This window comes from Gouania willdenowi, chromosome 17 (assembly GCF_900634775.1).
Source record: "Gouania willdenowi chromosome 17, fGouWil2.1, whole genome shotgun sequence".
Lineage (NCBI taxonomy): Eukaryota > Metazoa > Chordata > Actinopteri > Blenniiformes > Gobiesocidae > Gouania > Gouania willdenowi.
The window spans coordinates 33,155,314-33,227,402 of NC_041060.1; the positions used below are offsets into that span (position 1 = coordinate 33,155,314).

Sequence of the window (72,089 nt, forward strand, 5' to 3'; positions counted from 1 at the left end):
TTCATCACTGCAATTCCAAAGTCGCTGTGACTGTGGACCATTTCAGGGACATCATGCCAGGTGTCGGTGTCTGGATCGTAAGCCTCAACAGACCTCAGATCTCTGGAGCCATCTCTGCCGCCAACTGCAAAAATGCGACCCATATATGCAACAACCCCAAGGTCAAACCGAGGTGTTCCCATGGAACCGATCAGTGTCCACTGGTTGGTGTCTAGGTTGTAACACTCAGCAGTATCCAGTACTGTATTATTTAATCCTCCGCATATGTAAATCTTGTTGTTCAGTGTGGTGCAGCTGGCATTGAACCTCTTTTCATTCATTGATGCAATGAACGTCCACTGGTTGATATTGGGCTGGTAGCGTTCAGCAGTTCTGAGTGAGGTATTCAGATCAACCTCAAAGCCTCCCATAGCGTAGATGCATCCCTTTAGCACTGTGACACTTATAAAGGCCCGCGACACATGCAGTGGTGACACCCCCTGCCAAGTGTGTGTGACAAGGTTAAACCTCCACATTCTGTTAAAGGGGTCATTCAACAAACTTAAAACACCACCCACAATGTAGAGGTATCCACCAAGGAAGACAGTGCTGGCAAATAATGAGGCAATCACGGGATCCACTGGACTGCGATAATTTGGAACTGTGATCCAGCTGTTAGTGACGTAGTCAAAGGCCTCTATGGTCCCTGAAAGAAATCCAACCACCAGTAAGACAGCGTTTGGCAAGCGACGGCAAAACAAGGTGTTGTCGATCCCAGGCTGAGAGTAGAGTAACGAAGGTCTAGACATGACTTGAAGGGTATTATAGACCAAGAGGTGGGACTCAGGGTTTGTTTTTACCACATCATTGCTAAGCACATTGTGCCTGATGTACCTTTTGTTCATCAGCCCCAGTCGTACCTTTGGTAACAGAGTAGCAATGGCTCCCTGTCGTTCCTCCGGCTTATGTTTTATCCACCTTAAAACACTTTCATAAACTTTGCTCTCCTTTGTCACAGTAAGGTTCTCCTGACCCAGGATAGGAGCCAGCTCCTGCACCTCAAGCTGCAAAAATACTTCACAGAGTGCAGCTTCCTCAAAATTCTCACAGATAAAGTGAAATGCCTCATACTGCAGTCTGATAATAATGGGAATATTCCAGTAATTTGTAAACTGCCACAGCCCGATGCAGTTTCCTGGGCAGAGATTATTTTTAAGGAATTCAAAACATGTTTGTTCCAGACTCTTTACATTGAACTGAGGCGCTTCCATCATAGATTAAAAATATTGCTGGTGTAAGTAAACTCAACAGAACTACCCCCTGAGTGTCTTTCTCTGAGGGGAGTCACATTCCGATACACTGAATGCCCTTACATATACTCATTGTGCTGCTGGGTTCTTTCATGTGTCACCAGCTCCTGATGATGTCATCAGCTCAGTCTGTGGTGATGTCACAGTGAAATTCTCTTTCCTGACTTCTGATTGGTAGATGACATCAGGTTCTCCTTTTCTTTCCAGCAGTCAAATAGGGGTGCGCTTCAGCTATGCATCCCCACTTGCATTTTTTTCAGGAAATTCAAATGTTCTTGTTTCTCAGTTTGAATCATGGTTGAGATCAGATTCCTGCTGTTTTTTTTTTTGTTTGAACTGGGTGTGTTAATTCAAATAAAAGGGAAAATGTTAAGCTAATAGCTATGCCAAGCAATATGAACCAAGCACCTTAGAACCTGAGAGTTCCATTTCCTCCCACATACTATTACCATGGTTACCATGGAGTGTCTATTATTCAATATATGTGTTATATTTCAGTTTTGGTACATTTATTATAGTTCATATATTTATCTTGTCATTTCATGTTTTTAGCCCTCTTGGTGGCTGTTTTATGATAAACATCTGGATTTAAACCTGTGTTGCTCCAGTGATAGACAGAGGTGCTGAACACTGGATTAATAAGGCATGTGAAGAAAAGACAGTGTTGTAGCTAAAGTGAGGGGAGTTGGTTATGATCAGGGCTGGGAGGTAGGGTAAGGCCTGCAAATAATGAATTAATAATATACATACAAATCAACATTAATTAATATAGGCTCTGCAATTGAGTTGCACGGTTTGATCTGGAGCTGAGTACAATGATTGAAGAAAATTGCAGTGTCTGCCCGCCTTTACGTCACTTGAAAATGTATTTCCGGAACACACACACACACACACACACACACACACACACACACACTTAAGACAGACAGAGAAGAGGGACAAAAATGTAGACACGCGACTGTAGCAACTGAAGCAAATCAATGTAATGTAATGTTATATCCTCTCAAGCGGCGTGAATTGAACGACGAGGTCAAGTGATTTAAAGCGTATCTTTTTCCAGTGACTTGGAGTGACGCAGTGTCAAGACATCCAATCAGCAATGAGCTTCTCCCTACGTCACTCCCCCGGACCTTACGTCAGTGGAGAACCATGGATAGGGATGCCACCCGTCCCTTAAAATACAGAATTGTTCCTTATTTGACCATTAAATGGAGCGTCCCGTACTGAGATTAAACGGAACACTGTTTGTTCCACCTTTGCATAAATGACCAGAACATGTCCGTCAGACCGTCACACACAAAATAAAACGCAGGAAATGTCAAGGCCAGCAACATTGTCGTGGTGGGATCTACATAGGACCCTTGCTCTGTGTGGTGGGTCCTGTGTACATGGACGTGAGTGTGTGGTGCTTTCACGGACTGTTGGAGAGCGATTTAATGTTTAGGATGTGGAGGTTTTAAAGTTAAATGAAAGATTATTTATTATTACAGTAGTATTAGATAATATAAATAATAGGCATATTATGTATGGACTTTTAACAATAATTATACTGATAAGTTAACAATAAGTACATGCATATTTAATTTTATGTTATATATATATTCCCTAGGTTAAAAATGTTTGTAGAGATTTCTGTATATTCTAGTGGTTCCCAAACTGGGGTACGTGTACCCCTAGGACAGGGGTCTGCAACCTGTGGCTCTTTGAATGTTTTTGCAATGGCTCCCTATAGCTATGAGAAAATATTAAAATAATGATTTTTTTTATTTCTTACAGAGGTTATTAATGATAAATGACAGTGACATCAAATGAAACTCTTCACGAAGAAAATAGAGATTTTATTTGTGTGGTGAAGTATGTAATTACCTGCCAATGTGCCGGATTAATATGCATGCTTGATATGGAGCAAGAAATTAGCAATTAGTATGTGTTGACCGACATGATCATGTGTTATCAAATTCAAGTTATTTTTTGTAGCACTACAAATACATCAATAAAAAAATACTTAATTATTACTAATAATATTATTCAATACCAGGACGCTTGTTTTTGGGAGAGTTGCATGTAACTTCAGTGCACCCAAGATTTCTGAGCTTCGACCTGTAATTTCCCAACTTGCATTTTAGGCTATACATCCATCAATCCATCCATTACGACTCCCAGGTTTTGTCAGATATGGATGTTTTTTTTACTAAAGCTTCTGCGACTTCTCCAAGCTGAAGGCCTGTGGGATAGGCTGTGTGATCATGTATGTAATTGGCGAGTCCTTCCATGATTTCAGACCTGACATGGGTGTTGGTGAGGACGGTGCCATCTTTTGCAACGTCTTCATTGCCATGTCTCAGCACTGCCTCTGTTGCAACTGAAAACACTGGAACGCAATTTTACTTGGCCAGGATGCCCTTTGAGGGCTCAACATGACAGTGTCTTGTGATTAAGATGTGCCATCCATCTGCAGAACTTGACAACAAGCATGATGAATTCTAACTGGAGGTTAGGTTAACAATTCTCACCTCCGGTCACATTTTCAGTTTCAGGTGCTACTAGTGAAAGCATGAACATGATTAGCAAACTGACGTGCAAGTAATCACCAAAGTCTTCATCAAAGTAATGCATGGTGAATTTGTCATGGAGTTCAAATGTGTCCTTCACAGTCAAACCATTCCCACTGCATATTTAGTTCCATGATATGACACTGCAATTCTCAAATCCACTGTGGTTTGTGTGAGATATGTTTTTTAAGCTCTCCTGTATATCTACATGCAGCAATGAAATATTGGTTACTTTACTGACACATATTGCAGGTTTCAAAGCGTCAGAATGTAGATGTTATGCCATCATCATTTGGTGCCTTTAGGCGAGAGACAGTAATACATTTCCGAAGCTTTGTTTATATTTGACAAAGCATAGTCCAGGCACAAACCAAAAGACCAAAACATTTTATCATATCAGGGTAATGCTCCAAGAAAAGATGCTTTGGAATTAACTTTGGCTCAGGAAAAACTTCCAACAGTCTATGGCGATGTTCAGATATTAGTGTATCTAGGTAGCTAATACTTTCCTTGGCTATTTGGGACTTTCTCGGATGTGTATACGAGGGGCGGTGGCTGCCCCTTGGCTTGGGATCTTGGGGGCGTATGGGGGGTTGCTCGCCGTGGGGTGGTGGCTTGGGCCATCTTCGGGCCCGGGGCAGCACTTGAGTTTACAGTAGCGGTTTTTTCACATACATTGGTCTACGATGCCCTGGCATGCTTTGGGTTGTGGGATAAAACTCTTACTGGGCTTAACCTTAGACACGTTGATCCCAAATACCTGTTTTAGGTTTTACCACCCACTCCTTCCCTCTGTCTACAGCCAACACCATTATACCTAAGCTTCACACTTGTCACCAGACTGGCTTGAGTACATAACACAATATACACAATATACTGTACACAACATACACAACTTCACACCTCACTCTCACTTTAAAATAATCAACTTTTGTCCACTCTTACCACCTTAGCAAAACAGCTCAGGCTTCTTCCGACTGAGGAATTTGGACAGTAACCCTCCCAGTCCACCAAGTACTGGAAGCCACGGCCCCACCTCCAAACATCCAGCAGCCGCTGCACAGTAAAGGCCGGGTGACCGTCAACCACTCAGGGAGGCGGAGGGGGCTCGGCCGAAGGATTAAGGGAGACATGGAAGGCAGGATGGACATTTACAAAAGGAGGCAGTTTGAGCCTCACCACAATATGATTAATAACCCTCTCATTTTCATAAAGGTCAATGTACCTGGGAGTGAGTTTCCTGGACTCAGTTTGTAGGGGAAGGTCACGTGTGGAAAGCCAGACCTTCTGACCAGGCTTATACTAGGGGCAGGAGAGTGTCGGTGGTCTGCAAGTTGCTGGTTCCTCACAGCAGTGCGCGAAAGAGCTGCTCTGACTTCATGCCAGATCGTACAAGCACGTTGAAAATGCTGCTGGATTGATGGGGGCGTTGAAAACCAGAGGCAGCCATGAAAGGAGACATACCAGTAGCAGAGGAGACCATGGAGTTGTGAGAGTATTCAATCCAAGGGAGATGTAGCGACCAGGAAGCTGGACGGTGAGCAGTGACACATCGGATGGCCGCTTCCAGCTCCTGATTTGCCCGCTCCGTCTGCCCATTAGTTTGCGGATGGGATCCAGAAGGTAAACTGGCTGCAGCCCCCACAGCACGACAGAAGGCCTTCCAAAGTTGAGAACAGAACTGCGGGCCTCGTTCTGAAATAATATCCTGTGGTATGCCATGGAGTCTGAAGACATGTTAAAAAAGCAAAGTAGCAGTCTCGAAGGCAGAGGGTAACTTTGGTAATGGGACAAAATGTACACACTTTGAAAACAATCCACAATGGTCAAAATGACTGAGTTACCTTCAGGTGAGGGAAGGCCAGTAACAAAATCCAATGCAATGTGGGACCAGAGACGGTGTGGAATCGGGAGTGGACGAAGCAGGCCAGCTGGAGCACGGTGGGACCATTTACTGCGGCACAGACCGAGCAAGCAGAAACAAACTCCTTGAAGCGCTGCTGGATTAAGGTAAGGGTGCGATGAAATTCAGGATGGCAGGAGATCCTGGATGAATAGCCCCACTGCAAATCTATAGATCTGGCTGATGGCGGCACAAACAAGCAGCCTGCAGGGCAGCCTTGAGGTGAGGGATGATATACAAGGGCCTCCTGGACAGATTTCTCCACTTCCCAACAGACTACCCCTACCCCACAAGTGGGACGTAAGATGGTTTCAGCAGGAGGTTCTTTATTATGAGAGGAAAATTGGCGGGACAATGCATCTGGCTTGAGATTTCTAGAACATGGACGGTAACTGAGTGTGAAGTCAAACCGGCCAAGGAATAGCGCCCAGCAAGCCTGGCGGAAATTTAGCCTGCGAGCAGAACATAGATAGAATAAATTCTTATGATCTGTCCATACCATGAATGGCTGTGCCGAGCCTTCCAGCCAGTGCCTCCACTCCTTTAGTGCGACAATGACTGCCAGCAATTCCCTGTTGTCAACCGTCCCAGTGCAGGGGAAAGTGTGTGTACAGCTTGTAACCGCATAGCCAAAACCCATTCGCTAAATTAAACGTACCGTTAGCCCCGGGTGTCTGAATGCGGTCACGTGTGTGTGTATGTTTTTACTTTCAACTTTATTTCTATCACCTGAGCTTATAATGTTTCTTGCTAAAGCAGAACCAACACTGACAAAATATTCATTCAATTCCTTTGAAGCTATGGTCAAACCGTTTATTGTCCTGTTCTTGGAGGTTAGGAAATGGTTTGGATATCTTGTTTTCCCAGCTCTGTGTCTAGTAATTTACTTCAATAGTTTCCATGTGTATTTAATGTTATCCTTGTTTATTTTCAGTACTATTACTGTAGTAAGCCCTTTTGCTGCCTCTTTTAATTCTTGTCAGTTTATATTTATATATCTTGTATTTGAGTTCTGCTTCATTTGTTCTCTTCTTTAAAAAGTCTTTATACAACACATTTTTTTTTCTTACATAAATTCAATATTTCACTTGTAAGCCAAGGTTTTTCAGCAGCTTTCTGGCTTACTACTTTCTTTATCAGAGGACTGTGTTTATTATCAAGATAAGTTATAATGGACAAAAATGTATCATATGCTTCATCTGTCACAGTCCGGTGTGGGTGTGGACCCAAATGCAAGGAGAGATGGAGGCAGGATAGAAGCATAATGTTCCTGGAACCAGTCCATGTTTTATTCTCAAAACAAACTTAAATCCAAGACAGGGGAGCAGGAACAGGGAGCAAGTCCAGACACAGCAGGACACGAGGAGGGCAACAATAAACCTGACAACATCAACGAACAAGCAACCACACTGTGACCAAGCACTCCACCAATAGTGGAGGAGGCCTGATTGGGAATGGGCCACACCTGGGTGAAAACAAGAGGGAGCTAATCAATCACCAACCAAGCACACAGACATCACTGGGGGGTGGAGCCACAAGCAGGAACACCTGAAACACAGACAAGAGTTAAACACATGACTAGACTGAACAAAGACAGAATAACTAAAAGAGAACCCCAAGGGCTAAAACCAACAGAACATGACATCATCAACATCTTTCACATAGATTTTACTCCAATCATGGCTCGAGATCTGGTTTAAATGAATAAATTGCATGTTCAGTTTTGTATCTAATAATTTTGTAATCCACAGCCCGTGTCTTTTCACTACTGCAGCTCTGTATAATTGCAAACACTCAGTTGTGTCATTTATAAGCAATCCACTATTTACTTTCTTGTTAATTACATTTGTAAAAATGTTTTCTATTAATGTGGCACTGCGTGTTGTAATTCTCAATAGATGGGCATAGACCTAAACTGTACATTGAATTTATGAATGAATTACAGCAGATAGATAGATAGATGTTCTTTATTTATTCCGCAGTGGAGAAATGTGCGTGGATGTGACAGATGGGTGCATGCGCGCGGCTGATTGTGTGTGAGACAGTGACCCGTGGAGGAGAGATGGACGCACGTCCAGCTTTTTTCTCTCTCTCCTGCGCACGCACACAAAAAACTGGAGCATTTTTTCATCTCCGCTGTGTTTTCTGTCCACATTTTCAGCAGCGATGATCTCGTCTACTATGCATATTCATTAGGAAGAAATGCCCAAAATGGGTTGAGAACGCATTGGGAAGCTCAGCGGCGGCGCACTCCTGATTCCCTGTTTTTTGTAGTCCTTAGTAGCATGGAATAATGTTTGCACTAGTTTTAATACCACTAAACCTTTAGTGAATCCGCCCTTTGAGTATCAGATTCCTGACAGCAAGGTAAGTTCTACTGTGAGTATGTAGTAACATTCTCCATGAACTGAACCTGTTTGCTGGCAGGTTTTGTCTTAGAAACCCTGGGTTTCTACCTGACTCCGCCCACCTGAACACCGCTTCTCAAGGAACACTTTAATGTACCTTGACTCTATTCTCTGACCACACATTTGTAACATCACACCCCACAGACGTGCGCTCACATTGTTACAAATGTTGTGCTGCTTTACGTTTTTTTGCAAACTGTAGTTTTCTTTAGAACATTGGGGGATGCAGAGCATTTAAGGAAAGGCTCTGTATGCAGGGTAATGAGAAAGGTTGATAGACAATAAAATGCCAACTGACGTCTTTTGTAAAGTTCCCTGGATACAAACCTGTGGCAAATGTAAAGAGGGCAATGTCATTTGGGAATAAAAAATCATAGCTGTCTTACTGTGGTTTTATTGCTGTTGTGGAGAGTTAAAGAACCGATAAGTAAATTATTTTAGCTAGTCAGGCTGGGACGATGTATTGACCTAATCAATGACGTTAATACGTAGCGTTAAAGATAGGGACTCCCGCGCTCCGGTGGAGTGGTGAGTATCAGTCATCATCTATCAGAGAAAAGTGTTTAGTTAAAACCTGTTAGTATTTAGTAAAAAAAGTGTGAGATCTTTTGAAAAAGCAATAATTCAAAATGAATGCCCTGCTGAACAATTTATGTTGTTATTGTTTGTTTGAAGGGAAAAGCTGAATAAAATGATTTTGGATTTTCATCTCAAACAAGTTTTTGGTATTTACTTTGAGTAAAACAATATTTTAATCTAGTGATTAATAAATTTTGTTTGAATAAGCAAAAAATATTGTTTGGTGTAGCCATACTGGTGTAACCCAGGTTAAGTGTTTATCAAAGTGAAAGCATGTTATAAACAACAGTAATAAAAAAGAATTAAATAAATGTGAAAAGAGTTATTAAATAGGTAAATATGATAAAATGTTTTAAAACGTTTTTCATATTTTATTTATTTATAAGAATTTGTTAAAAGTTTAAAACTGTTAATTTGTGGGTTATTTGTTCAATCTACTTTAATAATAATAATTAAAAAAAGAAAAGTGTATTTTCCTATTAAGCATGCAGCTGTGTGACCCATGTGATTAGCATCAGCCAACCGGATTGTTTCCCGGAAATGTACCTGCTAGGCGAGGGAGACATGCACGGAGCTGCTGCTGCATAAAAAGGAGAAAAGGAGACCAGGCAGAAACATACACGGAGCTTCTGCAGAATAGAGAGCAGTGAGAACACATACAGGCGGTGCTGCTGCGGGGAAGGAAGAAAGGAGAGCAGAGAACTAGTCTAAAAGTTGTTGGATTAGTATTTTTGCTTTCCAACCTGTTCCAGTGCGGAGATTGGTACCGTGATAAACGGAACTTGGTGAGTGAGAGAAATGTATTTTTTTTTTTTTATTTCATGTAAATGTAAAGCTATGGTAGCGTATTTATGTTGTTTTTGGTAAAATGTGAAGGTGTAAAGTGCATTTAAAAGCTAAATGAAGGCACAAACTCTGTTCGCTGTTCCGTCTTTCTGCTCGTGTCCGCCATTACGTGATGGCGGTGCTGCTTCAAAAAGCAACATTTATGGACAGAAATGCACATTATCGTTGTTTTAGAGCTACCCAGTGTTTTTATTTTATGTATTCATACCTATTTTATGTTGTGTATGATAGGCCATTTAGTGTGGGTTGAAAAATATCCAGCTAAAGTGAACTTTGAAGAAGACGTGTTTGAAACAAGATGGCGAGCCGCTCTCGAACCAGCCTTCGAACCACGTGGACCTTCTGAGCTGTGCATCTGCCTCGAGTGCTACGCCCTCTGCTGATAGGTGCATGGTTTTCATCTGAACTGGTAGGATTCACCCATACTTCTGCAACACTGCAGAGGATAAAGACTGAACTGCTAAGTCAGAGTGAAGGGAGAAGAGACTTTTTCTGTGAAATACAGATTTGATTCAGCCTTTTGCTGAATTCTTTTCATTTCTATTTTTTTGTATTTTTATTTTCCAATAATTGTAAAAGGGTATTTTACAATGGTGTTTGTTGTAAACAAACTGTCCAACTTAAAAGGTACCTAAATGTGATTTAAACTAATTAGTTAGCTTATGATACCTTGAACCACTTGAATAAAACTAACTTGAATAGAAAATTAACTAAAAGGTTGCAACCAGTAATTCTCAAAATAGATCTGAAACTGAATTAAACACAAAAAGGGTTTAACAAAAAGGGATTCACACAAAATTGTGATTTTTTTTTTTTCTTTTGTATGTTTTATGTTGTCATTGTTGTATGTCCTTATTCTTTATGTTTTTTCTAATACAAGCCGGCTATTTAAACTTATCCTCTGGTCTGTGGTCTTTTACTTACTTTTCTGTAGTGTTAAGCTGTGAATTTCTCCAGCAGTCGTACCTTACCAAATTTTTCTGGTCCATTCTTGTGTGATACACTATTAGATGATATTACCCTGTAATTACCCCACTAGGGTGTTACACTAGCAGATGGCTTTGTAAAATTATCATGCACGCACCGAACCATGCACGTTGAATGAGATATGATATGCATATCACCAGGGAACGTTACTTTAAAAAAGTAATTAGTTATAGTTACTCACTACTTGTTCCAAAAAGTAACTGCGTTAGTAACTGAATTACTCTATAATAAAAGTAACTCATTACCAAGAAAAGTTGCTATTTGTGTTAATGATAAAAAAAAAAAGTTGCTATATGTCAAAGAATTCAGGTTTTTTAGATGCGTGTGTCGTGAGGTGCTTCATTAAATATGAGTTGCTTACAACAGATGTGGACAAAGTCTTCACTCCTGGATATAATGAACACTTCACATGTACATTATTGCCTTTGACCACAATTAATTTAAAGTAGTGTTTGTATCGTCACCTTAAAAATGTCAACTTTTCATCAGACTGCTCCATGCTCACCATCTCTGCTGATTCATCAAATCTGTAGTGGTTGTGTGCGTGTGTGTCACGTGTGCTGGTTGGCTAAGGCGACAATCATAATCTCTCACCTTGTTTTTAACCCACCTCCTCACTACAGCTGTGTATGAAGCCAGGGATGCTTTCGGATAAAAGTTTATTCAATCAATACATGTAATGCACCGCATTTAACATTTAGTAACGAAAACAGCGTTGTAACAACGTAAAAAGTAGCTAGTTAGATTACCCCGTTACTGAAAAACAAACGCCGTTACCTAACGCTGTTATTTTAAACGCCGTTATGCCAAACACTGCATATAGCATATGATATGAATAAGATGATGGTTTTGTTTTTGTCAGTCATTGTCATATTGTGTGTTTGTTCCATAGGCTCTACTTAGGCATTTCCCTTTTTTTAAATTAATCTTCCTTTAGTTCAAAGACGCCACGCAAAGAGAGACACATTTATCAAAAAAAGAAGGAGCTGCGTGAGGCAGCTAAGGGTAGTGGATCACTGACCAGCTGGGTTAAAAAGGGCAAAGGTAAAAACAACAATACATAGTTTTTCAAGGTTGTTTTTAGATGAAGATACACTCAGGATTTATTAATTATTTACACTGTATATCAGTGGAAATCATTGTTCATACATCATTTCTTAATCCCAGATGAACAGAAAGAAAGTAATAGGTCCGATGAAGATGATATAGAGTCAGCAATAACAGGAGAAAATGAGCCAGAATCTATAGAAGATAGAATAAATTCAGAGGCAAGCATAAGGCAAGGCACAGTGTTGACAGGAGGACACATTGAGGAACATTCTCTACAAGTTTTTGAGGAAAGAGAAAGGCAAGAGACAGTAATTACACAAGGACACATTGAAGGACAAAAGATTTAAAAAGCAAGCACTGCATAATTATACCTGAAATGCAAGTACTTGTGGACATCCTGGAGCCAGCGTTCATTGAGAATGATCTCCGACAAAACTACAAGGGCAGTAGACCCCTTCCGTAACCACTCCTTTTTCCTGTCTTCCTCCAAGGGACCATGTTGACAGGGATCTAGGGACCACTCATGCTCTCCTGTGACATGGTGTAGAAGGCAAATCCACATGTCCTAAGAACAAGAACATAAGAGTTTGAACTTAGAAATGCAGGCTAGTGTATTTCTATGAGTTTGCTTTACTTTTACACCTAGTTGTTGCACATCATCCATCATTTTATTTCAAAATTGTAGGAAAATGCAATTGAAATTTGTAAAAATTAATACATTTTGCATGGAGTGACCACTAAAACTTGAAAACATATGCTGTAATTGGCCCATACTCGTCAATACAAAAATCAGTGCTAAGATGTAACAGCCAAAATCAGCTGTACACAGTATAGATGAGTGAATAATTGGATTACTCACAAAGAAGTCATCATAGTTTTCAGCCACCTTGCAGCAGTACCATAAATGATTGCAGATATCCTTGTTCCACTGCAAAAGGATGGAACAATCCCTTCGTTCTCCTGCCTAAATTAATACATAAATACATTACTTTGGAGAAAAATATACATGTCTGATAGTTGGGATGTCTTCATTTCTATAAAAACACTTACTGCTGGTATCTTCTTGCCCAGGTTTTTTTTACCCATGCCACATGTCTTTGTATTTCCCCTTCGCTGGATCTGTGTAATCAAAGTATAACAGGCAATGTAATAAAGTATACTGTCCAAATGTAATATTGATAAGGGTCAAGACAACATTTAATAATCCAAGTATTCATTTTGGTGAATGGGAATTATTGTGTTAATGTGCCTGAAATTAATTGCATAAGAATTATAAATATACACAGCTACCCACAGACAAAGGCCAAATAGCACGGACTTACTGAAGAGAGCAGATATCTGTGAATGTGGATCTGTGCACACTTCGGAGAGTTTAACTTCCTGGCGAAGCTTCCCAAAGCTCCTGATAAAGCCTTCCTTCTCCATTATTACAGAGCTTCTCTCTTTTGCTTGTCAATGTTGACAATTGACAAGTTCTCTTTGGTGTCATTTTCTATGATGGTGTAGGTGCAGTACTGTGCACAGAACCCAGGACTGTCCATACAACCATCAGCTATGAATAATGACAGATTCACAAAAAACAAGGATTTGTTATCAAACTTGATGACAACATTGTCAACACAGATTCATGACACATTTGCCAGTGATGCTTTCATTGACTATTGCACTTACCAAGTACTACAATGTTGTCCTTTGATTGCATCCTGAAAACAACTTCTGCTCTTTTGTCATTCCAAAAGTCTTTGATCGAATTAACACAGTACGAGTGTTGTATTCTGAAAAACGTTGACCGTGCTGTTCATAAATTTGAGGAGTAGTGCAACTTTGGCGTAGTTGTTTCCAGACAGGACTATATTTGATGTCAACATGAAGTCACTAGCTTGCATCCCGTACCAGAATGTAGGCTGAGAATTTCACTGCTAGACAGAACGATTGTTTGGACAAACCTGAAAGACAAAGAGTAAAAAAAAACAAGACCTTCATTTATTATAACTAACATTTTTGACATCACAAAAAAGTGGTACATTAAAGACAAGATTGTATTGCATAGTTTGAACATACCCATTGCATTATGACAGCTGTTCCTCTCAACTAGCTCTATATCTTGAATGGTCCAGGAGCCCCACATTCCGCAGAGGTCAGTGGGTCTTTTACTGTACACTTACTGATTGGCAGCACAAGATACTCTCCAAGCTGTTCCAAACAGACATGGTATGTGATGGAAGCATGATGACCGATGATGTCGTCTTCACTTTGTACATGGACTTTTTCTGGCACTGGTGGTGGTTTCATTGGCTCTGGGTCTACAATGTGTCCTCCATGCTGATGGACTGAAGAGCATCCAGGCACATTCTGCTTTTAATGACACCACCAGTCCTGTATGGATAGGAAAAGCGATGAGAAAAGAAAATAATGAAACAGAGCTTTTAGTTTGGAACTTACCGAATACATAAAGGTGGAATGTCATCAGCACTGTCAACATAGTCGCTATCCTCCTCTGTGGTTCCCTCTTCCTCTGAAGTTGAAACATCTCTTGTTTCCTCGCTTGGAGACCACGACCTGTCCTCTACCCAGTCAATACTATGTAGAAGACAATAAGTGTTAGTCAATGACACTCAAAACCTCACATAAAATGTATGACTAACACTAACAGTTTTTTATATGATTGAAATCATTTTCATCAATGTTGTCATGAATGTCCAGCGATGACATACTGAAAACAAATGATAGAGAAATACAAATTTTGAAGTCACACATTTCCAAAGTTTGTGTGGTTAAAAAAATGCATACACAAGGTATTGTTAACAAGATGAATTGAGGGTCATTACTTTTGATTACTTACCTTGCTTCCAAAACTTGAATAGCAGTTTCCTCACCTTCACAGAAATAAATACCCTCCACAGCAAAGTCATCATCTCTGTATAAAATCAAAAAAATAAATAGAAGAGATGTTTAAAATATATATAAATTGTCCCAAGTTCTGCATTATTATAATGCCTACATACCATCTAAAAACATACAATGAATCCCACAGAAGCTGTTACATAAAATCAATTAGGCAATATACACAATCATTTTCTTACCTGTCAGAGTGCCTCACCAACAATGCTGGGTGGGTATTGAATCTGTGGTCATCCGACATTCGGCTGGTGTAGATGTTGTAGCCAAAGAACTTGCCTGATATCTGTATGAAAACAGTACACAATTTTGTCAGGTACTCTCCTAACACGTCGTCAGATGGGGGTTAACAATATTTTAAATTTACAAAAAGCAGGCTTAAAGACAGTGTTTTAACAAGCTGCACCCAGCATATGATCCATAAAGCATCAGTGATTTTCAGTGGAAGATTTTGCATTTTACACATTATGAAATTGGCCCAGTTGCAGAGGATAGACATTACTGTTGTGAATAGTCAACATTACTGTCCAACAAACCAACAGAAATAAATCATGTCAACATGAGAAGTTACAAAACAAACCAGTAACATTAGAAATATTATCGGAAACAAGCTAACGTTAGCACTAGCATCGGAAGCAAGCTAACGTTAGCCCGACTGCAAGTCTGCAACATCACAGTAATATAAAATGCACTACGGAATAACAGTGTAACAAGAACAAATCAAACATGATGTAAAACCAGCAGGTTTAATTACCTATCAAGCAGAAAAGTAGCCAACTCTGCGTCTGTTTTTAGTCCTTCCAATTCACGAAGCTCCCTCCACCTCTGAAAAGCCAGTCCGATGTTGACTGCAGAGAAACTGCCCTCAAGGCTCTTAGAAAGGTCCTATCAGCTGTCATGCAGTTTTTGGAGGAAATGACCCAACAAAGTTCCCCTGACCCCTCAGCAGGTGATGCAGCAATGAAGCATTGAAGTGACTGCCACTGCAGCTGATGCATGGCAACAAAAAGAAATGGACCTGGCTGCAGCTTACAACATTGTGGCTGGAGATAGCATTTGAGAATGTTTATAATGGAACATCAGAGAAGGCAGCATCTGTGGGTCTGGACCCCCCTCAAGAAATCCCAGGACAAGGAAGGAGGAGGAAAGTCCCAGCAAAGTACCAGGTTGTTGCCACATCAGCTACTGCTGATCACACATTCCAATCTTTGCAAGTCTATTATCGTGCCAAATATTATGCTTTTGAGGACACCATGACACAGGAACTCCAGAAAAGATTTTAAGAAGGAGGCAATGCTACGTGGGAAATTTTAAATGATTTTCACTGTTTAACTGTTGCAGACAATTGGAGAAGAGAAATTGTTCCTACTGAGGCACTTGGAGCTCTGAGGAAGCCCTGCCACTTCTACAGTATTGATGACCAGGACAAATTGAAGACCGAGCTTCACTGTTCCTTTTCTGGCTTTTCAACCTCCAATGTGTCATATTTACTATCTGTGATCAAGCAAAAAAAATGCTAATCTTGTTTTCCCTACCATGACTGAACTCATTAAGCTCTGTGGGACTCTCCCAGTCTCAACAGCAACAGTAGAACGGTCATTCTCCAAGCTTAAGCTGGTCAAAACAAAACTTTGCAGCCTTTGTATGAAGGACAGGTTGTCAGATCTTCTTTTGCTCGCAAATGAAAAAGATGTGCCAATCAACAAAAGTGAGGTCATAGACATATTTAAAGACATGACCATGACCGAATGTTGTTATTCTTTAATACTTTTATATATTCTGTTTAATCTATTAAAATGACTGAAACTCAGCTACTACAAGCTCAGGTGTTGCTAATTTACTTTTGCCAGTGACCATATTTGCCAGTGATACTGTTGGAAATCAGGGCTGCTCCACTTTTCCTTCTCTATTGTTTTTTTATTCAATGATTTTATTTTCCTTTAACTTGGTACCCAGAAGTCAAAGGCTACCATTAGAACAGATCTACACTTACAGCAGGAGCTCAAGGACCTGAAAGAAGATAACACTAAATTGAAGGATATCATTCATATCATTAAATGAACCTTTAACTACTAACATACTTCATTTCAAAATGACTAAACACACTATTGACTATACTGTAAGTTACTCTTTTAAAGACAAGAGGCATAAAAACAAGTTTTTATTTTTTGTTGACTGTGTCTATATGTGCTAGACCTTCTAATGAGCATGAGGAAGATAATTTATATGGATAGACCTCCCAAGAAACCCAGGTTGGAGTTTACTACACCTTCACTGGCCCTACCAGGTTCTCTGCAGTCCAGGCCCAGTTTTCCATCTGGTACTTCAGCACTGTCCCTTCCCAGATCAACACTGTCCAATTCCACGTCTGCATCTCCATCACTTCCAGTGTCCTATTCTTCTAAGGTTCTTCTAAGGTAACTGTCTTTTAAGAATTAAGAAATTCAGTACATAAAATAGATCTACTGTTTCTTCAGACCTCCTGATGAGTATGGCAAATCTTATTTGATGTTACTGTATGTGTAAAGAACGTGGGGCTTGAAAAATCATACATTTTCTACTTTAAATGCTAACCTTATGTCCTTTTCCTAGCAGGTGGAGATCCATCCTGGGACTGGTGTGATGGTTGAGAAACTTCCATGTGCCTATGCCCTCAATGCAAATTCTACAACAGTATTTGTAAGGCATCTGCTCACAGCAGTCTTCTGATGGAAATACTGCTGGTGAGCAACCTTCGCGGGAATAAATGCGGCGAAGGAGACACTCGTCTTCCACTCGACAAAAAAAAAAAAAATTGGATGCAATTTACAGTAAGTTTGTACTTTTTCGGTTACTGCTCCTCAGTAGTTTCTGTTTGTGTATTTTCTGATTTTGCGCTTCTACTCTAAATCTGCACTTTATTTGGTTTCTTATTTAAATGCAACACTTGAAAGGTGGCCAGAGACCCAACTCTCCAGCATTGGAAGCATCATCAATGCCAAGATCATAGAGCTACGCTCTAAAAGTAAAAACTTTGCTGTGTCCACAGCTGCCCATTAAACTGTTTTGTATGCAACACGATTCACACAAATACCTCATATAGGCTCTGGCCCTGAGTAAATGCTGGTACTGACGACTGTTCACTGATGTTAAGTATGCATTTGACCTTATATACACTGACTTAAGAGGGTAGAGGATGCCTTGAGCATGAGGTTGATTGAATTTGCACTCTAAGATAAATTTGCTTAAAACAATTACACAGACACACTTCCTGTTCCTCCTTTGTTTGAATGTTAAGGGCTAAATGAGGTGTGTACAGTGCACATTTTTTTAATGGCAGTAGTTTGTTGTTAACATCATTCCCTTAAAAGAAGAGGATTACAAATGAATGTCCTTGTAGAGGTTAGATCGGGCCTAAAATATCCAGTCCGACCCGGGCTCGCCGGCATAAAACCCGACCCAACCCAAGCCCGACCCATTAACTTAAATTGTAGGTCCGAGCCCAAAGCAAACCAGATGTAAATTATTTTATTGAACGTATTGCAGCCGGTAGTTTAGTAGCGCAGTGCCTCGCACACACACTCACCGCAGCCCAAGAGGTATTTTAATGACGTGACTCGAGCCGTTATCACAGTTTTACAGGCTTTAATAGAAATAACAATCAAACACACAAAGAACCGTCTTACACTCACACTACCGTGAGAACAGAATTGTTCACTCTTTTCCCCGCTTATGCCCGCTCTTTACCCAGCCTCCCAGCCAATCAACACTCAGAACACATGTTCTGGCACACATTGGCAGAGAAAGCTGCACATAACCATGATGCCTTTTCAGCCATGGGAAATCTCAGCATCAGTTAACCACTGAATACACTCAAGTGCAACATAACCAGAACATAGAACCCAGTCCGTTACAGTATGGAGACCAGACAGGGCGACCCGTGCGTGGAGCACAGACCTGACTGAAGCATGAAATAATATTTGTTCACTGCGCTCCAGCAGCAAGTGAGGAATGAACAAAATCATTCAGTGAACAACTAAACGCAACACAACGCCGTCAATATCCCATCCCACTACTAGCAGAAATCACTTTAGAAATGATACCACAACAATATAGAAGTGTAATATATTAATATAAATATTAATGTAATAGAGATTTAAAAAAAATAAATAAAAGTTAAAAATGAAGCCCGAGCCCGGTCCAAACTTTGGTCGGGCTCGGACTAAGAATCTAAACTCTATGTCCTTGACATGTTTGTAGGCATGCCATATGTTCAAATATAATAAAGACTTTTGAAATAAAACAGCCCTGCTTTCAATATTACAGATTTAAACAAACTGTATCTACATCAGAAAAAAGTGTTTGGTTGCTGATTAAGCAAACCATTTCTTGCATGTTTTAAAATTCATTTTGCTGTGATTACGGACAAGATGAGTTTAGTGACAGATTAATTTAATTTTAAAATGGTTATAGTTTATTTTTACTGTAGAAACTCATACCTGATAAGTATATATTGCACAGTTCATCGGCCAATTTTTGCGTGTTTTACGTGGATCAGCATCGGCCGATGCGCGCTGCTGCATTCGCAGATCCGCTTTGTATACAGATCGGCTGCCACAGGCTACTCTGTGTTATGTTTAATTTGAACAATAGTATGACAAGTTTTTAAATTGTCATACAATAAATTCCACAAGCTAATCCCAGTCACAACAAAACCTCTCTGTTGGAGTGAAGTGCGAGCAAATGGTACACAAAAGTTCCCTTTCCTCCTTCTGTTTTCATCTGCGATTAGTATAAATCTATTATAAATGTGCTCAGGAACTAGTTTATTTTTGATTTTCCACATGGCCAAGACCATTTTTCACTGGACAAAATCTGCAAATTTCAAAATATTACCTTCAATGAAAAGTTCATTAGTGTGGTGTCTTGGACCTTTGTGATTTATAATTCTTATGGCTTTCTTTTGGAGCAGGAAAACTTGGTCAGTAAAACTTTTGCATGCATTATCCCAGATCTCAATACAATATGTGAAGTATGGGACAACTAGGGATGTATAAATTCTAAACAATGCTCTTTCATCAAAAGTATACTTTACTTTATGTAATATGCCAATACATTTACATATTTTTTTTTCATGTATTCAATGTGACTTTTACAATTAATTTTATCATCTAGCATGACTCCCAAAAATTTTATTTCTGAAATATTTTCAATAGCTGTATCGCCGATGGTAATCTTCTGATCCCCATGCCTTTTTGTCCCAAAAATCAAACTTTTTGTTTTTTTTTCCAATTTAAACACAAATCATTCCTGTCAAACCATGTTTTTAAATATGTCATTTCAGTTCCCATATTACTGATTAGTGTTTCTGGATCAGATCTGGTTTTGTACACGGTAGTGTCGTCTGCAAATAAAAGAAAATCCATGTTTTTGCTAATCTGATAATTGTCATTGATAAATAAGATGAAAAGTTTTGGCCCAATTACTGAACCTTGTGGAATTCCTGATATTATTGCTTTACACTCAGATTTCTGATTGTTTATTTGAACATATTGTTGTCTGTTGTTTAGATAGCTTTCCAACCATTTATACATCTGCCCTCATACCGTAATTATTTAGTTTTGCCAACAATAATTTATGATTTACAGTATCAAATGCTTTCTGTAAATCTACAACAATACTAACTATATATTGATTTTTATCAATTGCTGCTAATGTTTCATCTGTTAAATCATCAAATAGATTGAAGATGGACAATTTAAATGTGTTATGAGATACTATAAAATATAAATCATTTTGAAATTTTCAGGATTTTTGTATTTCAATTTTCTATTTTTTTTATGGTTATTGCTGATGTTAGATAGAATTACATTACTAGATCACAGTAATACATTTTACACATGCAAAAGCCTCCCTTTACTTGAGAAATGTAAAAAACAAAAAATAGAAGTCAATTACAATACTCAAACATCCTGCCTTCTATGAGAACTGAAAGCATCCATATACAGAAAAAATAAAAGTTTTGAGTTATTATTGTATTTATGTGTCCATTAAAAAAGGATGGCATTGTTTGTCTTAGTTAGCAGAGGTTTGTCATAATGCAAATTAAACTGTACACATTTTAAATGTAGATTTGAAGGTTTTGTGTCGATTGTTACATAGAAATCATTCTCTGACCAAATTTTGTTATAAATCCATGTATCATATTTCATATTTGCCAAAGTACGTGACCCGGAAGTGTACTCTCATCTGACGCTAACGGCTATGCTAACAGCAGTTCGGTATGATAAGATCGCTGCTTCCAACTGTGAATCCAAAACGTGTCCTTTTCGCTTTAGCTGGTGTTGGACACAGAACCTCCTCATGGACATTTCGGAGGATTTAGAGACTCTAAGTGTTGCAGAGCTCAAGATATCGCGGAATGTGTAACGCTTCACTTCCGGGCCACGTACTTTGACCAATCGGTAATGGAAAAAATAAATAAAGGTGTTTGTTTTCCATTTTTTGTTTTCTGTACTGAAGCAAAAGGGCTGGAATTTGAAAAACAAGGCGTTTTCCGTTTTTTTCATTTTGGTTTTGGAAACAAATATCAAATAATTGTTTTTTTCATGTTTTTGTTACATAACGATGAACAAATAATACACGGATTCGTGTACCCTTCGTTCTTTCATTATTTAGTTTCAAAACCAAATTTCAAAAATATGGATTGTTTTTCTGTTGTATTAATTTAAAACCAGAAACTGGAAAACCAAATTCCAAAAAAAAAACAAAAAACGATGCATTTCTGATTTACTTTAAGATAAAAAAAAATTGTTTTGTTTCTGTCTTTTTTAAAAAGTACAGTTGATTCTATATCTAGACCGGAAAATATCTGGTTTTGAAACGAAATAACCGAAGAATTATTGTTGTAGAATTAAAGCTACTTTTTCCAAATGAACCTTGTTCACTCACTGATGCTTAATGTTTTTAACTTTTTTTTTCAGATGCATGTTTCAATTTTCAAAAAAGACGTCAAACCTGAGGTGAGCTGCTACACAACGTGCTGCAAGCAGTATCACTGCCCCATTTGCCCAAAACTACAGTCATTTAAGTTACATAAATTGGAGAAGCACTTTGATGCCCTTGTGAAAAATGCAATAACATTTTAACTGAATGTAGCAGGATGGAGTCTGCTGCCTCCCCAGCTGGCGCGCTGATTAGTGGGCGGTGCCCCTGACAGCGCTGCGTACTTATGGCTCTGCACACACCCCTGCTGATGACTTCCTGCTTGGTAGATGTAGCGGAGTGGCTTGGTGACGTAAGGCTGCAGTGATCTGCTTTAAGCAAGTTTCTCCGGCATCTACTGGGAGTTTGGCACCGCTCCCGAGGTGAGCATGGTTTGTTCTGCTTCCTCTTCCGATCACTGGCACGCACGGACACTCAGTTCATGTGGTGTGTCTGCAGCACGGAGCGCATTGGAAAGCGGATGGTCTGGCGGACACGCTGCTTCTGTCTGGCTCGGCACGAATCTACCACCGTCTCCGAGGTAGGCTTGCTCGTTCTCCCGTGGCTGCTCCGTGTTATAAGTTCAGCACCAACATGGGCTTTATTTTTAGTCTAGCTCTCTGTGCAGCGTGAGCCGCTATTATCGCGGCTCCTGACTCCTCCCACTCCAGCTTACCGTCTGTAAGTGTTGAACTCATAAATAACATCATTGCTAGACTTGGTTCCTGAAGTTTAAATGTTTTGTTTTAGGCTCAAAGCCGCTGTGTGCAGCCCCTTAAAACCGGCTGCCACTCCCCCTCAGACCTGCTGTTTTGCTGCGCTGTCGTACGGCCGGAGTTGGATCTCTTCATCTCCAGGGTTCACTTATATCAGCATTATGAGATTGGCTGGTGTTTAATGCAACTGTCTTTTGGTGGTTTTAATCCACATTGGCTCCGTTTTTAATATTATTGTTGTGTGTGTGGGTGTTTTATCCTCTGTTTTCACTATAGTCTGTTCAGGGATCAGCCCTCCGCACCTGCCCGATTGGCCCATCCCTCCAGGGGGCAACAGGCTAAGTGTTATTTTGTCATTGTCTGTGTCTGCATTGTATGTTTATATTTTAGTGTTTCGTCTGTCTTGCCAAGAGAGTTGTTGGTTTCTTGAGTTGTCATTATTTCCTGATATACATTGGTTTTTGTATTTTTATTTCTTTCTCATGTTAATTTTGATGTCCTATTGCTGGGTGTATTAATTGTTTCTCTTTTGTCTGACAGGAGCTGCGGGCCTCTGGTGCGTGGCAGCCAGAACCCCTGGTGGTGGTGTTTCCAACCTCGTGTGGTGTCCTTGGTTTGGTGTGTCACGTGGTGTTTTAGGTTGTGCCCTTGTTCCCCCCCTGGCTGCCGCGGTAAGTCCACCTACGCTCTTCTCATCATCAATGGTGACCTGGTGGAGAAAGTATGGTCCTTCAGGTTCCTGGGTGTTCACATCCAGGAGGAGCTCTCCTGCGCCACCACCAGACCCATCCTCTCTGACCCCTCCCACCCTGCTCCCCTCTGAAGGAGATATGGATCAATCAAAGCTCCACCTCAACAGTTTGTATCCCTGGACCATGAGAACCCTGAACAAAAAATAACCTTTTTCCTCGCATGACTCAAACTACATGTGCAATAATCTACATCAAAGTGTAATACACTGAGCCATATTTATTTATCTCCTAACTGGTCACTTTATATTTTAATATTGTGTGTATTGTAATGTATATAGTTTGCTGAGTAGTTTTTTAGTATTATATTTATACGTCTTACCTTTTCCAGTATTTTTTTTAAGTGTGTGTTTTATGTCATTATTGGAGATCACCTTAATATTGTACATATGTACAATGACAATAAAAGCTTCTATTCTAAAAGGGAGTTTTTTCTCCACTGTAGCTGATGCTTGTTTATGTAAAATTGTTGATTTTTCTTAATTTTATATTTTGTTATGAGCACTATGATGTGACTTTTTCTTTTAGTTGGCTTTTTATAAATAAAGCTGAGTTAAAATTGAATTAAATGAAGACAAAACATGTCTTAAGTTCCATCATGTTTACAGCCCATTGTATTTGTTTAATATTGTTTTGTGTTGATCTTACATAACTTAATTTGTACTTTTTTTGACATCACTAAATATTGCCTTTTGTCAACCACTTATTTGTCTTTAGTCAGCAAATTATGATCCATATTACTTATAACTTAAACAATACTGGTTTGATGCTTCTTTGGAACTAATTTATAGAAGGATTTTTGTAACATTTACTGTTAGTGCTCGCCAAGGTAAGTTTTAGTGGTTCAAAAGTAAATGTATTTGTATTTGGCATTGTATATTTAATAGGTTACAAACAGTATGCCTATTCACAACTGTAACAAAATATAATTTTTTGTATATTTTACTGATGTCAATATTAGATTTGATACATATAGCAATAACTTTATTCCTTGAGGTCTACTTTTACTAGATCTGAGCTACAAGCTGTGCTTTTACTTAAAGACAATATACAGTAATTATCAAGCCATGTGATTCTGCATCTGGTTAATTATTTCTAGTGTAATGTTAATGCAGATGTGCATAAATTATGAGCACATGACACCATCCTAGTAAAACCTTAAAATTGCAATTTAAAAAAAAAAAACAAACATATGTAAAACATTAACACAAATTGTATAATGTAAAACCACGTCTTGAACGTTTTGATATTGTTTCATAAAACAATTAGCTCTGGGCTGTAAGAATTACTTTAATCACAAAAAATATGACAGTTATCATAAAACGGACCTAATGAGATATTTTACCTTCATGTGTTGTACTGGCGGGGGTGGGGTTATGGTATGGGCAGGTGTATGTTATGGACAACAAACACAGGTGCATGTTATTGATGGCATTTTGAGATCCTGAGGCCCTTTTAAAGCAGTGACTTGTGACGCTGCTCTTGGAAGCGATAGGTCACGGGTTCGCGTCCCGCTTCAGTGTTTTTTTATGACATTTTTTAGGACGTATAGATGACTCTGGCGACAATATTACATTAAAAATCATTATAAATGATGCGATATCAAGCGGCATTTACTGTCTTTATATCCAGTGTAACAGGAGGACTCTATGCAGACATCCTATGCTGCTGTCACGTTTCCTCAGACACATTTTATTCATATTATTCACCGCTCGTCACGTCACTGAAGCAATAAAGTGATGAAGCGACCAAAAAGTGTGACTAATTACGGGTGATTTATGCCACTATAATCACTGAAGACTGAACACACCTTTAGAACAGGATCATATTCCTCAAACAAGGGCTTATTTCACCCATTAGGGTGAATAAATCACTATTTTCCGGGTGGTTGCCATGGCAGCTCGACTCATCTTCCATCCATTGATGATGGCTTTTTATCGCGCGCGTGCACGTAAGTAACCCAAGGTTGACATACGCAGGGTTTATTAACCCACTTCATACCAGCTTTAATGGAATCAGATACCCAGAGTTTCCCATCGCGGGGTATGTTGACCCAGAGTTTATGGATAGACTCAGAGTTTGTTAACCCTCCTTTATGGGCTGCGGTGCGTAAGGTATTTTAATGATGTGACTCGAGCCGTTATTACAGTTTTACAGGCTTTAATGGAGGTCGTAGTGACACGCCAAAAATAAACAATCAAACACACAAAGAACCCTCTTACACCGCCGTCAATATCCCGTCCCACTACTCGCATAAATCACTTTAGAAATGATACCACAACAATATAGAAGTGTTTTTGTGTTAATTAAAAAAAAAAAAAAAAAAGTTAAAAATGAAGCCCGAGCACGGCCCAAACTCAGACCAAGAGTTTAAACTCTAGTACTGAGTGAATTGAAGCTACAGTTAACACTAGTTTCTCTGCTTCTGTGAGCCACACTGAGTCATTCAACTGGGAACAGGTTTATGACTTCTTGGACTGTTCTCTAAAGCTTTGCCTTGTGTCTTATTTCTGAATGTTTCACTGTTGTGGGACTAATAAAAAATTATCTAATGTGAGAAGAATCCATGGAAATGATCAGCTCCATCACTCCAGTTACAAAGAACAATATCCTTATTAATAAAGGATTTCTGCAGTTTCACTGTTTAAACTACTTCTAATAACACTGATTATTACTCACCATATTGCTTCAATATTAGTTTGTTTATCTAATATCTACCTGTATTAATCTTCCTTGCTTTTTCTTAAACTCAATTACTCAGTTTACAGAGGAACCTTCAAATCTGCCACCCACCCACTTCCTGTTCTTAGATCTATCCAGTGGCACCTCTTCATGTTCTTCCCGTGGGAACCATGTGTGTTTGATGGATGATTATGTGCTATCCAATGAAAAGCTCTCCCTCTCTCTGACATGTTCTCTGTTCAAAAAAATCCAGCACAGACAATAACACGTCTTTATTCAAAAGAATAAAGCTTGACTGGACATTTGATATCATTACATTTACACATTGAGTCAAACTTCATTACAAAGTATCAAAGGAGTTTTAAGAAGATCTTTAGGATTTATCATGCCTTGTAGTTGTGGGATGTCCTTGATACTCATTTCCAACCCTTTACAAAAAGAAATTCCTTTAAAAACACAGAGAAAAGAAACAGATTCAAAGGTACATGGATGAAGATGGACTGCAATAACACAGCATGTATATTTATCTAGAAGTTGGGATCTGACTGGTTGATCTATTGGAATGTTAGTATTTTTTATAGACTGTGGAGAAGGTGACTAATGATTATTATGTACACAAGCATGGATACAAAAAAACATGTAACTGTAATCCGTTGCAGTATATTAAAAATGCGTAATCTGATTACAGGTATTTTTTTTAAATATAAAAACAGGGATTACTTTGGGGGATTACATTTTAAAAGCCAGCAGAATAAACAGTAGTGCATCAGACATACAGTGCATGCGCGCGCATTGCGACACTTCAACAATGTTGTGATGACATGAGCAATGAACACCGCTGTCACTGCACGTTTGTCTGGAAACGAGCCAACGTGTCTGTGGACTCACAGAGCAGCTGAATTTAATACATCTGAGCACTACGTGCGCCCAGTACAAGACAAAACCTTGTCTGTTGTGGTAGCATTTTAGCATGAAGGATGGCCGCATGACGTTTAATATTGTTATTAACATAACCACTACGAACGAGTGTATCATGTTTTTCCTGCGGTCTGTGCCTTCTCCTCCCTCTCTTTTCTGTTGCAGGTGCCTTGATGCTGGAGCTGGCAGTTCCTGGTCGATGGTTCGTGGCTCAACTAGTCTGGGACACTCTGATGGTCTATCCCTCCATCTTGTTGTGATCGCCCTTCTGTTCACTAACCCCAACCAGTCGAGGCAGATGACTGCCACTTCTGAACCTAGTTCTGCCGGAGATTTCCTCCTTCCTGTTATAAATACAAAATAGGGAGTTTTTTTCTTCCCACCGTCGCTAAATGTTTGTTCATGTGGATCTTGTTGGGTTCCTTCTGCCATCAGTGCACATCCGAACTTTATCACGACTATAGAAGATCATTACTTGGATGGGATTAAAATTAAACCAGCAAGCACAATATATGTACACAGAGCGTGTGTGTCTCCAAGAACATGATTGGATAATAAACAAAACCAATAGAAGCTGATTTTCATCAAGAACTTCAATGCACTTTGTGTTTTAATTAGATAACACATTTATTGTGACTCTCTTCCAGCAGCTCAGTCAGTTATAGGCCAGTGCAATATTATTTAATGTATGAGTGGGGTCAGGTTAAATATTTTATTATACATTGGAATGTCATTGCTAAATAAATGTTTTCATATTTTTACTTGGTTTATTCTTTGAAACATTAATGTTAATTCATACAATTGCAATGTCTTAATTTAAATCCAAAAAAAGAAACAATATCACACTATAATGTGAATGATCTCTGTCTGCTGTTAAAATGTTGTCGTCATCCAGGGATTTTTGCTTTTACTCTGTATTATTACCTCCGCCAAGAGCCACAATTCGTGCAAAGAGCAGTAAGGTAATGTTTTATCCTCCGTTTGTATGTGTTAGCAAGATAACTTGAAAAGTTATGAATGGATTTGGATGCAATTTTCAGGAAAATTCATAAATGGGACAAGGAACAGGATTAATCTTTGGTGATGTTCCGGCTTCAGAACATGAGTCAGCTTTAATCAGCTTCACCTGCTCAGAGCGTTTAAACATCTCATCAGAGCTACAGAAGATCTGTGGATAAAGTTGTTCTGTTGTTGTGGACTAGACCATCGATACCAGAGATTGTAGAGTCTGAAACATCGTAGATTATTGATAACTTCTGATGCAATAAAATATTCTGGCACATAGTGGTGAAAAAACCCTTCTTACATGTGATGTGTCTTGCACATGTATTTTTGTTTAATCATTACGGTCTGGAATGATATCATCAGGAACATTTAAATTAGGTTAATTTAAATTAAGTTGATCAAAACTTAATCAATAACCCTGATCAGACTCAGTAAACCATTGATCCCTGAGGGTGAGTGACATTAATGCTGCTCTCATACACATTTTTATAACATGAATAATTAAAAAGGAACAGTCAGAATAATCCATGTCAGTACAATTTACATCTACCTTTTAATTGTACTAATTTTTTTGAAATTACATTTATATTTTTGACACATTTTTATTTATAGTTTTCTTTTTTATTGGTGTTTATTTTGTTTCCTCAGAGTACAACACATCTTCCTTTTAATTGTATTTTACATACATTTTTGTTTAATTATGTTTTTTTATTAGTAGTATTTTTGTTTCCTTACAGGAGTTAAAAACTTACATTTTCTGAAAAAAAATTTTTCTAAAAAAACAAAATTTTAAAAAATTGATATGGAAAACAGAATTTGGAAAAAAATTAAATTAAACGCATAAGCATTTAAATGTATAAAGTATTTTTAAAAATCATAAATCAAATCAAAATCGCAATATCTGTCAGAAAAATTGCAATTAGGTTTTTTGTCAAAACTCGTGCAGCCTTAATCCAAAAGCAATCAGTTACATGCATCTTCTGTTTGGCTAATGTTAAAATGTGCACTGTCCCCATCTAAATAAAAACCATACCATTACTTTAATATTGTGGTACTTAGAGTAAGTTACTGATTCCATTTTTTAATAGGTAACTTGTAATTGTACCAAATTACTTTTTTAAAGTAACCCTTCCAACCCTGTATGTACAGTATACAAACACATGATAGACATCATATATTGTAATTCATATAGATCTGTCATTAGTGTATAATAATGTGTGTAATAAGGTGAATCATACTTCATAAACATCATGTATAAATACAGAAGCTATAGAATGCATATCCTGCATAGAAACTGAACGAAGAGAAACTTCTTCCTGCTCCTTTCCAACTGATCATTGTACTGATCCTTTCTTCCAGACCAGACCTTCAAAGATTAACAACTTCCTGAACTGTTGGTGTCTGTTTTCCAGCTGACAGCAGGTGTATGTTGGAATGCTGTGCAGCCTGAACTCCAGGGCCCGGTTTATCAAAACGTTTAATCGTAATAAAATTCGAAAAAAATCATCTTCTTATAATATACTGTACATCAATTAGTGAGGAAATTAAATATATTATTTCTGGTCAATATTGACAGCTGTTTGGGAAATTTTATGAGGCCAAGCTTTTTTTTTTTCACTTTGCTGTAGGTCTATACTGTTACAGCCTAACTAGTAACTGAACGCTAATAGACCCCTCTGATCAAGATTATTCCAATCCTACTAAAAAGTTCAGAAAAACCCAAACGAAAGGTTAGATCCGAGTCATAACCAAGACTGCTATACATGATGTAATCTGCTTATATAATCCTTTTTTTTCTTTTGAAAAACCAATTTACAAGATTTGATCCAATCCGCTATCAAGAATCAGAGCTGATTACGTTTGAAAAACCAGGCCCAGGTTCTTCATTCCAACACTGGAACCAGAATGTGTCGTCACCATCCATGTGTCGCTAGGATCTGAAGATGATTCCTGCTCCATGTCTCCATCCACACAGAGATGTGAGTGGAGAAGAGATGAACTGCTGAAGGTCTTCCCACACTCGTCACATCTGAAAACATCTTTCTCATGAACACGTTGGTGGAGACGAAAGCCTAATTTACTCTTGTAAGCTTTTCCACATGTGTCACATTTGTAAGGTCTTTCTGATGAGTGGCTGATTTGGTGATCTTTTAACTGTTGATATGTTGTAAAAACTTTGTCACACTGGTCACAAGGACACACTTCATGTCCAGTGTGAGATCTCAGGTGTCTGGTGAGGGTCACTTTCTGGCTATATATTTTCCCACAGTGGTCACAGCGATACAACTCTGTTCTTGAGTGAGTCTTCATGTGCCTCATCAACGCTGGTATTTGTGTAAAAGCCTTTCCACACTGTTCACATCTGTATCCTTTGATTTCACTGTGAATGAGTACATGTTGTCCGAGGTTTCCAGAATAACGAAAAGTCTTTCCACATTCCTCACACGTGTATGGTTTCAATTCTCTGTGGATACGCTGATGCTGTGACAAGTGGCTCTTCTGAGTAAAGGCCTTCCCACATTCTTCACACGTGTGCGGTTTCTCTCCACTGTGAACAAGCTGATGGCGTTTCAGGCTCTGCTTAAAAGCAAAAGCCTTTTCACACTCATCACATTCAAACTGTTTAACTCCAGTATGAATGACTTTGTGTCTTATTAAGTTATCATTCTGGTTAAAAGATTGTCCACACTCATCACAGCTGAACGGCTTGGATCCAAAATGGATTTGTTGATGTTTAGTGAGGTTTGATTTTGAGGTGAAGGCCTTTCCACACTTGTCACATTTGAACTCTTTAACTCCAGTATGAACGACTTTGTGTCTTATTAAGCCAGAATTATGGGTAAAGGCCTTTCCACACTGGTCACATGTATGTGGTGTGGGTTTTACTCCAGGTTGGCTCTGCTGTTGAACTCTTTTCTCTGTGGCTGAAGTTTTTTCCTTAGATTTGTTTCTTTGTATTGGCTGAGCTTCGTCCTCCTGAAGGCATTGAGGTCTCACTTTGTTCTGGCTTCCAGAGTCCTGTAGAACAGTTAGAGATTAAACACAGACAAGGAACAAAACAAAAACCTTTGAAACATTTGTTTCTAAATGTGTTCCCTAGAAAACACAATGGCTGTTAAAGATGGATCAGACATAGCATTAGGCTTCAGTAGGAGTTCAGACAATTTAAAAAAAAAAAAATGAACAGCACTAAGTGTGCAATGATTAGACAATTGTCGGTTACGTCATCACTGTCTTCTTCAAGCTGCGGATGGAGCTGAACATTGTTTTTTCATGAGAAGTGGCTCATCTCACCTTCTATATATCTGTGCTCAGAGCTGTATGCACGTTACGAACATGATTAGCCAAAGATATATCATCAAAAACATTCCCACTGGTAAGAATGTGTCGCTGTGGGGGGCTTCCGGCGTAGCGAGCAATGGAGTAGGACGCGTGCATGTGGAGCTCCTGCAGAATTTATTCAAATTCAACATCTTGGTGGTTATTATACCGTCTGACTTTATCAAACCTCTGACATACTGTATATCGCTGTGACCTGGTCGATAAGAACAATCAGAATGCCTGCTAAAATGAATAAAGGAGGAGGTGCGACTCAGACTCTGATCCGGCCTGCTCAGCTACCTAAAGCCTCGACAAGCGGTGATTCACCTGGCCGGGATAATACCTGTGTTGAGGCGGCAGGGATACAGGCCAGCTTCGATCAACGCGCACTTCTTGAGTCACTCCGAGACGACATCTCCCAAATGTTCAAAGCCGAACTAAAAGCTGCACTGGGCGACGATCTAAATTCAATCAAAAGTGAACTTAAAGCCATGAAGACCGAGCTTTCAACCAGCATAGCATCGGTTCAGACGAGCATGGCGGGGCTAACAAGCACGGTGGCCGACATGGAACAGTGCCTCTCTACATGCACGGACGATATCACGGCAATCCAAGGGACTGTGAAACGGCTTTCTGCAGACGTGGAAAGACTTGAAAATAAGTGTGAAGACTTAGAATCGAGATCACGTCGTAATAATATCCGAATTATCGGCATTCCCGAAGACGCTAACATAGCTCCGAATGCATTAGCAGGCATGCTAAAAGAGGCCTTCGGCCTCGATGCAGCACCACGACTGGATCGGGCACACCGTACACTTCAGCCGAAGCCAAAGCCAGGACAACGGCCTCGAGCAGTCATAGCCAGACTCCACTACTTTTCTGACAGTGTGGACATTCTCCGGAAGGCGAGGGAGCTGAGGAACGTCAAGATTCGGGACATGACCATTGCTGTGTTCCCGGACCTCACAGCTAAAACCGCCCGTGAACGCGCTGCTTTTAACAACGTGAGACGAAGGCTTCGAGAAATCCCAGACCTTCGGTTCGGGATACTACACCCTGCCTGTCTTCGTGTGACATATAAGGGAGTTGAAAAGGAATTCAAGACCCCGGAGGAGGCCGATGCTTACCTGGACAAGCTGAAAGTGGATGGAGACTGAGGTGACAACAATATGAATAGGTACTCCGTGGCTAGTGAGTAGGTAAACGATAATGGAGAACATTTTCAGTATGTGACGTTGGACAGATTATTTAAATTGTTTTGGGATTAAAACATGGACATTTGATGCGCTGTTTTGATTATATTTCATTTTGGAGTTTAGTTTACGTTTGGACATTATCACAGCGCACGTTTATTTTGATATCGAATGAAGGTGTTTGGGAGAGAGCCCACTTTGGTTAAACTGTATGTTTTAGAGGCTTAAAATACAACAATTTCGATTTATTGGTGTCTCTCTCTCTCTCTTTTTCTCCCCACTGAAAGCTTAAAATATACTTTGATATGGTTTAAATTGGATATAAAGTGGTATTTTTCAGTTGCTCGCTTTTAAACCATTTACACTGGGATGAGGGAACAGGAAAGGGAAAATTATAATAAATAAAAAATTAAAAAGTATGCTAGTGATTTTACTTTGCTTTTGAAATGTGACTAAAATTAAGATAAAATAAAATTAAAATCACCGAGATGTTTGTTATACTACCTAGTTCTGCAGGGGCTCGATGCCCGGGTGTTTTGGATGGAGCTACACAGCCGTAAGCATTACCTGGAAGGAATAACTCCTATTGGAGTTCATACACTGTTTTCATCGTTTGGGGATGAAAATGTGTACTCTAGGGGAAAGTTAGGGTTTGATAGGTTTGAAGGGGCACATTTCTTTTTCTTTCTTTTTTTTCTTATCTTTTTGGAGGACTATTTGTGTTTGTATTTCTTAAACAGTTTTGATGGCTAATACTCCACTCAACAGCTCTAAACATCCTCATAGCCTTAGATTTGTGAGCTGGAATGTTAAGGGGTTGGGAAATCCTGTTAAAAGATCAAAGGTATATTCTCACCTGAAACGTCTAAATACAGACATTGCATTTTTACAGGAAACGCATCTTCAAAACAAAGATCGTGACAGGCTCTCGTGCCCCTGGGCTGGGCACGTTTTTCATTCCGTTTTTTCCTCTAAGGCCAGAGGGGTCTCCATATTCATTAACAAAATGATTCAATTTTCGCATACCATGACAAAATCTGATTTAAATGGAAGATATTTGATTGTTGTAGGTACACTTCAACAACAGCGAGTAGTACTAGTAAATGTATATGCTCCGAACTTTGACAACCCTGGATTTATGCAAATGTTGTTTGAAAACATTCCCTCCCTGAATGATCATCTGCTGATTTTTGGGGGAGATCTCAATTGTGTTATTGACCCAATCTTAGATCGATCCAATCCCCGTACTTTTATCCAATCCTCTATGTCTAAAGTAGTTTCTGAATTCATGGCTAAAAACGGATATGTAGACCCTTGGAGGTTCTGTCACCCACAAGCAAAGGAATTTTCTTTCTATTCTCATGTGCACAAATCTTTTTCTCGTATAGATTATTTTTTCACTGATAGTGCCTTTGTTTCAAAAATAACCTCAACAGAATATCATGCAATAATTATTTCTGATCATGCGCCGATTAGTATAGACATCCAGTTTGAAGTTTGCCCTCGATTTTCTTCACCCTGGAGATTTAATCCTACTTTATTATTCGACAACAAATTTGTTAAATTTATATCAACCTCAATAGAAGATTTCATAGCCACGAACCAGCCCAGCTGTACTTCATATTCACTGCTCTGGGAAACACTTAAAGCATATCTTAGGGGACAGATAATTTCCTTCTCGGCCAATGCAAATAAGATACGAAAATCTAAGATAGATGGACTTACCTCAAACATACTCAACATAGACCGTCAAATTGCCTTGGACCCAACTCCTAGTCTACATAAACAGAGGCTGGAGTTTCAAACTGAATTGGACCTCATCACTACGAGTGATGCAGAACGGCTATTGCTGCGTTCTCGCAGCATGTATTACGAACATGGGGATAAAGCAAGTAGACTCCTAGCGCATCAGTTGAGGCGACAGGCGGCTTCCCGCATCATCCCTCAGATTGAGGACTCTTCGGGTTCAATGCACTGTGACTCAAACAAAATTAATGATGCATTTAAAATGTTTTACTCTTTTCTTTACAGCTCAGAATGTTCAACTGATATCACTGAATTGACATCATTTCTCAGGAACGTGGGAATTCCTACCTTGGATGCGGGGGCTATAGAGGAACCTGACTCTCCGTTGACCTTGGAGGAAGTCATAATAGCTATCAAATCCATGCAGAATAATAAAGCCCCAGGTCCGGATGGTTTCTCGGTGGAATTCTTTAAAAAATTTAAGGATAAGTTGGCTCCTTTCCTTATTTCGATGTATAACGAATCTTTAGAGAGAGGTTTTCTACCAGAAACATTAACCCAGGCATCCATAACTGTACTCCTAAAGAGCAGCAAGGATCCTACACAATGTTCCTCCTATAGACCTATATCTTTGCTAAATGTGGATGCAAAGATTCTGGCGAAAATTCTAGCACGACGACTTGAAAAGTTTCTTCCCAATTTAATATCAGAGGAACAAACCGGTTTTATAAAAGGACGCCAACTTTTTTTCAATGTAAGAACACTTTTCAACATTATATACTCAAGTAAATCTGCTGCTATTCCAGAAGTGGTAATTTCATTAGATGCGGAGAAAGCGTTTGATTGCGTTGAATGGCCATACCTTTTTGCTACACTGGAAAAATTTGGTTTTGGAAAGACATTCATATCTTGGATTCGCCTTTTATATACTAATCCACAGGCTAGTGTTCGTACAAATAACATTTGTTCAGATTATTTTAAGTTATTTCGAGGAACCAGACAGGGTTGTCCCCTGTCGCCTCTGCTCTTTGCCTTGGTGATAGAGCCTTTGTCAGTTATGCTCAGAACATCTACCTTGTATCAAGGAGTCACTCGAGAAAATAAAGAATTTAAATTGTCACTGTTTGCCGATGATTTATTATTATATGTAAGTGACCCGATAAAAAATATTCCTTATATTCAAACAATCTTGCAAACATTTGGGTCCTTTTCGGGATATACAATTAATATCCTTAAAAGTGTCAGTTACCCAATAAATGACCCGGCGTTGGAGCTGCGGCAGATGGACATTCCTTTTAAAATTAATTCCAGTGGCTTTAAGTATCTGGGGATAAATATTACACGTACTATATCCTCTCTATTTTTGGCCAATTTTTCGCCCTTAATTACTCAGCTTAAATTAGATTTGGAGAGATGGAATAGTTTACCATTATCCCTTATTGGACGGATTAACACGATAAAGATGAATGTATTGCCAAGATTGCTTTTCCTATTTCAATGTATCCCACTCTATTTACCAAAAAAGTTCTTTAAAGATATTGAAAGTATTGTTTCAACCTTTCTATGGAATAAAAAGGCTCCAAGGATTCGAAAGTCTCTGTTACACAGATGTAGGTTTAACGGAGGCCTTGCTTTGCCCAACTTTCAATTATATTACTGGTCGGCACACATCCAAAAGATAATATGCTGGATTGAGTCTCCTGGTGTTTTATGGTGCATACTTGAAAGACAATCTTGTAGTTTGTCTTCTCTCGATGCTCTACTTGCATCTTCTCTGCCCCTTGACCCCTCTGGCTTCACGGGAAACTTAGTTGTGAGATCCACCCTTCGAATCTGGTATCAGTTTAGGAGTCATTTTAAATTTTTATCACCTTCTCCTAAAGCTCCCTTAATTAAAAATCATTTATTCACTGCATCATATATGGATAATGTTGCTTTACAGTGGCACAATAAAGGGATTAGATGCTTTCGTGATCTCTATAAAGATGGTGTTTTTTACAGCTACGCAGGTCTTTCTGGTGACTTTGAACTACCTGCAACCCATCAGTTCCGCTTTTTTCAAGTAAGACATTGTGCCATTTCGATTTTTCCTAATTTTCCATTACTACCTCCTAAACAGCCATGGGAAGACCTCCTGGAGCTAGAGCTCGGACAGAAGTCACTAATTTCAAAGATCTATTGTCATCTTTTGTCATTTGAGGAGGATCCCGGTGTAAAGGTGCGGGAGGTCTGGGAGCGAGAACTGGATGTAAAATTTTCAGACCAATGTTGGAAAAGGGCCGTCAGAGGAACCCACAAAAGCACAATCTGTGCTCGCCTTGGGCTTATACAGTACAAAGTACTAAACAGGGTTCATTTTTCTAAGGCTAAACTGTCTAGAATGTTTTCTACTGTGGAAGATAGATGTGACAGATGCCAATTGTCTCCCTGTAATTTGAGCCACATGTTTTACCAATGTTCAAAGCTGACTAATTTCTGGCAGAATTATTTTGAGACTATATCCAAAATATTAGGTGTGAGCATAATAAAATGTCCCTTTATAGCTATATTTGGCACACCTAAGGAACATAGTCACCTTACTCATGACCAGCTATCAGTGATAGCTTTTACTTCACTTTTAGCAAGACGGAGGCTTTTGCTACATTGGAAGGGTAGTGCAGTTCCGCCTATCTCTCAATGGGGATCCCAACGGGATGTTATGTTTTTCTTAAAACTGGAAAAAATCAGAGAGGACCTTAAAGGCAATACAGAATTTTTTTATCGAAAGTGGCAGCCCTTCCTTTCCTATTTCAACTCGTTACAGACATTACCAGCAGACTGAACAATTGCTAATTTTGAAATCCTCTATTATTATTATTATTATTATTATTATTATTCTTTCTCTCTTCTTTTCATTAACTTTGTTTAATTATTATTGTAATATTTATTTATTTTTCATTTATTTTATTTTATTTTATTTTTTTATTTTTTCTTCTTCTTTCTAATATATACACTAATCCAATTTTATAAAGAAATGTAGCTCCCTTAGGGATCATGGGGTGGGAGTGGGAGGGAAGGATATTGCATTAAAAAAATAAAAAACCTTGCATATATATGTGTACATATGTTAAGTTGCATTTATGTACTGTATGTGTATGTCTACATGTATATATGTAATATTGAAGATTGAGGATACCAATGTTTATTTCCTCTAATCTCTTTCACATTCTTTTACATTTTTGTTTTCCGAGATGTTGATGAGTGTTATAATGTGAATGCTGAAAAGTGGTGGATCTTGCATTCTTCAATAAAAAAATATCAAAAAAAAAAAAAAAAAAAAAAAAAGAATGTGTCGCTGTTACTGGGAGCTCAGCGCTTTCGACGCCACTCCCACACATAGCTCTGCTCGTCACAGTCTACCTGAAGCTGTGACGACCAGCGACACATCACGCACCGGTACTTGGTTCAGACCAGACATCCACCCAACAAAGTGAACCAGTCTAAGTTTCTCCGTCGATCCATCCAAAGTTCCCACAAACACGGTGACGGCAGAATAGCCTCAGTTAAAATGAAAATCTTACCTAAAATAAACTATCTGTTCTCTATGATCCCACTGAAACCACACAATGATTCAAAAGATTAGATTCTGCAATTACAAAATTCTATGCTAGGAATAAAAAACCAAAAATAAGCCTTTCAACCCTTCAAAAAAATAAAAGTGAGGGTGGGTTGGAAGCCCCTAATTTCACGCATTATTACCTAGCAAACTAAAATCTATATTTAACAGAATGGCTAAAACCAAAAGAATACCATAAAACCTGGCTAGAAATAGAACAGCTAGACTGCAAACATATTAAACTCTCTGATCTCCCTTTTATCACTGCGACCCTCAAACGTCATAACTGCTTTAAAAACCCACTGATTGCCTCCACCCTGACTGCGTGTCGGAAAGCCCTGGACATTACAAATGTTCAATTAAAAACTAGTATGCTGTCTCCAATCTGGCACAACCCCGACTTTAGAAACAGAAAAACACCGCTCTATCTAAAAACATGGGAAGATAGCGGAATTATTCATTTCCAAGACCTCTTCTAAAATGATAAGCTCAGGACATATAACAATCTAACCCAAACATTCAATATAAATAAAAGTAATTTTCTTCAGTACTTACAAGTAACAGAGACAAATAAGAAAAATACTCCAGTAGATCTAATTACCTTACAACCTCCAGAACTGGCCATATATATGAAAAAAATCTCAACAAAAACAAAAAAACTGCGTCCCTTTCGGGTGCTCTCGTGGTCCCTGGGCGGTTTGGTGTTGCTCTCCTGCCCCCTTCGTGCATGTCTGGGTGGCCCTTGGGGCTAGTGGCCTACGTGTTTCTTGCTCTCTGTCCCCCTGTCTGATCCTCCCCCCCTCCTCCGCTTTCGCTCTGCGCCTGCTCTCCCGTTGGGTTTGGCGTGGGGGGCTCCTGTCGGCCCAGGATGCTGGTGGGGGGGCTGTGGCCTTCGCTTGGGGGGCGGGCATTGCTGCACCGGGTGGGTAGCTTAGGGGTTGGCTCGTCTGGGGGCCTGGGGTTCATGGCTTCGGGACGGGGGGTCCGGGGTGGGGGAGGCGCTTGCATCCTGGGTTGTTGGGTGGTGGGGTGTTGCGGTGGGTTGCTCCGCCGGCCGGTCTGGGCGCCTTGGCCTGGTTCCCTGGGGCGCGCCTTCGCTGAGGGTGGTGCTGGCGCTGTCCTCCGGGCTGTGCTGGCGTCGGGGGTGTCTCATGTCAGTGCGTGGGTGATTAGGGGTGGCCTCCGTGAGGGGGGGGCTCTGCTGGCGACATTGGTGTCTCTCTAGAGGGTAGATGGTAAATATAAACTAAACTAGATTCAGCAGCAGTGGTTTATATTAAACAGTGAAAACACTAATGTAGTTATTTTTGCTTTTCATGTGTTTTTTACTTTTTTTTTTTAGAAAATAATTTCACGATTAATGAAGAAATAAATTAAGTATATACATAAACACTAATGGAATTACCAATATGCACAAGCTTTCTAATGTTTAAATGCTATTACTGAAGCACATTCTAGTGTTGATGCATTACATTTATTTTGTGTTCGTAAGGAACCTGTTTACACTAAGTTAGGGATTGTTTTTTTTTTTTTTTTAGTTATTGTTTTTATTTGTCATAATTTGTCCCCAGCCAAATTTAAAAGATTGTAGCAACAGAAAGCAAATAAATGTACGATTTGTCATTCGATTAGTCGACTAATCGTTTCAATAATCAATGACTAGTCGACTATTAAAATCGTCGTTAGTTGCAGCCCTAAACAGCACTGGAGAAAAAGCAGCAGAGAGTTGGAGGGGGTGTTGTTTTCTCTCTGCAAACATATGGTTAGGGGTGGGCAATATGGCAAAAATGTCATATCGAGATTTTTTCTTTGTAAAATCACAATCAAATCATTTAGACTATTTTAAAGTTATTTACCAGTAAAACAAACCAATTCACCTACTTCAAAACATCGCCCTAAATGAAAAAAAGAAATAAAACATCATTTAAGACAAGGCAATTTTCAAATTTTTTAAATTGTATGTAAGCAATTCATCAAACTGGTTCCAAGTACAATTAATGTCAAACAAAAGGGCTGACATGTTCTTATAGTCACACACAGTCTTTTTACTTTGTTTAACTAAAGTGGTGTAGCATTAGTATTAGCATTAGCGTTACTTGCTACATAACAAGGCAGTAGATCAGTCTAGTGATTTCTATTTGTTATTGAGGTAACACACTCATATTAATAAAATTCTACTTTAAGCAGTGTTTCAATGCCTCATTTCACACAGTTTAGACAATCATATCCTTTACAAGATAAAACGTTACTGCTTTGGTTACATTAGGCATGGGTGATATGGACCAATATTCAAATCTCTATATTTTTGACAATAGGCGATATAAACCATTTATTTATTTATTTATTTTCAATAGTTCTACAAGAAAAACAGTAATGGGTAAAAGTCAGTGGAGAAATTGGATTTTTCATAATATGTCCCCTTTAACTAAGAACCGGTTGCCAAACAAAACCAGTTAACAATGCGCATCCCTAATGATCACGGACATTAGCGCGGACGAACTTGGGGTGGGGGTGTGCAAGGTGCAGGGAAGGGGTTGTTCTATTTTGGTGTGTTGTTTTTTCCCCCTTTTCTTATTTGTATATATACACCTATGTTTATCTATTCGATGCCAATACAAGTTTGGTTACAGCACTACCTGATGCATGCTTATTTAATTGATGAGTTGGAAAGTCAAGGGCCTCAGTATTGCTGTAAAGAAAAGGAAAAGTATTATTATCATCTAAAAAATGTGATATTGACTATGTTCAGGAGACACACTTGACTCCAGAGGAATCTCAAAAGCTTTGTTCGGGATAGGTGGGCTCTGTAGGCTTTAGCTGTGGAAACAGGAAAAGTAGAGAAAAAATTTGCAAATTAAATGCCTGAAACAGAGCAAAGATGAAGCAGGAAGAATCTTACTTATGTTGTGTGAGATTCAAAACACAAATAATATTTTGGCAAATTTTTATACCCCAAATATTGATGATCCCGCTTTTTTCGAGCATTTGGAAAAGAAAATAAATGATCTTGGGGATTATCCAATTATTCTAGGAGGGGATTTTAATGAGGTGATGGATTTGACACTGGATTGAAGTAACAGCTTGATGTGTACATCCAAGGCAAACACTAACCTGAGAGGAATGTCCGAAGTCTGTGCTCTGGTAGATATCTGGCATTTACAAAATCCTTTGGGTAGAGACTACACATTTTACTCTTCCCCACATGGTTCCTTTTCGAGAATAGATTTTTTTTTAATATCCCAATCTTTAATCTCAGCAGTCACAGCAAGTTGTATTGGGTATATAATACTGTCTGATCATAGTGCAATTTTTGTCTGCGTGATTGCGTTTAATATCTCTGTACAAGGTCCAAGATGGAGACTGAACTCCAGCCTGTTATTGGATGATGCATTTAGACACTCTCTTAGATCACAAATCAATCTATATATCGAAACTAATCTGCCTTCTGCGCTTTCAGCCGGAGTGGCATGGGAAGCATTGAAAGCCTTCCTGAGATACACATACTGTACATCAGCCGCACCGTCTATTTAAAGGAGACATATCATGCCTTTGAATCCTTCCTTTTTACATATAAATCATACAGTTGTGGTCTATATAAAGCGGAACTGCAATGCTTGGGTCTGAATTCCTCATTATTATAGCTCCACCCCTTTTCTGATGTGCTTCTGAGAGCAACTTGCTTTGGTGCGGTCTCTTTAAATGCAAATGAGACACTTCATACCCCGCCCCCTCCTCAGGTTGCAGAGGTGACACTCGGTTCAACTCCACCCTGTTTGGCCATTTTTGTAGTTTGACAGAAGAGATACGATTATCTAGCGGCGCAGAAAGTGTTATTTACAAAATGTCAACAACAGAAGACTTGTCCATCCAGCCTTACATGTTCGAGTCAGAGTCGGACCCGGCGGAGCGAGATGAAAATGAAGATGATGAACCTAAAACGAGCACACAGCGCTAACATATGAAGACGGTGCAACTGCTAATGCTAACAAAACAATGACAGGGACGTCTTATCATCAAACTTTTTAGCGTTATTTACAGCTTACCGAAGTGCTCTGTTCGTCGTCTCCAAAAATAGAAGGAATTGAACCCTCAATCAGACGAAGTCTTTCGGCAAATCCCTCTTTATACTGGCGGAGGTTGCTGAAGCAGTCATCCTTGAAGTGCTTCGCGCACACAAAAATGACCTTACCTACAGATGTGGGTACATCTCTATAAAAAATAAAACTCAACCAGGCACTTCGAAAAGGTTCTGATGCTGGGAGACGGTGTAATGAGCGTGTGGGTTACGACATCCAACAACCCAACATTTTGACTTATCCTCTCGTAACTTCGGCATCCTTGAGCTCGGACCACATTGCTCCTCCTGAATCTGAGGTTCAACTATCCGGCGGACCCTCCTCTCCAGTACCCCTGAATAGACCTTACCGGGGAGGCAGAGGAGTGTGATCCCTCTATAATTGGAACACACCCTACGGTCCCCCTTCTTAAAAAGGGGGACCACCACCCCGGTCTGCCAATCCAGAGGCACTGCCCCCGATGTCCACGCGATGTTGCAGAGTCGTGTCAGCCATGACAGCCCCACAACATCCAAGGCCTTGAGGAACTCCGGGCGGCTCTCATCCACCCCCATAGCCCTGCCACCGAGGAGCTTTTTAACCACCTCGGCAACCTCAGCCCCAGAGATAGGAGAGCCCACTCTCGGGTCCCTGGGCCCTGCTTCCTGATTGGAAGGCGTGTCGGTGGGATTGAGGAGGTCTACGAAGTATTCCCCCCACCGATCCACAACGTCTCGAGTCGAGGTCAGCAGCGCACCATCCGCACCATACATAGTGTTGACGGTGCACTGCTTCCCCCTCCTGAGACGCCGGATAGTGGTCCAGAATCTCTTCGAAAGCCGTCCGGAAGTCGTTCTCCATGGCCTCACCAAACTCCTCCCATGTCCGGGCTTTTGCCTTGGCGACCGCCGTGGCTGCACTCCGCTTGGCCCGTCGGTACCTGTCTGCTGCCTCTGGAGTCCCACAGGCCAAAAAGGCCCGGTAGGACTCCTTCTTCAGCTTGACGGCATCCCTCACCCCCGGTGTCCACCAACGGGTTCGGGTATTGCCGCCACGACAGGCACCAACTACCTTGCGGCCACAGCACCGATCAGCCGCCTCAGCAACAGAGGCACGGAACATAGCCCACTCGGACTCAATGTCCATGGTTGAAGTTTTCCCGGAGGTGGGAGTTGAAGCTCCTTCTGACGGGAGACTCTGCCAGGCGTTCCCAGCAGACCCTCACTATACGTTTCGGTCTCTTCGATCAAACTACAAAAATGGCCGAGCAGGGTGGAGTTGAACCGAGTGTCACCTGAAGAGGGGGCGGGGTATGGAGTGTCTCATTTGCATTTAAAGAGACCGCACCAAAATGAGTTGCTCTCAGAAGCACATCAGAAAAGGGGCCTGTGGAGCTATAATATTGAGGAATTCAGACCCAAGCATTGCAGTTCCACTTTATATAGACCACAACTGTATGATTTATATGTAAAAAGGAAAGATTTAAAACCATGATATGTCCCCTTTAACTCATTTTTATATTTTTTTCGTTTGGTGTTTTTTTCTGTAATGTACAGTGCCCGTCGGAAGTATGCATTCATGTGGGATTAAAAGTATTTAGTTTAGTTTATTTTGAGTCATTTTCATGTTTTTGTTGTCGTTTAGTGTGTGTGTGTCTGCCTAACTTTCACTAAACTTATCTATTTTCAGTAGTTAGGTGTAGTAACAGGTGTGTCGTGAGTGAAGCTACAGTAATCATCAGAGGGGTGTTCCATAAAGGAGGGTTAACAAACTCTGAGTCTATCCATAAACTCTGGGTCAACATACCCCGCGATGGGAAACTCTGGGTACCTGATTCCATTAAAGCTGGTATGAAGTGGGTTAATCAACCCTGAGTATGTCAACCTTGGGTTACTTACGTGCACAGGCACGATAAAAAGCCATCATCAATGGATCAAAGAATACTCAAACTGCCATGACAACCAAACGGAAGATAGTCATTTATTCAACCTGATGGGTGAAATAAGCCGGTGTTTGAGGAATATGAGCCTGTTCTACAGGTGCGTTCAGTCTTCAGTGACTATAGTGGCTTAAATCACCCGTAATTAGTCACACTTTTTGGTCGTTTCATTACTTTATTGCTTCAGTGACGTGAACAGCGGTGAATAATATGAATAAAATGTGTCTGAGGAGACGTGTCAGCAGCATAGGATGGCTGCATAGAGAGTCCTCCTGTTACACTGGATATAAAGACAGTGGCTGCTGCTTCATATCACATCATTTATATTGATTCTTAATGTAATATTGTCGCCAGAGTCATCTCAACGTCCGAAAAAAACGTCATAAAAATCACTGAAGCGGGACGCGAACCCACGACCCATCGCTTTCAAGCTCAGCATCACACTTCACTGCGCCATCATACCTTCAAAGATGTATGATCTACAGACTTAACTGTATAACAATATAAAACAACAATCGAACCTTAAAAGTTGATTTATTTAAATGATCATCTCCTCCTTTATATTATCCACAGGTTTTTACTACAGACGTCAGGAAATGTTTTAATGCAGATCAACCTCTCAGTGACTTTCACTTAATGATCTACATCTACAATGTTATAAAGAAAATTACCATTATCACAAAAAAAAAAAAAAAAAAAAAGACATAAAGCAACACAACATTAGTAATGATGTGAACACGTCTGTGGTGTGTGTTGTTACTAATGTATTTCAGAGAAAAGTGTTAAAGTTTATTAAAGTGTTAAGAAACGGTGTTCAGGTGGGCGGAGCCAGGTAGAAACCCAGGGTTTCTTTGATAAAACCTGCCAGCGACCAGGTTTAGTTCATGGACAATGTTGCCTGGGTAACATACTCGCGTTTAGGAATGGGATACTCAGAGTTTCCCTCATTTGAGCCTGAACATACTCAGAGTTTGAACATAACACGCTTTATGGAATACCACTCAGGCAGGCTTCACTATGTAGCACCGTTTACTGATCTGACTCAACACTACAGTCACTACCACCCAATGGACAGGTGTCGTGACCCAGACTGTAACCGGACTAAATGGTGGTCCGCTACACACACGCGCACACGCACACACACACACGGTGATCGATAGTGAAGCGCTCTCTACTTTGGACTCTAATCTCCTCCGTTGGTTCTCACACACGCGCTGCTGGGAAATGTGCAGCTTTCAACACAGCAACCATTGCCGTCAATAACTTCCGGGTGAGGTCTGTCCGGTCTAAATAGCAAACGGTCAAACTAACATGAAAATAAATGTTTCGAATTGTCATCACCAAATAAAGAACAGTAAAAAAAGTATTTTTCCTCAAAAGAGAAAAAAGAAGTCCACAGGAGCTCATACACGCACCGGAAGTGAGCTGTGCAGTGAAATAGATATAGATGGTGTGCTAGCACCCCCTCACACCCTGAGGTCAAAAGCTGAATAGGTTTCATTTCGGGGCTGTACAAAAATGAAATAAAATTAAAATAAACATTTTGAAATGACCAAATTACTCCAAAATAGCAGATACACACACTTGGGGTATTTGGAACCCGTTGACCAAGTTTCCGGTCGATCTCGCACTGCATCAGGGAGATATTTGCTCCACACACACACACACGCACGCACACACACAGACGTCCCTTGCTATTTAGTTAGATATATTTATTTCTTTTGTAATATGATTGCTGTTGGATTTGGTGATTTGATATAAACTAGTACTGAGCCCGTCTGAAGTATGTATTCATGTGGGGCTTAAGAAGAGTTGTCAATTATGGCCAAATGAGTATATGTTTGAAGGTTGGATGTACAAAGAGGTGTACATATTCTGTAGTGCTATAAAGGGGTATATGTGCGGGTGCAAAGTAAAATAGCGTGAGCAATTTCCCTGGTTTAAGTCTATGGGACATGCGCATGATAAATTGGTAAAGTTTGCACCAATGCAGCAGTTTAGGTAGAATGTGATAAAATACGCATAAATTCGACAAATTAAACTATTTATTTAGCATTTAACATTTCTTAGTGCAGGGGTGCATATCATCCAAGGTTAGCAATTAATATATAAACAGATGTAACTTAGCTAGCAGACTGAGAATAACTTCTATAAATCACGTGTGTGGCTCACACTTCCAGAGGAAACACGGTTTGTGTGTGTGTCTCACTACCTGTCCATCTCTCCTCCGTAGGTTCACTCACACACACGCAAACGCATCAGCTGCGCACATGCACACACTCAGTGACTCATATCAGGTTGAAATGCATGTTTCTCACGCCCAATGCGTGAGACTTGACAACTTATATCAGTGTGAATGCGGCTGCTCAGACGCCCCCCCCTCCGGTCTAACCCTTTGTCCGGAGTAACCCGTGTTGTTTCCACGCTGATTTCAAAATGAAATGAAAATAGACATTTTGCTACACCAAATCAGTCTAAAGTAATGGATACACAAACTGGTGCTATGCGCAACCTGGCAAAAAACTTTCAGGTCGACCAGACACCGCGTCAGTGAGATTTTCGCTCCACAAACACACATGCACGCAGACGGTCATGTAATTAATAGATGAATAAAGATAAAAATATAAAGAAACAATAGTGTTTGTGTGTGATCTTTATTTTATTTATGTAAATCTAAACAGTAAAAACTGTTGAAAAGGAAGTGACGTCAATTTATTTAGCGTGTATGTTTGAAATTATACCGGCGTAAAATTCACTTAACAGACTACTGCAAGCTAAAAATATGGACTTGTACACAGCGGTAATGCTAGTGAACATTACATCAAACTGTATAAAGACACTGCACACAGAAAAAGGCTTTGACTCCCAAGATGGCCTCGTTCAGGAACAGCTCTGCTGTAAATAGGCTAAGTCTGAATGATTAACCTTAATCGCGTCTGTATTGAGGTTTTCACTACTGCGATAACGTAACCTCAGATGTCGGAGGTTTTTTCTTACGTCTTCATCACTTGAGTGATATATGTTCACCAATCAGAATTGCCAAGAACCGCCTTCCTGGGCTGCTGGCCAATCAGAGATAGTTACGGGACAACAACTACACTAGGGCCCTATAAAATCCATGTTAATGGAATCACAAAATTGAACAATGAAAACGGAATTTAGTGTTGAACGAGGAAATGGACAGAATCGAGTTTAAACGCCATCACCGTGAGGAAAAAGACATTTTTTTATGCAGAAATGTCCTCCCCACTCTCATCTTGCCCACTTCAAACACTACCTAAACACAGTCTAACCTGGAAAAAAACTACGCAAATCATCCCTGACTCCTAAATCAGAGCCACCAGTGCCCGCTTCACTATAACGTGTCTGTAAAGCTCCATCTGTTTCTCATGTAGCACTGCATCGCTCCATGAAAACATGAGTCAGCTTTCATCAGCGTCACCTGCTCAGAGCGTTTAAACATCTCATCAGAGCTACAGAAGATCTGTGGATAAAGTTGTTCTGTTATTGTGAACTAGACCATCGATACCAGGGTTGATAACTTCTGATACTGTAAAATATTTCAGCCCCTAGTGGTGAAAAAACACTTCTTACACATTTATTTTTGTTTAATCATTACGGTCTGGAATGATGTCATCAGAATCATTTAAATTAGGTTAATTTAAATTGAGTTGATCAAAACTTAATCAATAAGCCTGATCAGATTCAGTAAATCATTGATCCCTGAGGGGGAATTGAGTGACATTAATGCTGCTCTCTTACATCTTTATATAACATAAATAATTAAAAAGGAACAGTCAGAATAACCTATATCTACATTTTAATCGTATCTTACTCATTATTTTGAATTACATTTTTGTTTAATTCTGTTTTTTTTAATGTATTATTATTTTGTTGAAAAAGAGCAAAAAGAATGTATTGTACTGTTTATATTCATTGGCAGTGGCTATCTGTACGGTTGCCGTATCAATATACCGACATTCTATCCGTACGCAGCGCCCCTCATTGGCCAGTTTAGGTCACGTAACAAAGAGTAAACCTAACCCTAAAAATTGTTGCGATAAAGGGTTATAACTGAACCGTAAAGCCTGGTTTAAGGTTCAGCGACAGGACCTACACCGGGGCATGTTGTCAAAGTTTTGCGGAGGTTGGCCTATGTATTTCTGCATGGAGGCAATGCCTCGCTGTGCGATTGGCCGCCCTGCCGCTAGGGGGTGTGGCTGTGTGTTGTTACAAATGAGCATTAAAAAGTCCATGTTTATCTTCCGGTCACAGAAAATATTTTATGTCTTTTAAGCATCTTAAAAAATGTAATTAATTTCTGGATCATTACTTACCTACTGTACCTAACTATGCGTGTTTTGTTGGACACAAACATTAAAACAACGGTTTCAAAATGTGAACTTTGTAATTTATTTTAAACATAGGAAACTCGTAAACAAAGTATAAAAGTACATCGAGCGCACTGTCGACTGCTGCTGTCAACATTCACACCGAGGGTGAGATGACCCAGATCCTGCGGTAGAGCGGAGAGGGAACAGCGAGGAAACCGGGTCTACGGTCCCGGGAAGCGGGAGTGGGAGCGGGACAGCGCTCTGAAGATCTCTTTAAACATAACGTCATGTCTGCTCCTCTATCAGAATCCACAGCATGTTGGTCATTGTTTACTGTTAATGAAACACACACTGTTGCTAGGTACGTGTCCTGCGTCCCTGACGCATAAAAATCTAAAAGGACACAGTAAATCCCCTATCCATGCATCCCAGGGATGCACTTAATTTTTCCCATGAAAAATGACACATTGTGAACAACAACTTCTGTTTAAAATCCCAGTAACTAGCAAAAGAAACCTAGCCATCAGCGGACACCTTTACGCATTAACTCAGCGTAGACATGATCGCATTGAGTACATGCTAGTTTAGCCACTACAACAACTAGCAAGTTAACGCGAATTTCATTTCAAAATGTTTCCTGGGACCGCTTATATGAAAGCTCCGTCTTCTTTTCGTGTAGTGCAGCGGTGCACCGTGAAAACGTGATCAGCTTTAATCATCTTCCCCTGCTCAGTGTTCGAACTGTTGTGTCTGGTTAACTAAGAATAACTCAGTGTTTTCCTTTAGTTCTTTTTATTCCAGCCTTTTGTCCGTGTTTATAGGTAAACATTCACAGTCAGCTAGCTACCTCAAGTACAAACGTTTCAGTGGGAACTTCCGGTTTAAAAAATAAAAGTCCGTTGGAGCAACGTTATTAGAATGTTACATTCTAACAACTTCTCATCGGAGCTACAGAAGAAAGAATCATTTAAATTAGGTTAATTTAAGTTGATCAAAACTTAATAAACCTGCTCAGATTTCAGTAAATTATTGATCCCTGAGAGGAAATTGGGTGACATTAATGCTGTTCTCATACATCTTTATAGGACATATACATATTAAAAAGGAGCAGTCAGAATAATGCACGTCATTACAATTTATATCTACCTTTTAATTGTATTTTACTTTATTTTTTACAAACATTTTTGTTTAAGTATGAGTTTTTTTTTTATGTATTAGTATTTATTGTGTTTTCTCACGAGTTAAAAACTAAAATTTTCTTTAAAAAATGGTAAATATTTCTTAAAAAAAAGTAATAAAAAAAAATAAAGTAAAAAACACGGAATTTGGGGAAAAATAAAACTGATTTTATATGGCCCTAAGTCAAAGATACAAACTTCTTAGTAGTAAGCAGTGATGTTGCTAGGTATGATACATTGTGAACATCAACTTATGCTTAAAATCACAGTAACTAGCAAAAGAAACGTAGCCGTCAGCAGACCCCTTTACGCATTAACTCAGCACAGACATGATCACCTTGTGTACATGCTAGTTTAGCTGCTACAACAACAATCAGCCAGTTAACTAGCTGCTTACAATACACCACAAACATATCTGCATCATTTTATTTTTCCCAACAGACTTTGCACTGTTAGTTAAGTAAAATTTTGTGCTATAAGTTTCATAGTGATTGACTGTTTATTTGATTTAGTTGATTTTCAGACAAGAAGATTTTAGTGACAATTTATTTTTTTTGACTCTGTCATGGTGATGAGAATGTTTCGTTGGTGTTAAAATCAGCACTTTTGATAATTTATTTTTGTACAACAGATACAACATTTTGTTTTCATTTGAATTGTATTTGTTTAATTTCAGATACATTTTGAACATAAATGAATATATCTGCTAATTATAGCCATATCATACCACCATTAAGAGAATGTAACACTACAATGTAAGAAATAGAAGAGTATAAGCATTTTTTTTTTATTGGGGGCTGATTGAATTTCCCAGAGTCCCACTCAAATCACCACCTGTGGGTGCCGGGGACTCACTACATTAAAAACTAGGGATGTAACGATTCACTCAACTCCCGATACGATTTGCGATACGATTCTCTCACGATTTATTTACAAAATGGGACTGTACATAAATGACTGAAAAATATTCCTCTATTTTTTTGGGAAAATACTGTCCTATTTTATTTTTCATTGTCAAAAGAATCCCTTGATAAACTATTCAAAACAATGCAATTTAACTAAAAAATATATCTTGAATGAAATAAATAAAGGAATAATACAAATTAAGAAGAAGCATATTAATTTAAATTCTGGTTCTATAGTAAACAATACAAAACTGCATAATAGTTCTTTTTCTTTTTAAAAGTGAAACTGAAAATGTATTTTGTGCCTTAACAATTGGACTTAAAAAAAAAAAAAAAAATCAGTGATTGCACTGTATTTACCAGCAGAGGACGCTGGTAACCCAGTAGTCGGTTGGCATGCAGATATCCTTGCAGTGAAGAAGAGAAGCTATGCTAGCAGACAGAGCTAATAAAAAAACGTGACTTTTACAGATATTCACGTAATATTACAGATTTTCTTTTGGTGCCAAAAGGGTAAGGAATAATTTATGAACATGTTTAAGAGTAGAAGGTGGCCAGAAAGAAAGTAGTAGCAGATTCCGCCCGCCGCCAACACTGCTGTTTATAATGAGTACTGCGATTCAATTTTCACAGCTTCGATGTAAACCGTGATACCTATGAATCGATTTTTAACTGCCTTACGATTAATCCTTACATCCCGATTAAAAACCTATCAACATCACTGCACACACACACACACACACACACACACGCACACACACACACACAAAGTACAGAGAAGAGGCAGTAGTAGTGATAATAACAGTAAACACACCTATTGTCTGTGATTGACTCCGTTTGGCGGTGTTTCGTGTGCTGCAGCCATGAAAGGAAATAATAAAACTCTGGCACTTTTAGTCCATCTCAGTTCTCTCTTTGACTCAATCCACTGTAGGAATAACTGTCGTATCGCTCCACAAAAAGTTAAAACATGGCAGTGTGTCTGAAAAAGGCACTGACAGGGACTGAGGTTTGGAGCTGACCAATCACAGCCCGAGCTGACTAACCGATAGTCAGGATTTTTGGGAGGCGCACGTAAGGTTACGGGGGAGGAGGTCTACGTCTAAGTTAAATCAGACTTGAGAAGCTACGTACGTGTAGCACCAGGGGTTGTCCGTATGGCAAACGTACGAATAGACACTTTATTTATTTAAGTAGGGACAGTACATATCAATGAACGGACAACAAAAGTAAATATGTCTGATTATAGCTATAGGCTAATTTCCAATTATTGTCCCTAGACAGGCTGATGTAAAAATGTAGTACGGTGAAATTATTGATGTTATTGACGCTTCCTTTGGGTGTTGCACTTTGTAGACGGTCCCTGCTCATTGACATCAATGTATATTTTTAGCTGATGAAGAAAACAGCTGTAGTTCGTTCTCTGTGTTGCACTGAGTACACAGAGGTGGACATTGGGCTTGTTCCACCTTTATATTGTAACATATTGATGAGAGAAATATGAATCTGTGAATGTGCAACATAACGGAAGTGGGTCACCAGTTAAACTAGTCTCCAGTCAATGTGTAACAGTGTATGAATGTGGTGAGTGAGTGAGAACAACCAGGATCAGTGAATGAATGAAACTAGCAGTACTAGTTGTGTTCTAACCTCTTCCTTCACAGAGATTTGATCTGCGGCGTTGGACGGAAACTCCTCCGTTTCTTCGAGCTTCGGTTCAGCTTTCCTCCTGCAGCCTTCATCATCCTCATCATCATCCTCACTGTCCGTCTCACCCAGCTTCACTTCCCTCCACAACAGTTTTTCTTCTTCTTCTTCTTCCAGTTTGACGGCAGTCATCATCCAGCTCGTTGGTGAATTAGCGTCCATTGTGTTTTCTTTCCCACGGTGTTTCCAGCTGTCCTGATGCTCACTTTACAATCCTCAGCACCTTTAGAGGAACATTCTACCATCAGCACCTCCGTCTCAGTCCGTCCACCATTTTACTGCTTTGTTCCTGACCCACACTGGTTGCCAGATACAGCCGACGCTTACCCGCATACATGATGTTGAATATCCACAGAAATGGCCGAAAAACTATCCATTCGTCATCCAAATAACAACGTAAATATCACATTTGAAACACTGTACTACTGCTTGCTCACAAAGATACTTTTTTTAATCACACAAGCGGGAATATGTTCAACCTGGCAACCTTTCTCTACGTCGGTACCCAAAAATTACGTCTCACCCTTTAAAAAAAAAAAAAAAAAAACTTTATTGAGCAAACAAGTCAGAATAAATACGTAGAATCGTGATTAAACAGTGAATAAAGTTGTTGCAGCCTGAGGGAACGCACAATAAATCCACAGTTGTCTTTTATTATAACTAATCTTATTTATTTTATTTTTTTTATTAATATAAACATTGGAAAAATAAATGTATTATTCAGGCAATAAATGAGAATGTCCTCTTTTTTTAAAACAAAACATTTTAAAATATCTTAATTTAGCTGATCCTGTTAAAACTATTCATTAGCTCAGTAGATGCTAACTACGTGGACTGAGACTCCTACACGTGAGCAACATTCAGTGCATAAGGCGAGCAGCACTTCTGTGTTTTCGACTAGGAGCCAGAGATGTGTGACTGAGATTGGAATTGCTTACACCTGCATCACTGTTTGCCTCCAGCCGTGAGCAGGAGTGTGTTTGGGTCTATCGCCACCACTACTACAAGGAGGGCTCTCGTTGCTCTAACCCAGGGGTCTCCAATTCCGGTCCTCGAGGGCCATTATCCAGCATGTTCTAGATGTTTTCCTCTTCCAACACACCTGATTCAAATGATTAACTACTCATCCAGCTCTGCAGAAGCCTGATAACGGTCCTAATCATTTGAATCAGGTGTGAGGGAAACATCTCAAACATGCTGGATAGTGGCCCTCGAGGACTGGAATTGCTCTAACCAGAAGGACACCAAGCCCGTTCACCAAGGAAACATCAGACTGTGGAATTGTTTCCCTTTTGCTGGAATTAAGGTACTGTTGTTTTTTTTTTTTAAGCTCTTCAGAGCGAAGCGGCCATGTTGTTTTAGGCCTCACCGCTCCCAAGCGTCGCTTCAGGCCTGCAACAGAACTTTTGTTTTTATTTAAAATTACATGGGTTTTGTGTTGGTCTGAGTGTGTGTGTGAATGAGTTGGCCCACTATTTCATCTCATTTTATTTGAATGTTATTTCACGTTTGGTTTAAAGAGTTGAACCAAAGATAATCTGGGAAATGAGAAATATTAAAAACAATGTTTGATTTCATTTTGTGAAAATTAAAGAGACTTTGTTTTAAAAGGAACTCAATTTTGTGTGATGGCTGGTCATTTCATTTTATTTGGTATAATTTAACAAATGTAAATATAAAAATGACAAAAACCCAAGCACATTAAAATGATAAATTATCAAAACAGGGCCCTTCTTGATTATATCAAGGTTAAAGGGGCTACATAAGTCCTGTTGACAACACTGAGTGTAAAGTCTGCTTGGTAACATCATGTGATCAGCTAATAAGCTGGATGCTATCAGCTCACAATCACAGTTTTATTTTGCGGAGAACTTTGTCCTGGAGAGTCAAGACCTTTAACTGAAGTGTCTCTTTCCGACTGCATGAAAGTATTAAACGGTTCTCACAGATTTCAAACACGCACCTGCATAAACATGTCCAATAGGAAAGAGGAGGCTCTCTCTTAATGAAGAAAAAAATTACGCAAAGTTTATTTTGCTTATTGTTATTAGACTTTTACACATGCCTTAACACACATACACACTAAATATATTCACAACCACAATCAGACCACTCCTTTATGTGTATCCAACACATCAAGACCATTTGTATGGTTTTCAGCTTTTTTTATACATTTTGCAAGGTAAGAATAACTGTCCTCCATTGAAACTCTGTAATAAAGCTCTGCTGACCCTAGTGACTTGGGGTGGGGGTCATCCCACCTAAAACCTTTGTTCCTGTATTTTAAATGTAGAGGCTCAGATTTTTATTTTGTATTTTATTAAATGTATGTATTCGTTGCTGTACATCTTGGTTGTAAAACAATCATAAGATTAATCCACTTTGAATCCAACAAGATCTCAATACTCCTTTTTGTTTTTTAAAGACAGGGATGTATAAAACCAAAATAAGTCAAACTAATAACAATAAAATTAGAACACAAATATACAAAGTTCTACGCTTTTCTTGGGAGACATTCTAATACTTTTAAGGTGTTGCCCTTCGGATGCTACAGGCAGGCTCACTGTCTCCTATCCCAATGACGGAGACAACCTATGTTTTTTGTCCATCAGTTCTATTTTCAGTATTTTTCATCTTGTCCATAAAGGAGACCCATTTTGTCCACATCGCTGTAAATTTGTCCGTTTGTAAATTAGGTGAATGGGTAATTTTTTCCATTTGATGTATGTTGTTTAGTGTCTATCCATTCACTCATTGTGGGGGGCTCAGGATTTGTCCATCTTCTTGTGATGTTTTTCTTTGGTGCTGTTACCAGTAATCTAAATAATTGTTTATTCATATTTCCGAGCTTTGGGCAACTTTGTGTTAAATATTTACTTATGTAAATCACCCCAAAATTTCTTCAGCCCTGAACACTCCCACAATATGTGGCAATGGTTTGCTTCTTGATCCCCTGAAAAACGCCAGTGTTACAGTTTTCCCTGTATGGTGTGTTTTAAACTTGGGTGTGATTAAAAAATCTGATCAAACATTGCTGCCACATATGTGTTAGTGCTTTTCCACGTAGTAAATCAAGCAGCAGTAATTACCTTTCAAGCAGAAAAGTTATCAATTCCATCTTCTACTCCTCCAGACCATACACTGTAAAAAAGACCGGCTCTAGCTCCAGGAAAGGGGCGGGGCCTGTGAGCAACAGCTGTCAGACAGTCCATCGAACACAATCCTAGCTCTGATTGGTTCTTTTTGCTCGGTCGCGGTGCATTCTGGCAATCTGCCATAGGCTGCAGGAGCAGCAGGGGGCGGGGGTCAATGAGCCTGTTATTTTCACACAAACCACTAGTTTGATGTAAAGCTGTCCTTACATAGTGACAGCTTTAGCAAATATGACAAAAAGTTACTTTTATAAGAGTTGCAGACTGCACCTTTAAGGCTGTCTTTTTGCCTGATCCATTGGGCCAAAGGCTCAATAAAAAGCGCAATAAGGAGTGGTGACAGTCCACAACCTTGTTGTTCTACCCCGTTCTAATTTGATGGTTTGTCATAGATGTCCATTAATTTTAATCCAGGCATTGGGGTTATTATATAGGGAGCCTATTACAATAATAAATGTTTTATGGAATCCAAATTTCTCAAAAACTACGTATGTACAGAAATTCACAGCTTACCTGTCAGGTTCTGTTTGGGTTTAGCACTTTTGTTCTGAGTCTTTGTTTATTCTGTGTTCTAGTTTAACTCTTGTCTGTGTTTCAGGTATTCTTGCTTGTGGCTCCACCCCCAGTGATGTCTGTGTGCTTGGTTGGTGACTGATTAGCTCCCTCATGTTTTCACCCTAGTGTGGCCCATTCCCAATCAAGCTTCCCTCACTATTTAGCTGAGTGCTTGGTCACAGTGTGTTTGCTGGTTCATTGTTAATGTCATTACCTTTCCTCCTCGTGTCAAGCGGCATTTTGCTCCCTGATTTCTTCGTTCTGCGTTTTTGGATTTTTGGTTACCTTATTAAGCATGGACTGGTTCCAAGAACGCTATGCCCGTATTCTGCCTCCATCTCTCCTTGCATTTGAGTCCTCACTCACACCCAACCGTGACAGAATGATCCAGGCACCAGTGGACCTCGCAGAGATAAACCTGGCAGAGAGGATTGCCTATTGGCAGAGCTACCTTCTGGAGGCCAGGGAAGATCTTTTATATGGACTGGAGGAGGATCCTGTCAGGGATCCCTACTTGGGGACTCGACTGGCTTCTGAATGACCCCAGAACCTGCAAAGGAGAGGAGGTCGGTCCAAGAAGAAGGCCCAGCGCCGCCAGTCCTAGCTCCCAGGCTTGCGTCCCTGAGTCCCCTAGCTCCCAGGCTAGCGTCCCTGAGTCCCCTAGCTCCCAGGCTAGCAACCGGTCGCCAACTCTGCCGCCAGTTCCGGCTCCCCGCAGCCGGCCGTCGACTCCCAGTTAGCTGGAGTCCTCTTCGTCTGGTCCGCCGGAGGAGACTTCATCTGTTTCGCCAGTGGTGGTCTTGACAAAGGGGGTCATGTCTGTCTTGCCAAGGGAGTTCTGGAGTTCTCCTTGGCTTCGCCCGCGCCGCGTCACGGGAGGCCTCATGGCACAGCGATGTCTGTGTGCTTGGTTGGTGACTGATTAGCTCCCTCATGTTTTCACCCAGGTGTGGCCCATTCCCAATCAAGCTTCCCTCACTATTTAGCTCAGTGCTTGGACGCAGTATGACTGTGGGATCATTGTATTGTTGACCCTCCTTGTGTTCTGCTGCGTTTGTTCCCTGCTCCCTGGTTTTCCTTGTGCCTTGTTGGTTTTGTTCTTTTGTGATTAAACATTGACTCTTTTGAACTTTACACCTGCCTGCTGCCTAATTCTGCCTCTGCATTTGGGTCCACACCATCAACAAACCGTGACAGTACCGAGTCAAACACCTCTGCATCTAGAGTGACCATAAGAACTTCTAATTGTTTTTCTTGGACATGGTTTACTATGTGTATAGTGCGTCTGATATTGCCGTGTTTGTCTTTGAGAGCCAGTTTGGTCCATATAGATGAGCTGAGGGAGAATTTTTTTCTACTATTTTTGCAACGATGGACGTTTACAATTTATAATCAATATTAAGAACCGAGAATAGTCTGATGGATCCACATTCTAATTTATCTTTGGGTATAATGGATATTGTGGCTTCTTTCCACATTGATGGTATCCTTCCTTCTTTTAGTGCATTGTTAAGTAAAAGAATAAGATTTTATACCATTCGGCTGAGAATCCGTCTGGTCCTGGTGATTTATTTGCTTTTAGCCAGGAAATTACTTTGTCTTCTTCCTTAATGTGCGCTGTTAGTATTTTATTTTTGTTCCTCCGTTAAGGTAGGCAGGTTGAGAGAAGTAAGAACATTTCTGATATTGTTCTCCCTCTAGTTGTGGTTGAGTATATCGGCAGTTGTATGCTTGGAAGGCCATTTGTATATACTCTCTTTTGTATACTATAGTTTTTGTAGTTGGGTCCCACATTTTATAAATGGTACCATCAGCCTTTTGTTTTTGTAATTCTCTAGCCAATAATTTTACAAATTTTGGGCCAGTCTCGTAATATTTCTGTCTTGTATAAATTATCATTTTTTTTTTATCTCCTGCGTATATAAGATATTACCTCTTTCCTGATTCCCTTTAATTGAGGAGTGACATCTGGGTTTGAGCCTTTTTTGTGTTTTGTTTCAAGCACCTCCAGTTCTTTAGTTTTTTAAGTCTCTGCTGTCTTTCCCTTTTTTAATTTGCACAGTACAAAATTATTTTGCCTCTCAAGACTGCCTTTAAAGAGTCCCAGATGATTTCTGAGGCAACCTCTCCATTGTAATTCTCCTTTACAAAAGATTCTATTTTTTTTAATGTATTTTTTTAAACTGCATGTCGTTAAGAATATTTGTGTTCAGTTTCCATAAAGTATTGCCTAAATTATTGATTATTTGAATTGTTAGCACAATGGGAGCACGATCTGATAATACCATGTTCACAATTAAGTACTCATGACAATCCAACTTGTGTATAAAAATATAATCTCGTCTCGAATACATATCATGAGGGTGTGAATGTGTATAATCCTGTTCTGTTGGATGCATGTCTCTCCAGAGGTCTAACACTCCAAACTCTGTTATGACAATCTTTAATTTTTTGTGAAGTCTGTAAAACCCCTTGGATGAGTCCAGCTTTGGATTTATCCTTATGTTCCAATCTCTCCCGCATATAAACAGTATCAATATTTTCCTGTAAAAGGTAATGTCACTGCCTGGTGGGATATATACATTAGGTATTGATACTTCAGTGCCCTCTATCTTCCCTGAGATTAGTAACTATATTCCTTTCTTATCTTTCACTTCCCTGATTTTCTCGAACTGAAGTCTTTGAGAAATCAAAGTGGCTACTCCTTCTACGGCCATTTTTGTATGCTGAGGAATAGACTTTTGAGAAACCCATCCTTCCTAATTTTTCATGTTTTGCTGAATTAATCCTGTAACAGTGCAATATGTACTTTTTCCTTTTTTTAATTTACTCAGAATTTTGCTTTTATTGGGTTATTAACGCTATTTATATTAAATGATGTAACCTTAAAATTTTGGTTGTTCGTCATAACAGTTTATTATCCAAACCTGCATTCTCCCTGTTTAGTGACCTTATACATCCCAGAACATTTTTTGAACATTAAGAGCAAAACTAAAAACAAAATTAACATGAACTTTGAACTCAAAAATAACTACACACTTTCTTCAGTGTCTTGTTTCCAACAGTGAAGCTCGATCGAATCGAGCCTTCTCATTGCCTGCGATGTAAAGGCACTTATCAGTAGAAAAACCTCTTCATCAGGAGAGGTGTTCTGATAGATGGACGTATGCATTTTTTATGGAAGTCCTCAATTTTTAACCCAAAAACAGACAGATCTTTTGCCGTCTTAATTAACCCGTTGTAAAATAATTAAACTTCAAAAAAGAGTTTTCGTTCCAGGACTAAACACAATGTTTAAAATAAAATCAGGATACATACCTGGAGTCGCACATCTTAAATACAAGACAAAATCAAGAGTTAACTTGGTTGTGTGTGGATCGCCTGAATTCATGCAGTTTTTCTTTGCATGTTTTTTGTGTCAATGTCTCGTTGTCCTCCGGCCTTGTGTGGTGCTCCATTTAGGGATATAGCCCTCTGCCACGCCAGGAGGAGTTGGAGCTCTCAGTGATCTCTGTTGATGGGGCTGGGATGATGGTTACTGGGATACCCCTCAACACCATGTCTTTCATCGTTTCCGTTGCGGCGTTGTACAGCCAGATGCCATCATGATAATGGTAAACTCATACACATTAAAACAACGGTTTCAAAACGTGCACTTTATAATTCAATATAAACATAGATAACTCGTAAACAAAGTATAAAAGTGTATTGAGCGGACAGTCGACTGCTTCGATCAACAGTCACGCCGGGGGTGAGGAGACCCCGATCCCGCCGTAGAGCGGAGAGAGTGCAGTGAGGTAACCTGGTCCATGGCCGCCAAATGCCAAATTGCGGTACCAATATGGCACCGGTTCCGACGTAAGCAGCAGTAACCAGACCAAAAAAGAACCAACATTTCGGTGCCCCCCCCCGGTTGTTGATCGTGATGTCAATGTTGTTACTCATCAGATTCAGCACATCCGTTGCTCATAACTGGTAGCAAGAGGATAAAAGGCACACATGGACTTTACTTAACAGCCAAACAATGCATTGTGTTTGATAACCTACGTGACCTGGAGCCAAACATGTCAACAACAGCAGCAGCCAGTGTCGTCCTCCCCAAACGAATAGAATAGAATAGTCTTTATTGTCATTTTACTCGGTGGTACAGCGAAATTTGAGGGGTGCTCGCATAGAGCTACAGTACACCACAGAGCATAAATTAAGAGACATGAGCAAAAATAAGGGCATTGAGTATGTACAAAGGTAATAAAAAACAACGCACGGCATTTAAAAAGGTAAAAGGGTATCTTTTCTCTTAAAACGAGACATAGGTGAGTAATTTACAGAAATAAATAACAGTTTAAGGTGCTAAAGTGTTTAGTGCTAAAGGGGGGGGGGGGTGTAAGGGGTCTCCTGTGATGGCCTTGGTTCTCCTGAGGCAGCAGGATGTGGCAATGTTTTCCAGGCTGGGCAGAGGGCAGCCGATGATCTTTTGGGCAGTGTTAGTTAGGGTGTACTCACACTGGCAACAGGGGCCGTTCCAAGCTCACAGCAGGTATCCCCCCTCCCTTGTCCCTACTCTGGCACGGTTCAGTGGACGTGATCACCAGCTCAACTAGGTTCCACAGACAAACACGTCATCATGTTCATTTACGATCACCATCGAGCGACTTTGGGTATAGCAGACATGCGGTTACTCATATCTTCTGTTGTGTCAAGTGTATCGGGAGCAGAGCCATTAACGATCAACTGGAAAAGGCTATCGCTGTAATGCAACTAATGTTTAGGTTTAAATTCATGTCCACGGTTAGAGAGTTCATGTGGTGTCGGATTGAAGCTAACCGTGCTGTACACCTAAGTAAAGTCACACGGGGGCGACGGATAATGGAGAAAGAAAGGAGAGCCATGTTTACTACGTACCGATCATGTACAGCCATAAGGTAAGAAGCAACCTACACACTCAAATGTTCAAATTGACAGAGATAAGACCCAAAATAATAATCACAGTTGTGTGTTTGTGATGCAGCTTTAACTGCTGAGGACGGAAAGTGTTTTAAGCTGCTACAGGGTTATGTTGCAGTTGCCTTGTGTTTTCCTCACTCACTGGTAAATCCTTTTGAAAGTTGACTCGTGGAGTGATCTGTAACTGGCAGTGATATATATATATATATATATATATATATCAGAGAAAGGTAAAAATAGTTTGGATTGATTGAGTAATTGTTTACGTTAAGGGGCAGAACTTCTTCTTACTGCTGCTTTCCAAATCAGGAGAATGTATCATTTGGATTGTGATATTGTGTGATGTACATGGGGAATCTTTGTTGGTTTGCGTTGTCATGAAAGAATATTTATAAATGCATATGATTATCTGTTGCCACACAGGCACATTTAATAACAAACTGCTCTACAATATGTTTCATTTTAGTCTTTTTGCACGTGTGAGTGAGTTCTGTAGTGTGGCTTTACAAGAAGGTTTGGGTTATGACGTACTCAGAAATCCATCTACCTGTGTTTTGTTTTTTTTTTCAAAAGTAGCAAAAGCAGAAACTCCTAAAATAAGCATAAAAAAACATCTATAAAATAAAACAAATCATGTTTGTACATGTGTGTAATGTTATACATTTCAATATTCATGTTGGGTGTGGGATACATATGTATGTGTATATACGTATATATGCATATGTGTGTATCCATAAAATGAAGAGTCCGTCCTTAAGACTGCTCTACTGTAAAGTGTCTTGAGATACCATTGGTTATGATTTGGCGCTATACAAATAAAGATTGATTGATTGAATATTGCCAAAATAGAACACTCAATATATCTTGAATCTCGATATATTGCTCAGGCCTCACCTGTTTATGTATATCTTTTATCTAATGAAGCTGAGCATAAACACGAGCATACTACAAATAATTATCAGTAATCTGTTATTGTCATTACTTTCTTCAAACTGTTATTGTAAATATCATCATTTGAATTTTATTATTCCTTAATTAATTTGTTTTTTGTGACGCAGGGCCATCTGGCTTCGGCAAAGAAGTGGTGTGTGGTGGGAAAATACTATCACCAACTGGACAGATTCTGAATGGCAACAGAATTTTAGAATGAGAAAAACATTCCAACAGTTGTGCGACGTCCTGAGACCACACATTCACAGGTGATTAACTCCATTCAGAAAACCTTTGCCTGTGGAGCAACGCATTGCAGTATGTGTCTGGAGACTGACCACAAATGTGTAACTGTAACAAATCATGTTGCTTCAGTTATTGTTAAAGGGATGCTGCCCGTGTACATTCAAGCACCATCCGAAGATGGCTTTAAAGCCATCATTCAAGGTTTCAGAGATCGCTGGGGTTTCCCTCAATGTGTTGGAGCTATTGATGGAACTCATATTGGCATTCTAGCTCCAAACGAAAATCCAACAGAGTACTACAACCCCAAAGGGTTTTACTCTGTCATTCTGCAAGGTGTGGTCGACCATCGCCTCTGTTTCTGGGACATCAATGTGGGTTGGGCTGGTAGAGTCCATGATGCGAGGCTGTTTGGTAGCTCATCTTTGTATACAGGTGGTGAAAGTGGTACACTGTTCCCTCGTATCATAGAGAGGTTTGGAAATGTGGACGTACCACCGCTAATACTGGAAGATGCAGCATATCCACTGCTGCCATGGCGGATGAAGTCATTTCATGACAACCAGCACACGACCCCTGCACAGCAAACATTCAACTACCGTCTCAGCAGAGCTTGAATGACTGTAGAGAGGACTTTTGGACGTCTCAAGGGAAGAAGGCGATGTCTGCTGAAGAGATATGACTGCTCCATGGACAACATAAACACAGTGATTGCGGCCTGTTGTACGCTGCACTACTTCTGTGAATACAACAGTGAGCAGTATGATGGCACAGATGTACAGCAGGATAACAATGATGTGCAGGGCAGCACTAATGAGGTAGCAACAAGACACAAGAGATGCTTTGAGTGCATATTTTCAAAGTCTGTAATGTGACCAAAGGAAATAATGTTCAGATGTTGATAATAAACAATTACAATAAAGACAAGTGTTTTTTGTAGATGAGTCATGATATAATTGAAAGTTTTGGTTGTCTTATATTAAGTTTCTAATTATCACTCTTAAGTTTTAAGACAAGTCATATTTCATACAAATCCACTACTATTAGATATAAATTCAGATTGATACAACTCTAAGTCAGTAGAAAAGATAAAGCCTTGAATGAGCTAAAACTGAAAGCCTATTTGATTTAGGTCATTTCCTCCTCTTCCTCTGTACACAACAATCTTATACTTATTTCTTAATAATGTTATTATAGCTAATTTCACTGGTTAATTATTGCCACACGCAATGCTGCATGTGCAACAGGACAATTAATTTCTAAGTTACTGTTAATTAACTCAATTTGTCTTTAAGTTGTTTACTGATGCTCATTAAAAATTGTCAGGTTTTCCTGCTCTTCTCCAATACTAGATTTGTAAAATAAAAAAAACGAAACAATTTTGGCCCATTTCTCTAAACATAATTACATTTAAATGAGTCGATTCCACCAACAGTTTGCAAAGCTATTTTTATTATACACAAACCACACAACATGCAAAAAAAAAACACTACTATAAATAAGTATAAATGTCTTTGAAATCACAGTGCTGGTTAACACCAGTCACTTTGTTGATTCTGAACGGAAGAAAACGACAGAAACTGTTGCCACATTGTGTTGAGAATGTCCTGGAACATCTCATTTGTCTGTTGCAGCCTTCGCCATTGCAGAAATATTTGTGCAAGTAAGCGTTGCGAAAAAAAAAAAAAAGGTATGCGTCGCGCGGTACCAACGTCATTACGTTTCGCACGTGAGTAGAGTCGAGTTGTGTGTGCGCATGCGCGGCCCACCATGCCCCTCTGGCACGCTGTTTGGACCACCTCTTCCAGCAGGACCATCGGACCATTACCCCCCCTGCGGTGCAGTTCACACCTACACAGGCCAGACAATGGTCCCCCATGGTTTGACACATGCACAGAGCTGGTTAGGAACGGCCCTGGTTGCCAGTGTGAGTACACCCTTAATGACCATCTGCACCGCCTTCCTGTCCATGGCTGTTGAGCCTGCGTACCACACACCCAGACAGTATGTCAGCACGCTCTCCACAGAGGAGTGATAAAAGGCCAGCAGCAGCTTCGTGTCCAGGTGGTTCTTCCTGAGGACACGCAGGAAGTGTAGCCGCTGCTGAGCCTTCTTGACCAGGGCCCTGATGTTGACAGTCCAGGAGTGGTCAGCGGAGATGTGGGTGCCCAGAAACCTGAAAGTAGTGACAGTCTCCACCTGTTCTCCATTTATGAGGAGGGGGGTGTGGTCCTGTCTGATCTTCCTGAAGTCCATGATCAGTTATTTTGTTTTCTGGATGTTCAGGGTCAGGTTGTTTGCTGAGCACCAGCGTGATAGTTCCTCTACCTCGGCCCTGTATGCTGTACAGTAGAGGGCTCAAGACGCAGCCTTGAGGGGAACCAGTACCAGAGTGTGATGGTGGAGGAGTGGTGTAGGCCTAGTCTAACAGACTGTGGGCGGCTCGTCAGGAAGTTTTTAATCCAGTTGCAGGTGGGAGAGGTATCTGTAATTCCAACAGTTTGGTGATTAGGATGTCCGGAATGATTGTGTTGAACGCTGAGCTGTAGTCCACGAAAAGCATCCTCACATAGCTCTTCTTGTTCTCCAGATGGCTCAGCGCTGTGTGGAGTGTGATGGCGATGGCGTCCTCTGTGGATCGGTTTGCCCTGTAGGCAAACTGGTGGGGGTCGAGGGAGAGAGGGAGGCAGTCTCTGATGTGCTGGGAAACTGATCGCTCTTTGCACTTCATGATTACAGACGTCAGAGCGATCGTTCTGTAATCATTGAAGTGAGTCCCGCTCCCAGCGCTGCCAGTGTGGCGAACATCATCACAGATGATGACAGCAGCCTTTCATCCTTCCAGGGATATCTTGGATAAACTGCAACTTCCATCGTAGTATAACATTTTTTTTTTAAAGCAAATTGTTAAAAAAACATGTTAATGCGCCTACTTGGTGTTAATTATCTAATCAGTATGCCTCTGTATATATCCGAGCCCATTTTAAGGAGTATGGAATTGTGTTGTTGTGTAGTGATGCTAGACTATGGTTTTTCCATGCCCCCCTAAAGACCGAAGTCTGGCGGCAGGTCTGCAGATACCATCGTACACTGATAGCACTCAACAAAGCCTCTGCCTAAGGAGGCTTTGCTATGTTATGACTATCAGCAACATACATAACAATGAAAGCACTGAGTAGTAGACAGATTCACTGAGGCACTCACACTGAAACCTGGTTTACATCAAAATCTCAGACCCTTCTATTCCTCCAAACCTTTGACATAATAAACCCTGTGTCCACATCTGACCAGCAATCCTAAAGCTTGACTCCATCTCGTTCATTGAAACCAACCACAACAACGTTTGTGAACATGTGACATGTGGCATCGACCTCTGGCCAAAGGAAACTCAGGGTTTCCTTCAGTTGGACCAAAAAAGGCTCTCCTGGTTTGTGCTAATGTGGGAATTGGAGCAGCTGCTGCAGATGCACTCAATCAGCCCTTACTTTGCTCAACATTTAATGAAGTGACACATGGTTAACTCTGTGTCTGTGACTGACTTTTATCACTCTAAATTCTGTATATGAATTTATATTGATTTGTATGTATATATTCATTTATTATTTGCAGGCCTTACCCTACCTCCCAGCCCTGATCAAAACCAACTCCACTTACTTTGGTTACAACACTGTCTTTTCTACACAGCCCTTATTGTTATTATTATTATTATTATTATTATTAGTATGCATTGTTCAGCACATCTGTCTATCACTGGAGTAACACAGGTTTAAATCCAGATGGAAATGTATCAATCTAAACATATGTTTATCATAAAACAGCCACCAGGAATGCTAAAAACATGAAATAACAATATAAATATATGAAATATATTAAATGTGTCAAAATTAAAATATAACAAATATATTGAATAATGAGGATATTTAACTTTCAGGTTCTAAGGTGCTTGGTTTATATTGCTTGGCATAGCTATTAGCTTAGCATTTTCCCTTTTATTTGAATTAACACACCCAATTCAAACAAGAAAATACAATACAGCAGGAATCTGATCTCAAATACCATGATTCAAACTGAAAAACAAGAACATTTGCATTTCCTGAAGAAAATGAAAGTGAGGATGCATAGCTGAAGCGCACTCCTATTTGACTGCTGGGAAGAAAAGGAGAACCAGTGACATCACCACACACTGAGCTGATGACATCATCAGGAGCTGCTGACACATGAAAGGACCCAGCAGCACATTAAGTATATATAAGCACATTCAGTGTATCCGAATGGGACTCCCCTCAGAGAAAGACACTCAGGGGGTAGTTCTGTTGAGTTTACACACTCCAGTACAGTAGGTGGTGATATACACCTATTCAAGTTGGTGGCAACACAACAATAACCACCAACCCCCCCACCCCACCCCCAAATAACACGGAAGCCCTTCCCCGGTAAAAAACCTAAACAGTTAACAAACTCTCCACAACCTTGTTGGACTCAGCAATATTTTTAATCTATGATGGAAGCACCTCATTTCAATGTAAAGAGTCTGGAACAAACATGTTTTGAATTCCTTAAAAATAATCTCTGCCCAGGAAACTGCATCGGGCTGTGGCAGTTTACAAATTACTGGAATATTCCCATTATTATCAGACTGCAGTATGAGGCATTTCCCTTTATCTGTGAGAATTTTGAGGAAGCTGCACTCTGTGAAGAATTTTTGCAGCTTGAGGTGCAGGAGCTGGCTCATATCCTGGGTCAGGAGAACCTTACTGTGACAAAGGAGAGCAAAATTTATGAAAGTGTTTTAAGGTGGATAAAACATAAGCCGGAGGAACGACAGGGAGCCATTGCTACTCTGTTACCAAAGGTACGACTGGGGCTGATGAACAAAAGGTACATCAGGCACAATGTGCTTCACAATGATCTGGTAAAAACAAACCCTGAGTCCCACCTCTTGGTCTATAATACCCTTCAAGTCATGTCTAGACCTTCGTTACTCCGCTCTGAGCCTGAGATTAACAAAACCTTGTTTTGCCGTCGCTTGCCAAGCGCTGTCTTACTAGTGGTTGAATTTTTTTCTGAGGCCATAGAGACCTTTGACTACATCACTAACAAGTGGATCACAGTTCACAGTCATCACAGTCCAGTGGATCCCATGATTTCCTCATTCTTAGCCAGCACTGTCTTCCTTGGTGGATACCTCTACATTGTGGGTGGTGTTTTTGATTGGAATGAGCGCCATGACAAAGTGTGGAGGTTTAATCTAGTCAACCGCACTTGGCAGGAAGTGTCACCACTGCATGTGTCACGGGGCTTAATGAGTGTTGCCGTGCTAAAGAGATGCATCTACGCTATGGGAGGCTTTGAGGATTATGATGATGAATCCTCACTCAGAACTGCTGAACGCTACCAGCCCAATATCAACCAGTGGACGTTCATTGCATCAATGAATGAAGAGAGGTTCGACGCCAGCTGCTCCACACTGAACAACAAGATTTACATATGTGGAGGGGCAAATGTTAGAGTACTGGATACTGCTGAGTGTTACAACCCAGACACCAACCAGTGGACAATGATCAGTCCCATGGGAACACCTCGGTTTCAACAAGGGGTTGTTGCATATATGGGCCACATTTTTGCAGTTGGCGGCAAAGATGACTCCACACGTCTGAAGTCTGCTGAGGCTTACGACCCAGTGACCAACACCTGGCATGATGTCCCTGAAATGGTCCACAGTCACAGAGACTTTGGAATTGCAGTGATGAACAAGCGGATCTTTGTTGTCTCTTGTAGGAGAGGAAAAAAAATAATTGAGTGTTACAACTCCAAGACAAATTCTTGGTCTGTGGCATTTTCTTCCACTAATAATAGCTTTAGTGTGGGTTGCTGTGTGATTTCTGGACTTCCAAACATGGCTGAGTACTGTTCCCCTCGTGAACCCGTCATTACCAGGAGACGGCAAAAAAAAAAAAAGTAAACTAGATACTGAGACAGAGCAAATATTACTTTCCATTATCCTAACTGGGAGTTTAACCTGCCTTGACCAGGGCTGTGTGCATCTATAAAAGTATATAAAGACGTTGCAAAAACGGGTGTGTGAATAAATTGATCAGTTCATATACCAACTCAAATGCAATATTTTTAATTTGCCTGGAGCAACGTGAGTAAGGGATGATCTACAATAGGGTTGTGAGGGTTTGGAGGCAGAACAATTTCAAGGGCAACATCATATAGCAAACGTGTAGATGTACTGAATTTAATTAGAGTTAATGTAGTGGTTAACATGTCTGCCTCATAGGTCATGGGTTCAAGCCCTGGACACTTAGGAGTTTGCATGTTCTCCCCATGCTTGTATAGGTTTTCTATGAGATCCTCTGAACATCCAAACACATTTATGTTAGGTTAAAGGAGCATAGGGCAGGATCTAAAAATCTGGAGCAGAGGACAATTATAAAGGCATCCACCTTTGAAACAATTCTTTTTCTTCACAAGAACATGGATAATCCTCATCTTTGTATTATGTAAATAGATCCACTGGGTCTCTTGTGTGCACTGCGCCCCTGTTTGTGTTTGACATTCGTTTGTTACCCGTGCGCTGATCTGATGACATTAACAGTTGTTTGTGAATAAAAGCGGTGCTACCCACTAAAACAGTGCCTGATCTGCACTCCATCTGTGACAGTTGCTTATTTACTCACTGTTCCTGTGACCATTTACTGCAAAGAAATTTTACTCCAGAATAGCAGTATAAAATGCAAATTCTCTTTGGTTTTGAACGCTTCATCACCCATTAGCATTAAAAGACTTACAATTAATGTTTATTTTTTCACAAATCCTAGGTATAGACACCCTCAGGAATAAGAGGGCACGTCTCAAAGAGTTTTCCTTGAAACAAAAAAAAAAGTATTTATGTTTGCAGCACTTTCTACACCACTTCTACACATGTATAATACATAACAGCTCATCATTGAAGGACCAACAGTGATAATTACAGGGAAAATCATGCTTATATCAGCCAGGGGCGGATCTAGAAAAAAAAAGACTATGGGGTTGGGGGGTGTGGTATTTCTTAATTTAGGGGTGGTAACATAAAGCTGATGTGTACATGTACTTTATTTAATTAAAGTTAATGTAGTGGCTAGCACGTCTGCCTCTTAGAAGCTCAAGCCCTAGAGTTTGCATGTTCTCCCCCTGCTTGTGTGGGTTTTCTCCAGGTTCTCTGGTTTCCTCCTACCATCTAAAGCATGTACAATCAGAAGTTTGAGCTCAGCAGAAGTGGTGAAGCATAATATTGTAAAGGGCAGGAAGTGGTGATCAAACATTTATTTATTTTATTTTATTGTTTAATTGAGTATGACAGTGTGTGTTAATGTACAGCCAAAGTTGTAAATGCATCGGATTTAACTCAACTCTCATTTTCATTCGTAGTCCCATGATTCAGGAGGTAGAAGCAGACACATAATATAAAAGGATAAACATACACAACTCTACAACAATATATTACAATCAAGGCCGGATCTAGAAAAAATTCAATGGGGTGGCAAGAGGGGGGGCAGGTATTTTTTAGAGGTGGCAAAATATGGCAGACATACATTAAGCATACTGAATTTTTTTTGCCCACGATAACGATATTGTGATAATCAATACAGGAAAATTAATCCACGATACATCACAATAACCGTCACTGAAGCAATTCAGAATTTATCTACTGCACTGAATTCATTTCACATGAATTACAAAACACTGTCAATCAATTTCACTTGAATGACAGCTAAGTGTGTACAGTATAGTATAAGAAGTCTGAATGCAGTTTTATGGCATGGTTAAAATGAGCCTGTGCAATAGTGGCTCTTCTTAACACACACTGACCACAACTAGTCACGTCCTTGTGTTATATTTAAGAATTTAAGAACAAAATGAATGCAGAAAATAGTCATTTCAGTGCTAGTATTATCAACTTCTCTGTAAACATGGACACATATCAGTGCTGCTTAACAAGCATAATGATTATATCCTCTTCATTTCTGTGAGATTCACAAAGTATCTTCACCATGTTTTCTTTAACAGACATTGATTTATAGACGTACAGAAGTGAATGGACATGAACCTCCTATAGACCAGCAGTCTGTTTCCTTTACTCTTAAAGGAACCATTTTGTCTGATCTCACCTGGATTAAAGTCCTTCTGGAGCCGAAAAAATACCTTTTCAATTGAAACAATAGTGTGTGGAAAATTCTATACAGTTACGATTATACACACACACACACACACACACGCACACACACTCGCACCCTGATTATTAAAAAGCCATTATTTAAGCAGTTTCTTGAATGAAACAAAGGTGGTGCCGTCTCTGACTATCATTGGTAAGTTTTTCCAGCTTGTGCAACCCCTCACTGAGAGAACATTCTGGGAAAAACTGCACTTCACAGGCTCACAATCAAGTATCAAGTTTTGCATGTTACATTTAACTGTATTAGTCACCTTTTTAATGAGCTGCTAAGTCGCTTTCTTGTCATCATCTCGTCTAGTGATTACAGGAATAGTCCATTCAAGGTGATAGTCCACTGTTTTGTTCAACCTGTGCATTGTATTGTGTCACAAACAGACGTCAGATCTCAAAGGCAAAACAAGGAAGAGTTCTCGGTGCATGACGCCACAGGATAGGGAGTAGAGACTCAAGGTGGGAAACAGAAAGGGTGGGGAAGAGTTGACTATTTTAAAGTGAGAGTGAGATGTGAAGTTGTAGTTGTGCATATTGTGCTTATTGAGTTGTGTACTCAAGCCACTCTGGTGACAAGTGTGAAGCTTAGGTATAATGGTGGTGGCTGTGGACAGAGGGAAAGAGTGAGTGGTAATACCTAAAATAGGTATTTGGGATTAATGTGTCTAAGGTTAAGCCCAGGATGAGTTTTATCCCACAGCACAAAGCATGCCAATGCATCGTAGACCAATGTATGTGCAAAAACCGCTACTGCAAACCCAAACGCTGCCCCGGAGCCGAAGATGCAGCAAGGCCAGCTGAAAGAGCGGGGGCCAAGGAGCCCCAGGCCACCACCCCATGGCCGAGCAACCCCCAGATGCCCACAAGATACCAAGCCGAAAGGCAGCCACCGCCCCCCATATACACTCCAAGGACCCGCGCCAGGACCGGCCCAGCCAGCCGGCCAAGCCCGCCGGACCCCAAGAGCAACCCCGAGGACCGGGAACCCCCAAGGTGCCCCCCCATTCTAGCCCACGCACCGGCCACTGTCCGGCATGACCGCACAGCCCCAGGTGGTGCAAGGACAGTAGCCCAGGCCCCGCCGCCCACCGGACAGCGCAAGGCAATGCCCCCACCGGCGCGCGAGCAACCTGTGGCCATCACTGCGGGAAGGAGGTACTCCAACTGCACACATAGGGTGCGGAAAAGCAGCCCCCAGCCAAGGGCGTCCCAGACCCACCCACCCACCGGACCGCAGATAGCAGGCCAGACCTACCCGGTGGCTGACAGTGACCTCAACCACCGGAACAGCTAGCGCCGCCCACCAGCAGACAGCATCATCCCGAAGCACCAAGCAACCCCACCCCAAAAGACGCCAGCACCCCTCAACGTGCCCACCCCACACTCCAACATGGCAGGGCTCCCCGGGCTTGCACACTGTAGGGACCGCGCCCAAGGCAACCAGGAGACAAGACAAGCACCAAGCCACACCCGAAGAGAAGAGGCACCCCCACGCCTCGCCAAGCCGACACCACAGAGAGCCCCCAGCAACAACTGTATATGTTTATGTGGTGCAATAGCTCCGGAGGGTGGAGGTGGTGATTGTACCCTCCGGGGGGTGATGTGTTGAGGTGTTATTAAAATTGGAGGAATTGGTAGGGCAACTTGAGGTGAGAGTGCTGCCCCCGTGCCACTACTTAGTAGCACAGGCGGCGGCCCCCTCCACCCTCAGCCCCACCATCCAGCCCCCCAATGGTTGGGTATGGGTGTGTAGTGCACCAAGTGAGTGAGCCAAACCAGCTGGGAGTGAAGTGAAGTGTCCATGTAGGAGGCCTGTCTGGTGTGAGCCCGGCCCGTCCACATGGCGGGTCACCGGTGAGAGGGTAGATGGCGCAGGGACACGCCGAGCAGCACAGCTGGAGACCCACCCCGCAGCCCCCCCCAAACCATGCCGGCCACACGGACCACAGCGGCACCCCCCACACCCTAGGCGCAGCCGGGCACCAGCCACATCCCCCAGCGGTCCAGGGGGCAACCCTCGCTGTACACCGGCCCAGAGCAGCCTGCCCCGCCGCAACAGGGAGCAGCCGAGAAGGAGAGAAGCCTGCACCAGGGCCAACACAGGACCGCACAGCGCCACAATACAAGACCCTCAACAGGTTGGCGGCCCTGTGTACATGGACGTGTGTGGTGCTTTCAGGGACTGTTGGAGAGAAGAGAGACGACATACACCAGCGCTGCTCTAATCAATCAATCAATCTTTATTTGTATAGCGCCAAATCATAACCAATGGTATCTCAAGACACTTTACAGTAGAGCAGTCTTAAGGACGGACTCTTCATTTTATGGATACACACATATGCATATATACGTATATACACATACATATGTATCCCACACCCAACATGAATTCATCATGGCGGCAAGGAAAACCTTCTGTTAAGCAGCAGGAACCTTGTGTGGATCCCATTCCTATGATGAACAGCCATCCACGTTATGCTGTGTTGGGTGTGTGCAGAGGAAAGGGTGGAGACAGAGCCGCTGAGACTCTGTAACTCC

The 72,089-nt window shown here is 40.4% G+C and overlaps 1 protein-coding gene and 2 long non-coding RNA genes across 9 annotated transcripts; 1 reads left to right on the forward strand and 2 right to left on the reverse strand.

The window, feature by feature from the left end:
* Positions 1-12,672: 12,672 nt before the first annotated feature.
* On the reverse strand, positions 12,673-13,465 carry LOC114479379 (uncharacterized). The gene is made up of 3 exons (XR_003675986.1): positions 13,286-13,465; positions 12,937-13,166; positions 12,673-12,733 (listed from the first exon to the last, which is right to left on the reverse strand). It is a non-coding gene; the product is annotated as an uncharacterized LOC114479379 (long non-coding RNA).
* Positions 13,466-21,748: 8,283 nt separating this feature from the next.
* Positions 21,749-23,149, forward strand: LOC114479375 (uncharacterized). 2 transcript variants are annotated; one of them, XR_003675982.1, is made up of 5 exons: positions 21,749-21,858; positions 21,935-22,016; positions 22,087-22,156; positions 22,226-22,862; positions 22,949-23,149. It is a non-coding gene; the product is annotated as an uncharacterized LOC114479375 (long non-coding RNA). The 2 variants fall into 2 exon arrangements; XR_003675981.1 differs by having other exon boundaries at positions 22,226-23,149.
* Positions 23,150-26,037: 2,888 nt separating this feature from the next.
* On the reverse strand, positions 26,038-51,800 carry LOC114479332 (zinc finger protein OZF-like). 6 transcript variants are annotated; one of them, XM_028472977.1, is made up of 6 exons: positions 51,462-51,600; positions 40,159-40,217; positions 40,037-40,089; positions 38,002-38,621; positions 29,404-30,563; positions 26,038-26,068 (listed from the first exon to the last, which is right to left on the reverse strand). In XM_028472977.1, the coding sequence occupies exons 4-6, from the start codon at positions 38,023-38,025 to the stop codon at positions 26,053-26,055; spliced, it is 1,200 nt and encodes a 399-aa protein (XP_028328778.1). In that variant the 5' UTR covers positions 38,026-38,621; positions 40,037-40,089; positions 40,159-40,217; positions 51,462-51,600; the 3' UTR covers positions 26,038-26,052. The 6 variants fall into 6 exon arrangements, with proteins under 6 accessions (XP_028328778.1, XP_028328779.1, XP_028328777.1 ...); XM_028472978.1 differs by lacking the exon at positions 40,037-40,089; XM_028472976.1 differs by lacking the exons at positions 38,002-38,621; positions 40,037-40,089; positions 40,159-40,217 and having other exon boundaries at positions 51,462-51,800.
* Positions 51,801-72,089: the final 20,289 nt, after the last annotated feature.

Bases quoted from the DNA above. Each gene is read 5' to 3' on its own strand.
- LOC114479332 (XM_028472976.1), bottom strand. From the start codon at position 51,680: ATGGACGCTAATTCACCAACGAGCTGGATGATGACTGCCGTCAAACTG. The intron at 30,564-51,461 runs GTTAGAACACAA...ACTGTTCTACAG, and splicing joins AAATCTCTGTGAAGGAAGAG to GACTCTGGAAGCCAGAACAA.